This window comes from Euphorbia lathyris, chromosome 6, assembly GCF_963576675.1.
Source record: "Euphorbia lathyris chromosome 6, ddEupLath1.1, whole genome shotgun sequence".
Classification (NCBI taxonomy): Eukaryota; Viridiplantae; Streptophyta; class Magnoliopsida; order Malpighiales; family Euphorbiaceae; genus Euphorbia; species Euphorbia lathyris.
The window spans coordinates 51,011,946-51,084,034 of NC_088915.1; the positions used below are offsets into that span (position 1 = coordinate 51,011,946).

Consider the following 72,089-nt stretch of genomic DNA (forward strand, 5'->3'; position numbering starts at 1 on the left):
AGAAAAATAATTTAAGAAAAGGATTAGACTAAGTGGATTCGTTTTATCATCTATTGCCATTTTAACCAAAATAAGTGTACTAAACCCGGTATTAGGTGCAAACTCTATGATTCGAGTGAAGTCAAAGCTCTCAAAAAATTGTGAAGGACATGGAGTTCTCGTATGAACTCTTTTAGGCTCAAAAATATCTCACAAAGATTCGGGTTAAATTTTGTACTATCGAGTCTTCGCTAAATTTTCAAACGTCCCGTTTTTATTGCCTTTTTAAGTTTCATTATGGAGATGACATGTGGGTTAGGACTCAATGTTTTTGTTTAGTATCACCTAAGCTTTGCATAAATTCTAGAACTTCAAAATTAAGACTAAAATTTCTTACTAAAACCGATCCTTTGTATCAACGTCTTTACATTTAAGAACAAATAACGGAACTTTAAATAATTTCCGAGGGAGGTAGTGTGTCAGAAAAATTTAAGAATCAATAAATTAGTTTAATTATTTTGTTGTTTATTTGATTTTTATTTTTGTTTTTGTTAGTGCAAAACAAACTGAAAGTGCGGGGTTGCACGGCCCTCCGCGTTATTAAAATGACGTCTATTCCAAGGACGTCGCAAAAGAAAAGAAAACAAAAATTAAATTGAAAGATAGAGGGTTATCTACCCTATCCCTCCTCACACTTAAAAACACAATAAGTTCCATCATGGCAAAATAAATTTGAAGCACAAGGTGTGAAGAAAAAGAGTAAGGTAGAGAAAACTCCCTCAAACATCTTCCGATGGTGGTGGATAGGACATTTTCTGCTCCCGATAGGAATGACTTGTGAAGTATTCGAGGTATCAACTCTCGAACTCGGTTGGCATTTATTTAAAATATAAAATTTAAAATTTAAATTGGATTAAAAGATTATTAATGTAAATATATATTTTATTAATTTATTTATTTTTTGATTTTTTTTATTATATATATATATATATATTTTTTTATTAAAATAAAATTAGAGAAGAAAGAAGAAGAAGAAAAAAATAATAATAAAAAAATTCAACCCGTTGCGGCCGGCGGGCGTCGCTCAGCGGTGGTGCCCAGCGCTGGGCAGCGCTGCACGCCCCGCGGGCCCGAGCCTCTGGAACTGCCGCAGCAACGCACGCGAGGCGTGGGCTGCGGCACGCCTCGCGGGCCCGAGCCTCTGGAATTGCCGCAGCAACGCACGCGAGGCGTGGGCTGCGGCACGCCCCGCGGGCCCGAGCCTCAGGCACTGCCGCAGCAATGCAGGCGAGGCGTGGGCTGCGGCACGCCCCGCGGGCCCGAGCCTCTGGCACTGCCGCAGCAACGCACGCGAGGCGTGGACTGCGGCAATTTTTTTTTTTTTTTATTTTAAATAACATATATATTATATATATTCCAAAAATTAAAATTAAAATAACATAAAATAAAATAATATAATTTTTTTCTTTTTTAATTTTTGTTTTATTTTTGCCAACGTTAATACTTACAATTCTCTTCCAAATCGTCCGACCGAAACGACACAAAATTACACGAACACCTAATAAAATGTAAGAAAAAATAATTAATCACACAATAATAGCTTAAATGCAAAAACTTAAAAGGTAAATTAAAGACATAAAATTAAACTTTATTCGAGCTTGGGTTGCCTCCCAAGAAGCGCTACGTTATAGTCGGTGAGCTCGACTTAGCATTTCCTCCTAGGTGTATGCTTCCATTCGCGTTAGAAATGCAAATTCTTGAATAAACAATCCGTACCTACAAAACGGATTGTTAGCTTCAAAAAAATTTAACAAAAACCAAAAACTATATTTACAGAAATTATTGAAGAGTTTAGTTTGCTCCCTTTTTGACTCCTTTGGTAGTTCAAAAAGAGCGAAATATTCCGAGGTAAAAGGAACCTCCGACTCTTCTAACTTTGGATTTATTTCCATGGGTCCGCACACAACCGGCTCATCGATGTCCGTTTTCTTACAACTGAGACAATCTTCATTATTTGGGGAATCCTCTTGAGAAAACTCAATTAACTCGAGCTTTCCATTTTGACAAACCGGATTGGAATCTCGAATTGATTCGTCCGCGGCGGAATCAAGAGGAGACTTCAATCTGGCCAATAGATTTTCCAAATCCCTGTAATATGCCTCAGTGTTAGATAATCCTTCATGAATGTCCTTAAGCATAGAGATTACCACATCGAATTGCGAGGTTGGGTGTTGGTGCGAACATTCGTCCTCCATGTGGTCATCCCACATACGACGAATATGAGGCATCATACCATGAAACAAATCATTAGTAATAACAAAAACAAAATAAATTATTCACAAAAAGAAAGTAATATCTACAAATGCTTAGACTAACAATAAAACGTTTTTGTCTAATATTGCAAGAAATTATAAATCCCCGGCAACGGCGCCAAAAACTTGATGCGTAAAATCTAGGTGTAGAGCTTTTCTACGACAAAATGTATATTACGATGAATGTGCTATGACTATGGATGTATTCTTTATAAATGTTCTATCTTTACTAGACGCTACGACTACTTAGGGGCAAGTGTACCCTGTCGTATCAAGTAATAATCCGGTTAAGACCGGGTATCGAATCCACGGGATTTATAACTGCAAGTATTAAACGACTCGGTTTTATACGTTATCTAAGCGGTGAATACTTTGAGGTTGGTGTGAGACACAACTACAAACTACTCCTAACTATAGGTGAGACATATTTACGGCACAAAAACTCTACGAAGTGATATGAATGGTGATAAGATATAAATACGATAAACAATGATTCTAAATATATACGGTTAATGATTTACTCTTGCAATGACGACTATGTGTAGTGTGACCGACCCGTGAAGTACTTAGACTACGTGGTTCCTAGTCAAGGCGTGTCTAATGCTCGGGATTAGAAATTAGGGCCCGTAAGTTCCGTGGCTTGTCAATTCCTACGGTTTCCGGTTTGTCACTTCCGATAGGGCAACACCTATATAACCCCTAAAGATAGCCCGAATGGCGTCGGAAATCGTGTCCTCCTACACAATAATCAATTATGAATATCAAAACAAGTAGCAAGTATCAACACATATAAGAAATAGAGATTGTGAATCATAAATTATAAATATGGAGAATGAAAATATAGAATACAACCAAGCCTAGTACATAGGAAGAGTACAAGCTAATTAGCAAGTAAAAAGGGAAGAATTCACCCTCGGAACTAGCTAACCGGACTCAAGGCCGTCTCTTAGGACTTGGAGGTGGAACTCTCGAGCTTGGTGAACGAAGGTGGAATGAAACTTCGAGGAAATGCCGGAACAAACGAACAAGCTCTCAAGGTGGGAGAGTTTTTGCTACAAAATCTGAATTTAAAACTAAAATAGCAAGAACTTAAAATATGAAACTTGTCTATACAAAAAGGTGTGTCAAATGAGTGCTAGTCACTCTTATTTATACACATCAAGCTAGGGGTAAAATCATAATTTCACAATGTACAAGCATGGAGCAAAGCATGGAGCAACATTATTTTGCATATTTCCCATTCCTACAAGCATGGAGCAAAGCATGGAGCAACATTATTTTGCATATTTCCCATTCCTACAAGCATAGAGCAAAGCATGGAGCAACAAGATCATAATGACCCATTCCTTCAATGATTTCTTGCATGTGGACTTAATCCGGGTCTTGTTGTCTCAACCACGCCCCGCGTATAGTGATATACGCCGCGCGTGTTTGAGCTCCTGGCGTTTTATTGCTTGAAATACGCCATTTACGCCTTGCGCATCCTGAAACACGCCTCGCGTACCGATGGTTGACTTAAGAGACAATGCAGTCTGACGTTTATGATTGGGCTCATCATTGCATCTACGCCCCGCGTAGATTGGGGTACGCCCTGCGTATCAATGGTTGGATCCCACGTGGAGTCTGCGGATAAGGCAATTATTTCTGACTAAGTGTTCCACGCCCCGCGTGAGGAGTGATACGCCCCGCGTATTTTGGTAGATTTCCACTCCTTGCTCGTACCTGAAATACAATTCTCGAGAGCCGAGTTAGCTTGACGTTTTATTTTCTAATATTAATCAAACATAAGGAAAATTAACCGAAAGTACGGAATTTATTTTTATTTCGTTATTTTATTAAAACACTCTATTTTTGTAATTAAACTTATTTATTTCTTCTAAAATTAACCCGTAAATCACGCTAAAAGATAGGGGTAAAATACCCCTATCAACCTTCAGTTCTGGACTCGAGCTGTCTGAACCTGTTGAACTAGCTGACCCAATTGAAACTTCAGTGGCTTCAGTGTCTGAACTGGAAGGGGGAGTTGGAGTTTTTGCCTTTGGGGTTTTGGCTTGTTTGTTGTCTTTTGCTTGCTGGATTGAGACCTAGTGGACCTTCTAGTGGTTGTGGAAGGGATGGGGTTCGGCTTCCGCTTTCGAGACGTTGTTGCAGCTCGCGTAGGGGGTGCTCTTTGCTCTCTCGCCATTTCTGTTTCAATTGCTAGAGTGGCCGGTGTTGGAGAATCACCGATGGTCGGAGCAGATTCGCCGGCGACCACCAAACTCAGATTTGCCGGTGACGGGTGTTCCGTCGTTTGAGGCGACGGTGGTTCCGTCATTTGAGGGAAATGAAAAGAAGGTGGCGGTGGCTTTTTTTTGTGCGACGGTGGTGTTTGGTATTGAAGGAGACGAAAAGGGAGGTGAGTGGGGATTTGAATTTGTGAATGGTGGGTTTGTGGAATGGAAAAGAAAGTGGCGTGTATGTGAGTTTGAGGAATCAAAAGAAATTACAAAGTGGGAGTGAGGGGGTGAGATCAAATGGTGAGTGGTGGGATTAAATGAAATCAGAAAGTGGGAAGTGAAAGAAATCAAAGGATTGGAAAATGGAGGCGGTGATGTTGGTTGAAGAATAAAAAAGAAATTAAATTAAATCAAAGGGTTGGTGTAGGTAGACTTGTAGGATATTAAATTTGGAAAATTAAAGAAATGGAAAGTGGAGGTGGTGATGTTAAATGGAATCAGAAAGTGGGAGTGAGGGAGATGGAAGGTGAATGGCGTAAGCTGGTGAAGGTGGGAGATGAAAAAGAAAGTGGCGGTGAATGAAGGTAGTGGGGGGTCTCCTTTTAGTTTGGTTAAGTCATAAGGGTTAAGTGACCCATTGACCCTTTTGACCCTTGTTTTCTCAATGTTGGGCCTCCTCTTAGCCTATATATCTTAAATCACCATTTTTAACCTGCAAAAAGAAATTATCAAAGGAAAGATAGAGCCCACTGAAGAAGAAGGTGGCAGTTGAGTTAGTTAGTCCAAAATTAGTAAAAATAAAATTAAAAGTAACAAAAGAAACAAGAACAAAGGATACGTGTTAGTCTTGAGCAAGACTAACTCTGGGCTGCCTCCCAGTAGCGCCTTTAGTTAACGTCTTCGGCTAGACACATCGGAGCACTAAGACTCATCTCCTGGGTCAAGGTACTGCACTGCTTCAGGGACTCCAACGGCGATGTTCTCGTAAAATAATTTGAGTCGTTGACCATTCACTTTCTGCACTTTCCCATTCTCCAAACTCTGAATTTCCACAGCTCCATGCGAATAAACTTGGACAACTATGAAAGGCCCTATCCATTTTGATTTTAATTTCCTGGGAAACAGTCTCATTCGAGAATGGTATAGTAATACCTTCTGTCCTACCTGAAATTGTTTCCGGACAATCATGTCATTATGGAACTTTTTAGTCTTCGTCTTGTATATCCTTGAGCTTTCATAAGCATCATTCCTCAACTCTTCGAGCTCCTGGACCTGAAGTTTTCGGGCCTCCCCCGCTTCATCAAAGTTCATATTACAGCGTTTTATCGTCCAGAATGCCATGTGTTCGAGCTCGACTGGGAGGTGACAAGCCTTCCCATATACTAGTCGAAATGGAGTGGTTTCGATGGGCGTTTTGTACGTCGTCCGGTAAGCCCATAAAGCTTCTTCTAGTATGGTACTCCAATCCTTCCTTGTGAAATTCACTGTCTTTTCCAGGATGGACTTCAATTCTCTGTTTGACACTTCCGCTTGGCCATTTGTTTGGGGATGGTAAGCTGTTGACATCCTGTGTTGTACGCCATATTTCTTCAAGAGGGCTGTCATAATCCGGTTACAGAAATGAGTTCCTCTATCGCTTATGAGTACTCGAGGCGTACCAAACCTGCAAAAAATGTTAGCTTGAACAAATTGAATCACCGTTTGAGCATCATCGGCTCTGTTGGCTTTGGCCTCAACCCACTTAGACACGTAGTCTACAACAAGCAATATGTAAAGATTTCCAAACGAAATGGGGAATGGACCCATGAAGTCTATTCCCCAAACGTCAAAAATTTCACAAGAGTAAACTAGTGTAAGTGACATTTGATCCCGCCGTCCTATATTTCCTGTTTTTTTACAACGAAAACAAGACTTGCAAAATATGTAAGCATCGCGGAATAAATTAGGCCAAAACAAACCACTGTCTAGTACTTTGCGAGCCGTTCTCTTTGGGCCAAAATGGCCTCCGCAAGCCTCTGTATGGCAGAACTTCAACACTGATTCCACCTCGCTTTCAGGAATGCACCGCCTTAACAACTGATCCGAGCAGTGTTTCCATAGGTATGGGTCATCCCAAATGTAATATTTGGCTTCAGCTCTGAGTTTATCCTTTGCGTGCCTACTGAGATCATCCGGAACAGCACCTGTGGCCAAATAATTCACTAAATCAGCATACCATGGGGTCATTTCACTTACGCTAAATAAGTTCTCATCCGGAAATTCTTCACTCAGCGGTGGTGCTTTTGCATTGTTGGGTAAATGACTTAGGTGGTCTGCCACAAGGTTTTCGGACCCCTTTTTATCTCTAATCTCGACGTCGAATTCCTGGAGGAGTAAAATCCACCGTATCAGACGAGGTTTGGACTCTTTTTTCTGCATCAAGTACCTAAGTGCTGCATGATCAGAATAAATTATGACTTTAGTACCCAACAAATATGAACGAAACTTTTCTAAAGCAAAAACCACTGCTAAGAGTTCTTTCTCCGTTGTTGAATAATTGCATTGAGCATGATCCAAGGTTCTCAAGGTATAGTAAATCACGTGTGGACTCTTGTCGATTCGCTGCCCTAGCACGGCTCCTACAATGTAATTACTTGCTTCGCACATGATCTCAAAAGGGCGATTCCAGTTGGGTGGTTGGATAATCGGTGCTGAAACCAACTTGTCTTTCAATAAATCAAAAGAATCATTACATTCCTGGTTGAAATCAAACGGTACGTCGTTTTGAAGCAATTTACACATCGACTGAGTAATCTTCGAGAAGTCTTTTATAAATCGCCGGTAAAAACCTGCATGGCCAAGAAAAGAACGAACTTTCCGAACACTAACGGGGTAAGGTAAAGTTTGAATAACATCTATCTTTGCTTTATCTACCTCGATTCCTCTTGTTGAAACAATATGGCCTAAAATTATTCCCTGATCAACCATAAAATGGCATTTCTCATAGTTCAAAACCAGATTAGACTCTGATAGCTCCCATTTATATAGGGTTTTTAGGATTAATTTAGTTTGTTTCAATTAGCTTTTAGTTAAGTTTCTGTATTAATTTGTTAGTTTTTAGTCAAATTTAGTATTTTCCATTATTTATGGCATTTTCGGTGTTTTCAAGGTTTTTCAGGACTATTTGAGCATTCCCGAACCAAACCCAAGCCTATTGGAGCATTTTCGGATTATTCAGGGATCGTCAGAGCACTTTTGGGATTCATCAGGGACCATTAGAGCACTTTTCGGAAGCCCATGGACCTAAATAGATAAAAGCCGGAGCAAAATCGCCCCATTTAGGACCTGTCTCGTCGAGACAATACCTCGTCTCGTCGAGACACTCCTTGTCTCGACGAGATGAGGCGGGGAAAGGCGCACCAGCGCCTTCCCCCTTGATGGAATGCACGAATTTGGGCCTAAAAGCCCATAAAAACACTTTGTAATGTCCTTTTTACCCTTGAGGCATTAGGGTTTCCTCCCTAACTCTATAAATAGGGAGCTAATCCTAAGCTTTGGAGGGGGGATTAGCCACTTAATAAATCGGAAAGCCGCTAGGGCTTTCTCGCCTCCACAATGTAATTTATATTTTTAGATTAGATTTCCAGCTTTCTAGATTAGGTTTAATTTCAGTTTTGTCTTTTCTTTCAAGAACGATTGATGGGAGAAGCTCCAGATCTTCTGTTTTTATAATCGAATCAGACAAAGCGGGTTTTAGATTTCTATCTCTCTCTTATCTTTTGCTTTTATATTCAATTGAAGATGTTTTCCGTTATTCATGATTTCCTCCTATTATGATTAGTTTGTCTATGAATTGATCCCCATCCAATTTGGGATGGGGATGAAATTGATTGTATGAATATGTATGATTAGGGATCTAGGACCTTTGATTGATTAGTTTATGCATGCTTAATGCCTAGATGATGTTAGGAACATGATTTATGCTAGAATGAACATTGATAATGATCAACTAGCCTGTTTATGTATATAATGTGCCTAATGCCTGTGACCCTGACATTAAATAGGATTATAGATAGATGAGAACCCTAATCATGCATGTTGTAAGTGTGGGGAGGAGATAATATAATAGGATGATTTTTTTTGGTTCTTGCCATTTTCATGTTTATTATGTTTTTGTTTTAATTTTAGGATTTTATTCTTTATGTTTTTGTTTGCTTTTTATCTTTAATTCTAGGAATAAAAAGAATCCTAGGCAGTTGAATTTGATACATTTAGCTATCCCGCAATACAGTTGACAATGCGCTTAAAAATTTGCACATTCTAAATGAAATTTATGCATGCGAAAAATCTTAAACAACGTTTAAGTCTCCAAAGAGTATTATTTGCCTAAAATTGACATGGAACGGAACGTTAGTTGAGGCTAGGATTGATATAAATAACCCTTCAATTGTGAGTTAGAGCCATAAAGATCAATATTTTAGACTCATGATTAGGACCACTTGATCTCTTAGGTGTGGGATTACATTTATTGTCTTTGTGCTCATAGGAATTGAATCCAATACCGGTTGAATTTTGTGTTTCTATTAAACTTGACATGATTAGGCAACCTAGGTATAGCCCTTTGTGAATTTAGCCTATTTCTTTGTTTAGCCAAAATCTCTTAACAATTCCACTAGATAAGCCCCTTTGAGCCTATATTTACTCATTTCTTTGATCACCCTGTTACAAACCTTAGCCTTCTTAAATATCCTTTCTCACCCAAGTTAATTGACTCAATTTAGTTTTGATAAATCCTTAGACACACTTATCCTTCAAATTCTCGCTAGCAATCATTAAACGGTTATACTTTTAATAGAAGAAGCAACCTTTACCCATTTGATTCACTCTTTATCCCCTCTATTCAAAAGAAAAAAAATGGTTAAAAACCAAATCAGAAAAAAAACACATAAAAAAGAGGAAAGGATAAAAGACGTGTTTATATTTTTAGTTGCTTCCCAAATCCTTCATTGACTCACAAACACAACCTTGAGCTTAAACCTTCTTATACATAGCGGATAACGTGTCCCTTTTGGATTCTGACTTGCTTGAGGACAAACAAGATTTTAAGTGTGGGGAGGTGGTTTATAGCTCCCTAATGCGAAAAATGTGTCCTTTTTGCAAAAAATTTAACTATTTGAGTCATTAACTTTTTGCCTATATATTCCATTTTTCCTACCCCAACCTTTAGCCAATGTTACAACCCTTTAAAGACCTATGATTTTGTTTAATTTTAATGCATTAATTTTGACCGGATGGATGATGCAATCCCAACGTGACCACTTTGTGCAATAACATGTAGAGCGTTTACAAAAAAAAAATTTACCCAAACACTTGAGCGTTAGAGTGACCACTTGTGATCTATCAATTTTAGTACTTTTCTTTCGTTTTCATGAAGTGTTGATCGATAAAACCAAATTAATCAGTTTTGGAGACTCGTCTGAGGTTCATTATGTTTTTAATTGCAAAATGAGTAGTCTGAACTGTTGTGAATAATAAAGTGTAGTAGATTCTTGTTTTTGTAAGGGAGCTATTTGTTGATTTTTCTCTGCTTTGGATTTTGTCTTGCTTGAGGACAAGCAAGATTCAAGTGTGGGGAGGTTGATAGCTCCCATTTATATAGAGTTTTTAGGATTAATTTAGTTTGTTTTAATTAGCTTTTAGTTAAGTTTCTGTATTAATTTGTTAGTTTTTAGTTAAATTTAGTATTTTCCACTATTTATGGCATTTTCGGTGTTTTCAGGGTTTTTCAGGACTATTTGAGCATTCCCGAACCAGACCCAAGCATATTGGAGCATTTTCGGATTATTCAGGGACCGTCAGAGCACTTTTGGGATTCATCAGGGACCATTAGAGCACTTTTCGGAAGCCCAGAAACCTAAATAGATAAAAGTCGGAGCAAAATCGCCCCATTTAGGACATGTCTCGTCGAGACAATACCTGTCTCGTTGAGACAGGCCCTCGTCTCGACGAGATGAGGCGGGGAAAGGCGCACCAGCGCCTTCCCCCTTGTTGGAATGCACGGATTTGGGCCTAAAAGCCCATAAAAACATTTTGTAATGTCCTTTTTACCCTTGAGGCATTAGGGTTTCCTCCCTAACTCTATAAATAGGGAGCTAATCCTAAGCTTTGGAGGGGGGATTAGCCACTCAATAAATCGGAAAGCCGCTAGGGCTTTTTCGCCTCCACAATGTAATTTATATTTTTAGATTAGATTTCCAGCTTTCTAGATTAGGTTTAATTTCAGTTTTGTCTTTTCTTTCAAGAACGATTGATGGGAGAAGCTCCAGATCTTCTGTTTTTATAATCGAATCAGACAAAGTGGGTTTTAGATTTCTATCTCTCTCTTATCTTTTGCTTTTATATTCAATTGAAGATGTTTTCCGTTATTCATGATTTCCTCCTATTATGATTAGGTTGTCTATGAATTGATCCACATCCAATTTGGGATGGGGATGAAATTGATTGTATGAATATGTATGATTAGGGATCTAGGACCTTTGATTGATCAGTTTATGCATGCTTAATGCCTAGATGATGTTAGGAACAGGATTTATACTAGAATGAACATTGATAATGATCAACTAGCCTGTTTATGTATATAATGTTCCTAATGCCTGTGACCCTGACATTAAATAGGATTATAGATAGATGAGAACCTGACCACGGAATCGTCTATACCGAATTTGTATTAACCTGACTTCGCTAGAGACCACTAGGAATGAGGCTTTGTGGCTGGGCTACGGCTTTAGTCTTAGTTGTCAATAAACCTAATGCTTTGCATGACCTAGGGTATATGCCTAATCAAGCCGTCACCCGAATGCATGTGAATAGGAAGGACAATACTGATCACATTAGTCTTTCACTTAGGACAATTACCTTCAATCATTGGTAAAACATAAATGTAAACTCCCTAAACCCATACATAGGATTTAATCAAAGGATTCCTCAGCCTAGATTGTGCCAACCATTAATTCACCTTCTACCCTGTCAATTGTTCACTTTATTTTGTTATCTTTATTGCTTTCAATTAGTTAATTAATTATCAAAAACCCAACATATCATTCAACCCTCTAAACAATTAGATCATTCTAGGTAGATTTACTAGTTATAACAAATAGTCTTTGTGGTTCGATCTCGTGCTTAGCACAATATTACTTGTTGCGATAGGATACACTTGTCCTATTAAATGCTATATACTTTACGAGCATCAGACTCTAAGCATCTTTTTAAAATTTTAACGAGATTAGACAAACAGTGATTGAATGAGTCTCCATACACCGTGAAATCATCCATGAACACTTCAATTATTTGTTCAACATACTCAGAGAAAATACTTACCATGCATCGCTGGAACGTCGTTGGTGCATTGCAAAGTCCGAACGACATCCTCCGATTTGCGAAAGTGCCAACGGGGCAGGTAAAAGTGGTTTTTTTCCTGATCTTCCGGTGCCATTGGAATCTGGTAAAAACCCGAATAACCGTCAAGACAACAATAAAAACATTTTCCAGTTAAACGTTCTAACATCTGATCAATAAATGGAAGCGGGAAATGGTCTTTTCTAGTTGAAGTATTCAACTTCATGTAATCGATACAAACCCTCCACCCATTCTGAACTCGGGTGGGAACCAATTCTCCTTTTTTATTAGCAACCACAGTGATTCCGGTCTTCTTTGGCACGACATGTGCCGGGCTTACCCACTTACTGTCGGATATTGGGAAAATTACACCGGCGTCGTACATCTTCTGAACTTCCTTCTTAATAACTTCCATCATATGCGGATTCAATCTTCTCTGTGCTTCCTGTTTAGGCTTTGCATCGTCTTTGATGTGAATCTTGTGCATACACGTAGCGGGGCTTATTCCTTTAATATCCGTTATGGTCCATCCTATAGCCTCCTTGTACTCTTTCAAAACTTCAATCAGTTGTTCCTCTTCGTTTGGCTCTAGTTTGTTGGAGATGATGATGGGAAGAGTGTTCTCGCTGCCCAAGAATGCATATTTGAGATGGCTAGGTAGCAACTTTAATTCCAACTTCGGCGCCTGCAAAATAGAGGGTAAAGGTTTCTCGTTAGAGGCTGTTAATTTATTAACTTTAAAAATCTTACCATCTTGTTTCAAGGCTGCCAATTCGTGCATAACATCGCGTATATCTTCTCCCATCTCAAAGTTGATTTCACCCTCGACTCCGATGCTTTCTTCGACGACCACCTGCAACTCATCTTTACTAAAAAGCTCAAAAGCTCGTTGGGTTATTGGTTCGAGGATATCTATGCCACAAACTGAAGATACTTCATTAGGAAATCTCATGGCATCATAAACATTAAATTGAACAATTTTACTGTCGAATTCCCAGTCAGCGTCCCTTTCTTAACATCAATCTTCGTGTTAGATGTTTGCAGGAATGGTCTTCCCAATAGGATCTCCGACGACTCCGATGAACAGTTGTCATCTTCCATATCGAGAATAAAGAAGTCCGCTGGAAAAATCAATTCGTTAACCTGCACCAAAACATCTTCCAACACCCCCTCGGGGTAAACAATAGATCTGTTAGCAAGTTGAATAACGACGCCAGTTGCTTCAAGAGGACCAGCATTTAAAGAGGAATAAACAGACTTAGGCATGACATTGGGTAAACAATAGATCTGTTAGCAAGTTGAATAACGACGCCAGTTGCTTCAAGAGGACCAGCATTTAAAGAGGAATAAACAGACTTAGGCATGACATTTATAGACGCTCCTAAGTCACACATTGCCCGTTTAATACTTGTATTCCCAATTTGACATGAAACAGCGAACATACCTCTATCCTTACTTTTTTGGGGCATTTTTCTTTGAAGTACAGCCGACACATTGGCACCCATGGTGATCTTTTCATACCCGACTCTCTTAGTTTTATTAATGCACAAATCTTTAAGGAACTTAGCATATCGAGGAACTTGTTTAACAATATCAATTAATGGAATATTTACCTCGACCTTACGAAATACCTCAAAGATGTCCTTCTCTTCCTTTTCCTTCTTCGATTTGTCGAACCGATTCGGGTAAGGTGCTGGATTAACTAAAGGAGGGAGTTTATCTCGCTTTTGCACTTCTTCTTCAAGAATTTTATCTTCCTCGACGATGTTCTTCTTGCTGGTCGGCTTGTTTAGAATGGGCTGCTTTATTTCTCTTCCGTTACGAAGGGTGATTGCGCTCACGTTTGGCTTTGGATTGTCCACCGATTAAGAGGGCATTTTACCTTGAGATTGAATCTCACTCAGAGCTGTAGCTATTTGAGTCATCTGTTTCTGGAGTTCCTGCACTTTAGTTGCAAGATTATGGACAACATCAGTTAAAGGCATACCTGAATTTTGGGTGGATTGGTGAGGCCGTGATTGATAATTTTGCTGTCTCGATCCGTAGCTTAGGTTTGGATTATCACGCCACCCTGGGTTGTACGTATTAGAGTATGGATCGTACTTTCTTTGATTTTGCCCTTGGTACCCATTAAGTGCATTGGCTTGTTCAAAATTTTCTTCATACAAAATAGGGCATTCATCAGTGGCGTGTTCAGTGGCAGTACAAATTCCACACTTCTTCACCTGAGCCGCCTTCCCGAGAGCTAAGTTTTGCACAAGAGTAGTCAGTTTATTCAATTTCTCTTCAATGTTAGAACTGCTTACCTCATATGCCTTCTTGGGACCTTCCTGAACTTTCCCAAACTGTTGAGAAGTTGCTGCAATTACCCTGATCAACTCCTTAGCCGCAGTCGAGGAAACATCCTCCGCTTGCCGCGTCCACCATTTTTCTTTCCATGCTAAGCATCCCTTTATAGAAATATTGGATTAGAGAATTTTCAGCTATCACTTATTGAGGACAATTTTCACATAACTTCTTGAACCTCTCCCAATACTCATGAAGCGACTCCACATCTTTTTGCTTGATTCCACTGATTTCTCTCCGAATTAATGCCGCTCAGGAGGCTGGAAAATATTTTTCCAAGAATGATTGTACCATCTGGTTCCATGTAGTGATTGTTCCTGATGGCAAATTTAAAAGCCAATCCTTGGCTGCACCTTCTAGTGAGAATGGGAACGCTCTCAACTTCACTTGTTCTTCCGTTACTCCTTGCGGTCTCATGCTGGAGCACACCACATGGAATTGCTTAAGATACTTATGAGGACTTTCACTTTCCATGCCATGAAACTTGGGCAGCAAATGAATCAACCCGGATTTCAGCTCAAACGACACATCCAAGTTGGGATATGTGATGCATAGGGGCTGATTATTGACTTCTTGCGCTTGAAGTTGTCTTAGAGTTCTGTCTGCCATTGTTTCCGCTTCAGATTGTTCACTTTCTTCACTGGATATTCCTTCTTCGTCACTAGAACTCGAAGTTTCAGCGCTTTGTAATTTCTGTAACCTTACTTCCTTGCGAAGCCTTTGAGCCAGTAATTCTATTTCTGATTCAAAGAGAAGCTGTTCTGAATTAGCGTACCTGGTCATAAAAGAGAAATTAAATCAAATGAGATTACTCCACGGCAACGGCGCCAAAATTTGATGGGTGCCGAATCCACCAAAAATAATCCCTACTTTTCCTAAACGAGTAAATTGTAATAGAGCAAGTAGAGGTCGAACCCAAGGGAATAATATTGACTCAAATCTCTTACGACCTAACAAAATAATTAAATGGGTGTTTAGAACTGTGAAGCTTATCAAATTTAAATGTAACAAGTAAAAGATCATAACAAGAACAAAACAGAAATTAAAGAAGGTTTGTGAATAATATTTGGATAAATTCAGTTAAGGGGAATCGCAGGATAATTCGTACGTTAATGATCATTGACAGATAAAATTATATTCTCACGTATTCACCGGGTCAGTTTGACGTGTTCTTCCTTAATAGTGAACTAGTTACGCACGACAAATAACTTGTTCCTAATCAATAAACAACCCTATCTCAACGCCTAAGGTTCGATTTACTGATAGATTAGAAAATAGAAGAACCTGATCTTAGTTAATCGTCTCTTAGCGTCGATGATTATAAACTAACTTATCTGTTCATTTGACTCAGATGAACCCAGCTTGATTCGTATTAATGTCACGCGGAATACATACTCAGGTTTGTCAAACTTGAGTTCGTTCTTCCAAATACGAAACTAGCTTGGTTCAAATAGTCAATAGCTACTTTGTTTGGTTGTCTTAGGTGAAACTCTAATAAACCAAATCAGCTTTATGATTATTCGATTCGACAAACAACCTGCAGTTATCATTCATAGAACAAATAATCAATTGAGAATAATTCTCTGAACACGATGAACAAATAAACGGCTTAATAAATTGAGAAAAATGAAATACAACGATCTCACGATAACGGGGAAAGTCTCCCTTGAATCAACCCTTAACCGAAATAAAGAAGTTAGCTCCGAACAGCCATAGAACGTATGTGTTTTTCTGCTGGAAAAATAAAAATGTAAAAACTGATGTTCAAACTTGGAACTCTCGTGTTCTTAAGTCTATATGATTTCTTAAAAATAAGGAACTAAAATCCCTTTCAATTAGCGTTAGAATCCTTCTTCAAATTTGAAATTAATTGCCTCCTCATTTGTCTCCTACAAATTTGTGCTTTAGCTGAAAATATTGTTCTCAAAATGTCCAATCCGGATCAGGAAAGCAATCCCATTCGAAGTAGGAAACTGCCAGCCCGTAACTGCCTTAGTCTTGTGCAAGACTAACTCCGACTCAGACCAATTTTTGCCCAATCAGCTCCGGATCACGACCCGACATCAACTCGACCCACATTAGGCCCAATTTACCTTCCTTAAGTCACCATTGGCATGTAGAGATGAAGATACAAAAAACAAACAATAAAACCCGAAAAGATGACAAAACATGACAATTATAATGCAAGTGCAAATGATACATGTATAGACTTGTTGAAAAATTTATTGAATAGCAAGGGTGGTCTATTAAACCGTGGAGATTTTTTTCATATGAGATGCTCTGCTCACATTCTAAATTTAATAGTTCAGGATGAGTTGAAAGAAATTGATGACTAAGTTGGAATGCATTGAATCAAAGACTAATGAATAAGGGTGCCTTCTATGCTTAGTAAGCTTTATTTTGTTTTTTCTACCATTGGATGAACTTACTTTGTCAAAGTTAATCACCATCCAATGGTGGAAAAAACAAAGTAAGGCTTACTTTGTAAAAAATAAAGTAAGCATAGCCTAACCCATGAACAAGATAATAATTCTGTTGTTGTTTAAGTTGAATTCAATGTTTTAGTTTTAGTTTATTTGTTATTTGGAATTGAATTTTTTTTTTTTTGTAAATTTTGGATTTTAGACTTTTGATGTTATCTTGTTGAATTTGTTTTGTTAGTTTGTATTGGATTTTATTTTTTCATATGCAATTATGCATGTTTTTTTTTCATTTTGTTTAGTTGACTATTTTTTTTAGTATGAAGTTGCAAAACTAAATGGGTTAGCCAGGTTGACACGTTCAACCCGCTTTTTAAACGAATCGTGCCGAGTCGACCCATTTATTAAATGGGTTGGGTCAGGGTTGGGATAAATGGGTCACCTGAGTAAGTCGACACGACACGTTTACAACCCGCGAACCCATATTGACACCCCTATATGAAGTATAGTCATATAGTGAAGGGTTGTGTATGAATCATAGTGGGTTATATTGGTATGAATTGATTTCGATTGTATACCTTAAGCAGACATGAATATGTAGTGAAGGGTGTGCATGAAGCATAGTCATATAGTGAAGCATATTCATATAGTGAAGAGTTGTGGATGAAGCATAGTCATATGTGGATTCAGATTTGAAATACAAAGGGTGGCAGCTTCAGATTTGAAATAAACCCCCTTCATAGGGGGTGTATTCCCTCTTATCTTGACTCCCCATAGTAATATGTTTTCATCCAGAGGACCTGTTAGCATCAAAGATCAGAAGAATAATTACAGGTAAAATGTTGAAATCGGGAAGAAAGAAGAAAATATGGATTGATAGTAAAACCTTCGATGGCGATAAGCCACCCTGGGTTCTCCTAGTACAATGTGCATAGGTCCAATAAGACCAGTCTCTAAACATGTCAACGGGAAGCCATTATATAATGTAAATTTTCTGGGTCTAAAGATATAGAATGTTGTAGAACTGAACGATTGAAAAGCTTAATATTTATACTGGTTTGAGAGTGGCTAAGTGAAAGGTTGTGGAAGAGGAAAGAGTAGTGCGTTTAGGGTTTTATGAAATGATGTTAGTGTATTAATGACATGCTTTTGGTTTTGCAGATATCAAGACTTGGGGATTATATGCCTAATAATGACTTTAAGATATCCAGATACATCAAGATCGATTTTGTTTCCCATTGGATATGTATTGCTTTTTTTGATATTACATTTAGAAATTTATTTGTACAAATGTAAACAGATTATGAGCATTAGTCTCCAATTAATTTAAAACCATTGATATACATAATTGATTAAGACCCATGTCATCTAAAACAAGCTACAGCGACAAAAATTATTATACAAAATGTCATCGCAAATACCAATATGCCAATTTTCCATATATCTCCTTGACGTTTTTAATTATTAGGATGTCATGCAATGACTCTATAAGTGACAGTAATAATAAATAAGCTATCATCGCAACACGCGTAATATGACAGCCTACAAATAGGCTTATGTCATGTGACATACCTTCACATGACAGAACCCAACCATCGTCTAAAGGTCCATCAGACGGCAGTGAGCCCCATGACAGTTTATTTCTTGTGGGACGACGGTTTTGAACCGTCATCTGAAAGGCTTTTCGGCGTAGTGAGAGATGATGGCGTAGAGAGAGTACCACTATAAGAAAATCAGCCATTACCAGCGGAAAATTCCGTCTGTAAGGTACTAATTTCCGTCGGAAATTAGATTTTCTGACGGATTACCAGCGAACCGTATCCGCTGGTAAAAGGGCCGCTGCTCCCGCACACCGACCATGATTTTGGTCCGCTGGAAATATATTCCGAACAATTTTCGGTCGGTGAATTCCGTCGGTACATTTAAACACCGACCGATTTGTTCCAGCGGATATCCGCCGACAAAAATAATTACTTACGGATTTTTACCAGCAAATTCCGTCGGAAATGTCATATTTCTACATTATTTTGTATTATATTAAAATTACATTACCGTTGACATTTTCGTTGAAATCTATGATTATTTATATTATATTATTTTTTTTATCTAACTCAGAATATTGGAATAAAATCCGTGCTAATATTTTTTATAAATATGAATAATAAACTTGCCAAAGCAAATATTAATATATATATATATATAATTAAATAATATTCAATGGTAATTATAGCATAAAACTATATATACTAAAACTATTCGATCTAGATAAACCATAGGAAAAAGCTATATAATATCTGACTTAGATGTCTATCTATAGATTCAACCGGATTGGACGATGAATGTTGTGCATGGCTCTCACGTATCTTGAGAAGCTCCAACTCAAACCGCACTATAACATTCTGCAAAGACCCTAACGGCTCTCTCATCTGCACCTCTGCATGTCATTTTTATTCTTTATAACATTCTCAATCAGTTGAAAATCAACCGGATTGGAAGATGGATATTGAGCGCTGACAGCCATTGCACGGATATATTGAGCGCTGACAACCACTGCACGGTTTAGAATACATGTTTCATAGAGTAATCGGGGATCTACATTACAAAATTAAAGTTAGAGAGGGGCATCATAGAGTAATAAAAAGCAAAAAGAAAGTCTTCACCTAACCAAAATTTTTGGGAACATGTTGCTTCACTTGAATGGCATCATCTGAGTGCGGAATCATAGATAACGCACATTCAAACGCATTTTTCTGCAATATTCATACATAGCAAGTGGCGACCACATTATTTCCAGCTAAATGATATTAAAAACTAAGAAGATAACGCAGAACAAGAAACATGTAATGTGCACAAACTGCTGAGAATCAAACATTATAGAGAAAAATATTTAGCCTGCAAGCCTTATGTTTGATGCCAACTCTAGTTTGACTCAGACATAGACCCAGCTTTTCAACTTCTCCAGAACAGGTAGAAGGCTTGCAAAAAGCTCCATGAAGCCAATGAGTTGCATTGTAATAAGCAAGAATAGTTTTGGCAAAGCTGTTTTAAACATTCCGAAATGAAATCTAATATATTTGCATATTCAAGTTTTGTAAAGAACTAATCAAGACTAGTTTCTAGCTCCTAAGACATTTATAGCCTGAGATGTAGAGAATTAAAGACAAGGAAAGGTGAAATTTGATACATACCTGATCTCGGAATGGCTCAGGAACATGGTAATTGTGACTACGGATTTCCTTCCCTGGCCAAACACTGATGCATAAATCATCATTATTTAGATATGACATCTTCAGTTTTAATTCACTTTCTGTGAAGCCTAATCTTCTTGGCCATTTTCATCCTCATTTTCTGCTCCATTGGCTCCTGAAGCTTCACTCTAATGGTAATTTGTCTACATGCACAACTTCATTGCTTTCAGCAGGGGCTCACTTTTCTCCACTTGAGAAGTCCCATCAATGTCTGAAGAGCCATTCACAATAACTGTTTTGTTGCAAAGAGTAGCATTTTGAATTCGAACTCCATTGAGTTGAAGATCAATGGGTTTTAATTCCAACCTAGAAACTAAAAAAGATAACAAAAATTCAAATAAGGGCTCAAAACAAAGTTCGGAAAAAAGACAAGGAAATAAAGAAAGATATAAAATTGTCAGACAAAACCAAAAGTAAAAGGGTTCTAACTTTTAAGTTCTAAGAACAAAAAAACGCCATAGAAACAGTACGAAAAGGTAGAAACAACAATAATTGAACAAATTTATACAAATTTCAATTGATTAAGCGATTAAAATTGCGAGAGAAAGAAAGATATAAAATTGTTAGACAAATAACTTGTAAGTAATATGGTCAGGGAAAGGAAAAGGAAGAACCCAATCAAATGCCTGTAGTAAAAACACTTTTATCATTGAAGTTTATCATTGTCCATATAGGAAGAGAATCATCTTTTGTCAAGCATTGAGAAACAACAAATTCAAATTGTAAAATCGATCTCCAATTGGCAATTTCATATTTAGGAGGCTTTGTAACATATTCTCACATGAGTAGCCGTCATTCACTTCTGAATTATACCACATACAAAGTGCTCCAAGGATAAGTAATGCTTTGCACTTTTTCCATATAATCTAATATACATAGAATTTCATTAGTTGCAATCATTCTTGGTGTCTCTATAGGTAATTTTATTTCACAAGTACTTCTTTGGCTTAATACACATTAGGGGCCTATACTTAGTGAAATAATCGGATTGGCCCCCTAAACTTAAAGTAATACGATTAACCCCGGTTTATTTTTTTAGTTTCTTTATGTTTCCCAAAAATGATATACTCGACCAATGCACAACACTTCCCATCAGCATCCACAAGTACATATGAACATAACTACTTTCATCAATTAACATTAAAATTATAAATTTCTAAAGACTCAAACGTATATATATTTTTGTCAATCGGGATAAATGAATAAGGGAACTTTATCTCCCAATGTATGTAATTGCATTGTGTTTCTTCCCAAATGCATTAACAGTATATTGATGTATAGCTAATTGAATATGATTTTTGTTTTTGGCATATTGCTGGAATACACAATCAAGCAACTTAAGATCAACTCCATGTAAGGATGGATTTTACTTGGCATGAATAGAAAACTAGATATGCAATAAAAAATCAAGTCAACTTTGTAGGTAAAAGAGCTAGGTTGCAAGGTTCCATAGAGTAGCTTTAAATTTATCATTTATCACTATAACATTAAAAATTGAAACATGAAACCAAAACCCAGCACTATATTCTTTAAATGATTTGCAGAAACATAAGATCGAAGTTCAAAAAAGATAATCAAATGATAGACTTTGATCAAAGTTCATAAGATCAAAGTTTAAATTTATCATTTGTCTATTAGGCACAAATTTAGTTTCTAAGCAAAATTCCAACCAGACATTTCTCAAAAAAAAAAAAAAAGATCATATGCAACTCCAGAATTCTCCTTGCAAACTCCTTTTTTCACATCGAAGAACTCAAATGCAGGAATACAAGCTAGATAATTGATTACAAGAAGAAATATAACCAGACAATCTAACACAATGCAAGTGATGAAAACAAATGGCACATAGTGCACATGCCATATCATAGTTCACATAAAAATATGTACTAGCACATTTTGTCAAGACATAAGCACACTCGAGTTGAAAGACTGGCTGTATAAAAAACTGACCTTAATAATACCCCTCTATGGGCCAGTCGGAAGAACTCCATGAGGAAACACATAGAGATTGATTCCAATGCTTCCAATATGTCTCTAAGAAGTGATATCACTTGAAGGGCAAGAACGTCTTGTCGACAATCATCTCCAACCTTAGAGAAGGAAGCATCCATTAAAGAACAAAACTTATATCAGAAAGTCCAAATGTAAATGCTGAATTTTAGGTTTCCAAACTATGAAAAATACAATTGATAAAAGAAATAAATAATCTCTCCAATAGATTACGGTGGAAGAGAAGTTTATGAGATTCAATTTTAGTTCACAATTAGAACATCATGGGACATACAAGTCTGGCACCATACAATAAGAGAATACATAAGTGGCCCATCTAACAATTGAAATCATTAATAGGTAAAAAACTTCAACTGTTTGGGTCCTGGTTTATACCTTTCATTCTCTGTTTATATCCTAATCTATGAGTGCTGTGTTGGATATGTGTACTCAAGTTTTACAGTTTGTCACATACATCCAGTCCTCACAAGAAGCTGAACATAGCTAAAAAAATTTGTTTTGTACTCTCTCATTCTCTATCTTATTTTTAAAGAATGAAAATTATCAATCTAAACTTAATTTACCTTGAAAATGCAAGCATGGGGCACGATATTATTTGGATCCCTATCCCGGTCAACCACATTAAATGTAACCATTATAGGGACTTTAGCTACCGACTGTAATGGTATACCACTGTCGACCCTAATACCCCTGACAAGCTTGCTATGAGCAGTAGGTAAATAGAGGACGATCTCCCTGCATTTCAATTTTCTCCAACTCCCTGTTGTATCAAGTCCATATGACTTCCAACACCAATATATAAAGCCTAAACAAGAAAAGATAAACTAAACATCTTAAAAGTATAACTCCCAATACCAGCTCAACGTTCTTCCTTAGGAATTGAAAAGAAGTCAAATTCCCTTTGAAATGTGCCAAATGCCCTGGGACTGAGACCATCAATAATACGTTGCCGGACAAGTGGTAACAGCTCTTGGAAGGAATTATTGTGAAATCACAACATTTTTATATATATAGTTATTAGACACTGAATGGGATGTTACATATGAGGATTTGTAAACCTATCCATACACACACACACACGAGTGCACAATGAGGGCTTTAGCAGAAACAATGACAAATGAAGCACAAAACACATTGTTCAAGTAATTCATATCCAGATTCGGATATAGACAAACCTGTTTAAATTGCAAATAAATCTATCATATGTAAGTACGGAACAGTACTGTAATATGTACTGGCTTGTGCTATTTCTACATTACCATTTTCACAACAAAATTGAAGAATATTTGAAGAAAAAATATTCAAACCATTTACGCTCCAATAGTCCATAAAGCATCCTTAATTTCAGAAACAAAGAAACAATTCTGCAAAATATCAATTAATCTCAAGCATATCTGAAATAAAAAATAGACTATAACAGCAAAAATGCAAGAAATATCAGTACTAACAGACACAGTTATCCCTAACATCCCTCAAATGAAAGAAATTCCAGTAGTCACACTCTTTACCATAAACACAAAACTCTGGTACATATATGAATCGATTCAAATTCAAATTAAACAAAAAAACACAAAAGTAATAACTTACCTAAATGAAGTACAATGCGGCAATGTTCTTATGAAGAAGAGAGACTTCCAAAATACCAACGATTTGATTACCGCACTGGTTCTGGTTCCATTGATTAGGGCACTGACTGGTTCTGGTTCCATTGATTAGGGCAGTGGTTCTAATTTACGACACTAGTTCTAGTTCCATCGATTAGGGCTGCAACTTTTGAGAGAGAAAGGGGGATTAGGCGCACACAATTGAGAGAAAACGGATTAGGTCGACGCATTGTTGAGAAAGAATATATACTGAGAAATAAAATACTGGGTGGGAAATTTTTCTTTTTCCCGCTTTCACCAAAAATTATTTTCTTTTTTTATTATTTTTTAATTTTTTAATATTACCAGCGGAATTCTGTCGGTGTAGGATCAATTCCGTCGGTGAGTTTACCAGCCGAAATAAATACCAACGCTTCGGCTGGAAATATTAAAATTTTGGGGCGAATTTACTATTCTGCTGCTATTCCACCGGTGATCAGTAGCGGCTATGGTTCCGCTGCTAATTCGCCGGTGAATTGCAGCGGAATTAATTCCGTCGGCGAATTCTGACGGTAATTCGCAATTTTCTTGTAGTGAGTGTGAGAAGAAGGAAATTGATTTTATCTCTTTAGACTAAATAGAGAGTTTATGAGATTAGGTTTTAGGTGGCTTAAGCTATTTATTTATAGCTTAAGGACACAGACGACTTTAGGGAGAGGTGGTCGTTTAGGCCTTCCATTTAGGAGGCCTCCGATACATTTTTTAATACAAAATCCAAAACTAATTTCAATTATAATGCAATAGTTATTGAGATCTCAATTATTAAAAATTATTCTCATAAATAATTATTATACCGTATCTAAATTTAATAGTAATCATATATAAAAAAGCAATAATAAACTCTACTAAATAGAATCGAAAATCGACAACAATAAAACACATTGTCTTTTTTTTTTTTTTTGTTAATTGTCGTCTCTTAACAATTATAGCACAACAAAGAGGCTCCAAATTTTATTTCTCAACTTTCTCTTAACAATAATAGAGATAAGTTATAAATTTTATCATATAGTTATCGGGGGAGAAGATTTAACTTGTACGTACAAAATATTATAATTTTAAGTATAGTATTTATCAGACGGTACAATTTCAATCTCATTAACGGAAGATGAATTTATTTTTTCATTAATAAGCGTGTGCAATTTAAACCCTTAGTGGGTGGCGAGAATTCTAGAGGTTTGAAGGATAGTCAAAATATAAAATTGCACATTGAAAAAAATCGGTCTTCCATTAATGAATTTTGAAATTGTTAAATATGTTTTCTCACAATACTGTAAATTGCCAAAAAGTTTGATTTTCAATAGGTTCTTCTTAGTTGAGTAAATAATTAATTTTATATATATATATATATATATATATATAGAAGAGATCAGGTGTGACACATTTCTTATGATGTGACAAGCCTTATTGTGTGACAATGACCAATTTTGTCATTAACTAGGGGAATGTGACAAATTTGTAAATAAAAGAAAAGAGAAAATTGTTTTATTTCTTTTCTTTAAAATGCATTTTCCCGAATTTTCCAACCTTGTTTTTCAAAAACTTTATACCGTTAGACTCGTCTTAATTAGACGGTCATTTTAAGATCCCAGAAGCTCAGGTAAAAAAAAATCCGGTGAATAGAATCCGACGATTTGTTTTTCTGTGAAACAAAAATGCCCCGAAAATTTTCAAAAAATTCCAAAAAATGTAAAAATTTTTTTTGAGAAACTTTAATTCTTGACTCAAAGTGAGATTCCTTACGGTTTAGTCCCAAATCAACAGAATCCGGCGATTAGGTGGGCATTTTCCGGTGAGAAAAAAGAAGGTACCGAGAAAATTCTCAAAAAATTTCAAAAAATGTAAAACATTATTTTGAGAAACTTTAATTCTTGGGTTGAAGCAGGATTTCTTACGGTTTAGTCCCAATAAAATAATTTTCTTAATTTTATCCATTTTACATGCTTCAACAATTTATTGGGTAAAAACCGTAAGAAATCTCATTTTGAGCCAAGAATTAAAGTTTCTTAAAATGATGTTTTACATATTTTAGAATTTTTTGATAATTTTCTAGGCCCTCTTTGGTCTTACCTTTCAGCACTATGTATTGCAATATTTTGTTGGAACAATATAATTATTCTGTTGAAAGAATATAAGAATTAGAATTATTTTCTAAATAATATAACTAATATAAATTTGAAGATACTATATTAAATACTAAGAAACAAAAATTAAATTGAAGACATAGATAATAAAATTGATTTAGAACAATTGGTAAACTGATTTATTATGTTGGAACAATATAAGTATTATGCTGAAATAATAGAACTATTTTGTTGGAAAAATTGTGCGCTGCTTTATTCTGTTGGAACAATATAAGTATTATGTTGGAACAAATGGCACACTGATTTGGAACAATTTCGTACACTTTCGGACCAATGTAAGTAGAACAAAAAACATGTCTAGAAAATTATCAAAAAATTCCAAAACATGTAAAACATCATTTTAAGAAACTTTAATTCTTGTCTCTAAATAAGATTCCTTACGGATTTGACCCAACAAATTGTTGAAGCATGTAAAATGGATAAAATTAAGGAACAAGTTTTATTGGGACTAAACCGTAAGAAATATCTCTTCGTCCCAAGAATTAAAGTTTTTTAGAATAATGTTTTACATTTTCTGAAATTATTTGAGAATTTTTTGGGCACTTTGTTTTTCGTCAGAAAACACCCACCCGGATTCCGTTCACCAGAATTTTTTTTACTTGAGCTTCAGGGATCTTAAAATGACCGTCTAATTTAGACGAGTCTAATAGTATAAAAAATTTTAAAAAACGAGATTAGAAATAGAACAATTTTCTCTATCATCTATTTCCTTTTATTTACAAATTTGTCACATTGCCCTTTTCAATTATCATCAAAACTACGTAGTTTTGTTATGTCACATAATAAGCTCATTGTCACACCCTAACCCCTTGTCATACTGGATCTCACCCCTATATATATATTGAATTTAAATTTGTAAGAAAAATGGAGTATAAAAATAGCTAGGGTCTTTAAAATACTGGAGCCGCCAGTATAGATAAATTGGACCCGTTCCTATTATAGATGTAATTATTATTCAGACCAATGCTAACAGAATATTAGTGATACGGTATCATTTGAATGAGCCTTAAAATAAGGGATTCCAGCTTTATCCCGAAGTCAACATTCGGACCTGGTTTCATTAAGGCCCATGAACGTACTTCTCTTCGATCAAGTACTGATCTTCAACTGTTTAACATCCCTTCGGGAGCTGAATAAAGATGACATGTGGATCAATGATCACGCTGGATTCCAAAGACACGCTCTCCAAATTCACACGTATTTCGAAATGGAAATATAGGGTATGAAGACCAATTAAACACTGTCAAGTGCCCTAGTATACAATATTTTGCCTACAAATAACTTAAGACTCAGATGTCACAGGTATATCACTTTTTAACTCAACTCTTCACTTCATTGCTCAATTAGTTTAATATTTCCTCAAATATTTAATGATTTTAGTAGCAGAGAAGGTTCGCCGGATCTCCAACCCCTTTTCTAATGATTGTTCATTGATTGAGGTCATCAGAAACCATCAGAAGTTAATTACAATTAGTATAATGTAAATGTGAGGTTATGAATGCATTTTCCGTGCATTATATTACGGGTAACTTTCACAACAACTACAGCTGATTATAATAATATTAATAATAGAATTTGAAATTGGAAAGTTTAATTGCTCGTTTTAGATTTCTTATGGCAAAATAAACTAGTTGATTCCCATTTTTTTCCTACCATTATAGTTGACCTACTTTTTACTTCTATAAAATTTCCTTTTGATAGTTCACAAGTCATGAGTTTGAAAATTGAGAAAATTTTCTGAAAATTTTCATTGTTTAACATTGTAGAATTTCAAATTGTTTAAGTTGAAAATTTGAATTTGAAAGCTAATGCATGTTATAAAATTTAAATTAAATTTTAAATTATATTATAGAACTACAAAAATATTATAAAAATAAAAATAAACATTAAAAATGTGTTTTGTGGAAATAAAATATCAAACAAACACAAACAATTTTTTAAAAAACCTAAATTTTTGGAGTTTTCCGTCAAAAGCTCTAAAAAATTGTTGTTTCCGTAAGAAATGTTAACTGCTGTTGTTGTATAACTCAATCAAATGCTACATTTCATGCGATTTGGAGTGAAACGCTAAACGCTCATCCGAAAAGCTAAAACAAATGTACCTCTAAATATTCATTTCAAATCTTTTTATATGGTATTTACATTAAAATAATTTTATATTTTGGAAAAATCATAACATCTTTAAATTCAATATTTTATTTTTAACATTTAACAAATAGTTATGTAGTTGAATAATTTTGACATCTGTGATGTTTAACATTTACTACTTGCTTACTTCATTTTCAATTTCACCAAAACGTTTTAATTAATTACATTTTCATTGATAATATTATCCATTCAATATAAATACAGTGTTCAGGTCAGAAAGTAAATTTAGAAAAATCAAGGGTTTTCTTTTCTCCTAGCCTATCTGAGGTAGTAAGCAGGGGAATTTGTGTTATTTTGGGCTTTGAGAAGACAGGAAAATTAGGAAAGTACCTTGGCATGCCGCTGACCCACACACGTGTAAATAAGGATACTTTCAAATACGTAGTTGACAGAGTAAATAATCGCCTAACGGGCTAGAAAGCAAAATCCCTGTCGTTTGCGGGTAGGGTCACGTTGGTCAAATCAGTCACATCCGCTCTCCCTTCTTATGTTATGCAGACGGTGCTCTCCGAGTAGGCGTCTGTAAGAGATTAGATGCTTGCAACAGAGACTTCATATCAGTTTCAAACAGAAAAAGTACATTTAGTTAAGTGGGATGAAGTTTGCAAAGACAAAAGAATTGGGGGGCTTCGAATAAGATTGACTCATAAGTTTAACATAGCTATGCTAGGAAAACTTGGTTGGAAGCTTCTGACAAAAAATGAATCGCTTTGGGTGGAGGCAATACACGCAAAGTACTAAAGCAGGAGATCTGGCTTTGATATTTTCCGGAAAACGAATTGCCAGTCCCTAACTTGGAGGGGAATTGTGGAGGGTGCTGAAGTGGTTAAAAAAGGAGCAGGTAAACTAATTGAGGGAGGCTGGCAAACTGCATTTTGGACTGACATTTGGTGCGGTAATGCTCCTCTTCATTCTCATGCGATGATTCCGCTTCAGCCCGCGGAGCTTATTCGAAAGGTTAGTGACTATTGGATCGAAGGAAATGGCTGGAACTGGTTTGAACTTGAACCGGTAACTACCCTGTATGAATTAGCGTCGTTGGTAATTTTTCCTAACAATGACGCGGAGGACGCATGGTATTGGCGTGAGGAAAACTCCGGGAAGTATTCAGTGAAATCTAGTTATATGCTAATGCGTGGTTTGTTGAGGGAGACGACTGATACGAGGGCGTGGAAGGTTGTTTGGGGGCTGGACATTCCTGAGCGTGTCTGCTGTTTCGTTTGGCTCGTCCTCCACGGGTGTATCCTCTGCAATCAAGTCAGATATAGGCGACAGCTAACCACAGATCAGAGCTGCAAGTTGTGTGGTGCGGAAGAGTCAGTTTTACATGTATTACGGGACTGTTCTGCAGCGAAGAAAATTTGGGAGGAGCTGATAACGGTAGCGCATGCGCATGTTTGGTTTTTCTCCCTCTATTGTCTGAATTGGATTGATGAAAATTTGAGCAATTGCAGCCGTGTAGATGGTATTGAGTGGAATATAATTTTTGTAATTGGAATTTGATGGATTTGAAAAACAAGGAATGGCAGCGTTTTAATGAAAATGGTTCAGATGAGCTGTTAGTTGATTGGGTTAAATTCCGTGCACGGGAATGCGTTTTAGCGAGGACCATCAACGTAGCAGGTCAGGCCCATAGACACCGCGAGGAGAGACTTATCGGCTGGCTGCCGCCGGAATCGGACTGGATAAAACTACAGATGGCTCAAGCAAAGGAGATACAGGTTTGGCTTAAGCTTTCATGGTTAATCTTGGAATTTGCTCGGCCCTTCTTGCAGAATTGTGGGGATTATATTTTGGCCTTCGTCTGTCGTGGAAGGCAGGAGTTCGTCGAGTGATTATAGAGCTTGATTCATTGACAGTTATTTCCTTTATGAACCACTCCTCGGATGATCAACACCCTCTGGGCTGGTTATAAGGGAGTGCAGAAAATTCAAAAACAGAGATTGGGAGGTGTAGTATCAACATGTGTTCCGAGAAGGTAATAAAACAGCTGATTGTATGGTAAATTTCGCAGGCTCAAGAGCCCTGGATCATCACGAGTGTGATGCGCCTCCCGCAGGCCTTCAATCCATTCTACTTGAAGATCGGCAATGTCGGACTTCGGCTAGGATGATTCAAAGCTAATATCCTTATTTTTAGTTTAATTTGTTTTTTTTTCTCCTGGGCGTTTGTGCCTTCCTCAGCTTCCCAAAAAATATAAATAGTGTTGTATTATATTTATTTCTATCTAAAATATGAACATGCACACTGAAATTTCAATATGTGAACTAAATTTTATATTTTAGATACGTGGATGATCAATTTTGTTTATTTTATATTTTTTTGCCACGATTCGGCCATCTGTGAGTGGAAAGGTGTCGATATGTGTTGATTATTCGACAGGCTGACATTAGTGGATAAAGGATTTCAATCCGACTGAATAGCAGACGTTTATGACATTAGGTATCATAAGGTTTGGGGGCGGCCAGAGGGTGACTACATTATTATTGGAGTAGAATACTAATTTGTACGCAGTATGATGACTTTACCTTAACTGGGAGGGTTGTAGACGACGATGCAATTTGAAAGTTTTGCAAGAGTAGAAGAAAATGAACGCAAGGGTGAAGGAGGAGAAAAAGAGAGAAAATAAGACACAGGTCTGGATGGAGGTAGTGCAATTCGCCTTCATGTTTGCCGAAACGACGTTGTTTGAATACATGCCGTACACATAACCGTTAGGCGTTTCTAGAATATAATTGGCTTTAGATCTATAGGCAAAAAGGATGTGCATGATCAGATGAGGAAAATACAAAAGACTAAAATATCTAAAAGTAAAAAAAAAAAAACATAAATGAATCAAAGAGATTTAATTGGAAATTTTAAACATTTATACAATTTTACTATTTGATCTTTTAATCTTAAAATATAAAAATAATTGCACTTCAAACATACAAAATTTAGATTAAATATACACTGATACATATTTATTATTTGATCAAAGTTTTTTGTTTGACCAATTTACTAAGCAAACATATGAAGTTATGAATTAGATTAGTGGCTAAAGGTTATTTTACATCAAATTAGTTATATAAACAAAACCTAAAGGCCAAATTAAATATTATATAAAATAATATCAACATTATTGGATCAATACTAGAACAGTAGCCATGCTATAAGATTCGGGTTAAGTCATGCAATTATTGTTCAAACAATAATCACGATTGAATTGAAAATTCTTAAACTTCAACAAATCTATATCATTTCATTAGTCTAATCTTAATTTGTTAAAATTATCCCTAAATCAAAATTGACACATGGCAACTAATGTTTTGTCATTAGTACTGTCGAATATAATTTTCTTATTATTATAATTAGTATTAGATTACAATTTACAAACAACAACAGAATATGATGTATGATTAAAAATTTATACTTTTCTATTAATTCCTTAATCTATGTGTGAATGGTGGAACATATCTCCTCCAGCCCAATGCAATGTTCTAGATCAGGTTGATTGGCAATTTATTTACTTTATGATTTTTTATTAGTATAAAATTAAAAAATTAATAAATATGTGGATAATATATTAGTGTTACAATTAATTGGACCGATAATTAATTACTTTTAGAGCGAATTTATAATTATAAAAAACTTAAGATCTAATTGAGTATTTTTAGTAAAATCAATTAGTTGTAATTAATTAATTTCTTTTAATTAATTAATTTTTGGATTATTATTAATTAAAACTAATTAGTTATAAAAATTGGGATTAAGGAAATTAATGGAACTTAGACGTAGAGTAGATGTTATATGAGAGTTACAGAGAAAAAGTGAGGAGTTGATAGAAAATGGGAGAATTCCTAGACGTGGGCTTAAACTGTGAAAGAAGTTACAAACACTTATTGAGGGGGTAAATTTCATCAGTGGTATACAATCTTTGCCCCGTTTCACACTTTGGTGTACAACCTTTATTTTATCTCATTAATATGTAGGAACTTATAAATGACCTCCCACTCCCACTTTGGTATACAGCAAGTAAAAATGACCGGTCAACGTCTGATCAACGCACCACCTCATCAATTTTCATCTCCTAAAACATTAAATGTCTTTTTTACCCCTTTTCTTCTTCTTTCTTACCAATTTCTCAATTTCTCTCTCTAACTCTTTTCATCTTCTTCCTATTTAGATTCAAATGTTTTTATTTTTCTATTCAGATTGGAAGCTGGTCGGTTTATGGTAACAGAAGTTCAATCGGTGGGATCTGATATACACATCTGCTGGTCAAGTTGCTAGGTTGAAGATAAACAGTGAACAAGTTCGTTAACATTAATGAAGATCACTCTTTTCTCAAAAAGCTGAACTAAAAAATTAGAATATTAGATTTTTCTCAAATCAAAACTCTTTTGCTCTGTATGAATCTGTTATTTAATCAGTAAAAAAATCTTCAGATAATTGATAATAATTAGTGATAATAATCAAAACACTAACATATTTGAAGAGATAGAATAAAAATAAAGAAATGGAGAAGATTCACGAAGAGGAAGTGATTGGGCCAGATTTGAAGAGAGAGAAATTAAGGAATTGGCCACCAACATTTTTCTTCCCAGTAATAATCGTCTTCCCAATCCCATCTCCGATGAGCACAAGATTCTTCTTCTCCAACGGAATCCTAACAATCTCATCATAGATTCCTTATTTACATTAATCACAAACTTTTTACCCGTCAAATTACTCGGCGCCGCATTTACACCTTCTCCGACCGTCTTAAACCCCTTTCCATCCTTACTCACCGTCGCATCTATCTTCAAATTTGACGGAAACCTAGTCGGATAAAGAAATTTGAACAAAAATAGAAGAGGAAGAGAGAAGAATTAGAGAGAGAAATTGAGGAATGGGCAAGGAAGAGGAAGAAGAGGGGTAAAATAGACATTTAATTTTGTAGGAGTTGAAAATTGATGAGGTGGCGCGTTGACCAGGCATTGACCGGTCATTTTTACCTGTTGTATACCAAAATGGGAGGTCAGCTGTAAGTTCGTACATATTAATGAGACAAAATGAAGGTTGTACACCAAAGTGTGAAACGGGGCAAAGGTTGTACACCACTGATGAAATTTACCCCTTATTGAGGTGGAGCACTCTTGGAATTTGAAGCACTTTGCCCACTATGTGAAAATATGGGAATATGACAATTTCTTGAGTTTATTTGGAGCAGCTATAAATTGAAGAATGAATAGAAGGGCAAAGTTTATCAACCAAACAACCAACTGATGAGAGTTAACCTCGAGCTAATTCTCGAGACCCTCAACTAAAGGATACATGTACTCCATCGTTTATCAAGTAATAAAAATCTGGTTAAATCCAGGTATCGAATCCACATTATTTATATCACAGGTATCAAACTACTCAGTTTTACAATGTTATCTAGGCGATGATTACTTTGGTTTGGTGTGTGGTAACTATTATAAATTATTCCTAAGCTATATGTGAGACAAATTTTAGCGTACAAGCCCTTGTGGGATGATACATATTGCGTTAAGTTACAATACGTAATAAACAATATTTCAGATTATACATAAAGTAATATGTTACTTTTGCAAAGATAATTACGAATAAACCGACCAACTCCGTTAAATACTTTAGACCGCAAGTCCTTTTTAAGGCGATGCTAATTCTAATTGATTCAAAAACTAGGGCCCGTAAGTGCCGTGCTTTGTCAATTCCTACGGTTTCTGGGCTGTCAATCCCGGTGAAGCAACACCTATATGAATCCTAATGGAGTTTGCAGTTTGTAATCAACCTACACAGTAAACAATTATGAGAATCAAAGCATCAATAAATATTAACAAGTATAATGGAAATGAAAATCGTAAATTATATATTGAAACAGTGAAAAGAGTTTAAGCGGAATACAACCGAATCCCTGGGGCAGGTGGTGTGAATCACCGGTCCAAGCCAAATTCGACGGGTTCCGCCTCCCAATCCGGAGACAGAACTTGTGTTTTCATTCAATTTTCAAAAAAAAAAAACCGAGGGATCATTGGTCCTTTTTCTTTACCGTTTGGCAACTATGAATGTTGTTCGAGTTTTTGATTTTGCAAGAAATGAGAGAAAATTTCAGTTTTTGAGTTGAAAAATGAAAAGGGTAAAAATATCAAGCATAACACAGTGATAAGTAATTTGGAGAACCAGTCCACTAAATTTATGCTTGATCAGAAAGGGAATCTAAGCTGATTGTACTCATCCAAGTGACTAATAATTTGTACTAATTATTTGACAATAATTATTTGAGTGGCTAATAATTTGTACTAATTATTTAAATGGCTTATGATTATTTAAATGGCTAATAAGGATATGTTTAGTGTAATTACACTTCAGCTGGCAATCATGACACTTTTCCATTAAGGATTACGAAATAAAACTACATATTTTAAACTCGTGAATTTCATTTTTTACTGATCGGTATCTATCGTTAACAAAATTTTCATTTTTCCAAAATTTGACTTATAACGCTCAAAATAAAAATTTTCAAGAATTAAATGATTTTTTAACAACTTTAATTCTTCAACTTTTAGGTTCGAGGTTTGATAACTTGTGGAAAAATCCTTGATCCGAGCACTTCCCTATGAGGCGCCGTTGAGATCGGCCGGGGACACTCCGATGCCAAAGTCAGTAATATTTCTGAGAATAAACTGTAAGCACAAAAGTAGAGAATCAGTAAGTGTACCTTTGATCCTAGGAAGCTGGGGTATTTATATAGGTTTCTGTAACCTTCAGCATTAATGGGGAAGCAGGTGAAGAGTTGTGTCATTACTCATCTTTAATTGCTATCAATTCTCCATTAATCCCAGCATTTAGCATTGAAACCCTCAGAGTTGAGGTATTTGAACAGTCAAGTCTTTATTCCCCTTTAATGGCTATTAATTGTCATTTAATTGTATTTATTCCCATTCATGGATGGTAATAAAGGCGCCTTTTGGTATTCTTAGATCCGTCAAGGCGTATGTACGCTCTCATTGAGAACAATGGCGGGTCTCGTCATGGTCCACGTGGCGTGGCATAATGCTAAATATCTCTTTTAGAATGAATAATGGTTTGCCATTATTTCTATTAATTTTCCTTTATTCCTTATTCAAGAATAATTTGGGTTGTTATCAGAAGCCCCCCCTAAAGGTATTAAAAGCTCTTTAGGGCTGTCTAAATGGTGTTTTATTTTTCTATCTTGGAGGAAAGTAGACCCGCCCTAGATGGGGGATCATATATGGAAATAATGCGCCTTTTGGGGCTTCCTTATGCGGGATCTTATGAACAAGATCCGCCCTATGTGGGATCATATATGGATATGATGCACTTTTAGGGGCTTTTGATTCCTTGTGGATAGGTGGCCAACCGTATCCATTGTTATCCTCTAGGGGCTTCTTGAGAGTTATATTTCCTTTAGAAAGGGAATAACCCGCCCTTTATGGGACCATTTGTTCCTACCGCATAGGATTATGATTCGCCTTAGGGACTTCTTTTCTTCAGTTCTACCATATTGAGGAGAATGACCCGCCTTTAGGGATCAGTAAGAATGATCAGCTATTTAGGGACTTTTGTGCATTTTGTGGGGGCATTTTGGCACTCTAGGCATTTGCCTTTGTAGCCTTTACTCATTTTCCAAAGTGTTTTTACTTTGCATTTGTGAAGGCGAGACTTCATTGCTTTGATGAAGATGAGGCTTCATTATCTTTGATGAAGACGGGGCTTCATTGTTTGGAGATGAAGACGAGGCTTCATTATTTGGAGATGAAGTCGAGGCTTCATTATTTGGATGAAGATGAGGCTTCATTACTTGGATGAAGACGAGGCTTCATTACTTGGAGATGAAGACGAGGCTTTATTATTTGGAGATGAAGACGAGGCTTCATTACTTGGATGAAGACGAGGCTTCATTAATTGGATGAAGACGAGGCTTCATTAGTTGGATGAACCCTTTTCTTTCCAGAACTATTTTTACTAATGCATTATATCTTTTAGCAAGTAATTTTCTAGAATCTGGTTTAGGATTTCTCTGATTGTTTAGGGTAGGTGGCCAGCCGTACCCCAATGTGTGAACCTTTGTGAAGGTTTAGATGCTTTTATTCCTGGTGAGGAAGTTAAGCTGCCTTAGGCGATCGATTTGCTTCCTATCTTTGAGGTGAATCGATCCGCCGCCAGGTCTTGAGACTCTTCTTTGGGAAGAGTATTTGAGAGTGTAAAGTTCTCACGTCTGAGAAATGTTTTAACTCTGTCTCTGACGGTAATTAATTGTTTCCTATCTTTGAGGTAGATTGATCCGCCGCTGAGATTATTGTCCGATTGTTTGTAAAACTTAAGTACAATTGTTTTAATCCTTATGGTCGCCATTTACTTTTACGTTTGCGTAAGTAAATATATAAGTTTGTAGGATTTAATATGGAGTAGGTGGCCAGCCATACTCCGTTGTGCGAACCTTTGTGAAGGTTTGAAGCTGTTCTATTCCTTCTAGAGGAAGTAAAGCTGCCTAGGGGATCAACTTGCTACCTATCTTTGAGGTGAAGCGATCCGCCCGTAGGACTTGTGAACCCTTCTTTAGGAAGGGAGTGAGAGAGTGTAAAGTCCTTGCGTCCAAGGAATGTTTTAACTCTTTCTCGAATGGTGATCATCTAAAGATGGATCCGCTCATGAGAGTGTTCTCCTATCTTTGAGGAGAAAGTTGAGGGTGTAATGATCTCATGTTTGAGACGATTTTAACCCGCTTTTGATGGTGGTCAATCCTTTTACTGTCTTTGAGGAGAGAGTTGAGCTCATTTGAAAGCTCCTGAGGGTCTGTGCTTCTTATCTTTATGGAAAGGGGATCCGCCTGTGATGGGATCAAATGTCCTATCTTTGAGGTAATTGATCCACCTGTGGAACTTTTCATTCGCCAGCCACTGGGCGTATATCAGCACTAAAAGCTAGGCAAATGAATATAAGAAGTATGGCGAGAAAGAATAAATTATAAAATATAGGATACTATAACAGTTTAATGCACATATAAGAATATGTAAAAATACTGATTTTTAGGCCCATGGTTCCGTCTTTTCTGAGCAACTAGAACCGTATCCTCAATGATGTTTAACTTATGAGTAATCACATCTGGGCTTACTCCTGTGGGGATCTCATTCTCCTATGTAAATACGCTTTCAGACTCAATGAGAACTTTTTTAACATCCTCTTTGATCTCAAGTTTTAATCCTTTGGCGATCCGCACCCGCTTTCCATCAGCAATAAGGAGCGTTTCTGTGTCGCCCAAAGCTGTAGTGACTGTTGAAACACCTTTCCACATAATTTTGATTTGACAAAATTGTTTAAGTATAATTGAAATACATATTCTAAACACACTAAGTTTAAATGCTTTGATTTATTATACTAATGTGTTTGTTCAATGTTGAGTTAAAACTGTTTATAAGACACAAGAATTAAAAGGCCCAAGCCCAATACAAGTGTTAAAGCCCAAGTCAAACAACTCAGTACAACTCGGTCCGCGTTTGTCAAAACGTTGCCGTTTTGGACAAAACGCAACTCAGCAACAGAAGGATCTAGAAGACCTTCGGGAACAACTTCAAGATGAAGCTGCTGAGTAGACTCGACAAATGTACAAGACAGCAGCTGGCTAAGGAAAACTTCCAAACAAAGTATTTCCCCTTCGGGTAAAGATCAGACGACACAGTATGCTGTCTAGTTGACTTTACCATAAAAGGAGAGACAGTCTGCTGAGCTGACCGAGGACAGAAGATACACAATTCTGATTGGCCGAGAGCTCTGAGCAAGTTAGGATGACAACGACAGGTAGCCGTTTCCCTCCAACGGTTATTTCGAAATTCGAAATGACCGATGCCCAGTCGTCTCTATAAAATAGTGCCATCAGAAGCTTCATTCAATATATACAGAACTTGATCAAGCCATTACGCTGACCAAATTTCTACACAAGTTCTGCAAGCAAAGAAGCAAAGCAAATCTTACACTACAATTCTTATATCTGTGTAAAAGTCTAGAGTGATTATTTCAATCGTCTAAAGTGTCTTAGCAAATCTTTGTATAGGACAAACACTTATCATTTCTAGAAGATAGAAATGAGAGGCTGAGTACTCGGTTATAGTACTCAGCGAGAGATTAGGATTGAGTAGAGGTATAGAGGAAGGTACTCTTGTTATACTCAGTTGCTAAGATTATAAAAGGTTTGAGGCTCTACCTTTAAAGAGCTCAGTAGAGGATTCGAAATCTCGGAACGTGTTCCGGGGACAGGACGTAGGCTTAGAAGAAGCCGAACCTGGATAAATCTGCTGAGTAAAGTATTTCTTACCTTTAACTCCTTATTTATATTGCTTGCTTAAAATAACCAAAAACTGACCAAGTAAAGAGGTCAAGTTGAGTTGTGCGCGTTAAACGTCTGAGCTCAGGAATAGACTCTAAGTGCTATCTCCTGACTCAAGCTAAGAAACTGACCTAGTCACCAGTTGACTAAGCCAGTATCTTGCTGTTTACTCAGCGCCGCTGTTAAAACCTTTTTCCTTAGAAAAAGAAGTCTGTCCTAATTGCGAAAAAGTTTAAATAGTTCCTAACCCCCCATTGGAACTATACTTACAACCTTACAAGGGACCAACAGTGACAAGTTAATATTTCTCACCTTCGTCCTCTTTGGATTGTGGACGGATTGATAGTGACGCCGAGTATAAGTCTCTTTAGCCACCTTTTGGTTCCCGTTAATCATTACTCCTCCTTTGCTGGTGGGAATGTACATTGTCAGACGACAGATGGAAATTAGGGCTGCAACCTCTGGCCCTTGGTCTGGATAGTGTGACCCGTCACTCCAATGATGTCAACAATGGTTGTTTCTATTTGGATCGGATCAACCTTTAGTTTGGAGAATGCACATTTGGTGATGACATTGCGAGAACTGCCCGTGTCTTTACTCGCTTTATTTTATCTCCCATCCTTGAATCGCCATTGTTACTACCAATGCATCTGCATGTGGAGAGATTACTGGACCTGTTTCTGCAAAAGGAGCAATGGAGGGATGTTTTATCCAGAGCGGATATTTTTGCTTTTTCCACGGGTGGCTGATACACTGGTCCATCTGCTATGACATTAATGACACTTTTGAATTTATTTTTGGGATCTGTCTTCTGCTTGTCATCTTGTTATTTGTTATTCTGGACAAAGCTATCTAGTTTGCCAGCTCCCAGCAAGCTTCAGTGTGGTGGCCAACCTGTAGTACGCTTTGGCGTTTCTTCCAACGGTTACATGCTCCCCTCCTTTGGGTTCGGGATATGTAATGTCCCGCTTATATTGAATCTTTTCTTTTATATTGTGGCAAGTTGGAAGCTTTAATCATTTTTTCCGCTCCGTACCCCATGATTTGCGCTGTGAATGGCGAATTCCTGTTAACTGGATGGCGTATCTTTCCAGATTGTTCTCTTGTCTATCCATAGCGACATGCACTCGCCTTTCAATCTCATCATTCATGTGTTCAATTTTGAATCACGATGGTGAAGCCGACTCTTGATCTTGATCTCGATCATGTTGAGGTTATGCTTAGAGCTATGGTTTAACGAGGATGGATGTTGTCACAACCGTGGGAGCCATTTTATCTAGCTTCGAATATCTTGTCTCCGCACCCTTCAACATTTTGCTAACATAATAGATGGAGAACTGCTGACCTTCTTCTTCTTGAATAACCACGGTGCACATAGCTTTATCCATGACAGATTGATACAAATGCAGGTCTCCCCTTCAGATTGGTCTGCTCATCAAGGGTGGTTCTGCTAGGAATTGTTTTATACCTTGATATGCTTGTTGACAATCTTTCTAGTACGATGATCTGCCCGTTCAACCTCTGGATCTTTCTCACCCCTAGTGGGGCTTTCATTTAGGCGCTCTTTTCACCTTTTTCCTCGCAGTGCTTTTACTTTATCTGGATTTGCTCTAACTCCTTTTTTGCTAATGACATAGTCAAGGAATTTTTCTGAAGTGACTCTGAATATACACTTCTCTGGATTGAGCTTTATTTTTCATGCTAGTGTTTGACACTAGTTGCATTATTAGCAATTCCCTTGTACCTGTGGGTTAGCACTGAAAGAACTCCAGAAGTGGGGCATACCCTGTCCATTATTAAAAGATTGTGGTAAGGCATAAAAGCTATATTCACTTACATTGGGGATCAGTGGCTTGATCCACAGAACATACTTCATAGCAAAAGACTGTTTGCATTGACCTTGTTGGCAAATATCATGTATAATGCAATGTCTCTTTATGAAATTTTTAGTTCATCTTGGAATCAACTTAATAATTCCTTCACGTTGGTCCCTGACTCTAGAATGAGCTTAGTCAAAGGATAAAAGCGAGTAAATATTATATGTCAAACAAATTCATAATAGAATTTTAATCGTTCTTGTTTTAATAATAATATCACGTATAACGGTCATAACCATAAAGATTGCTACTGCACATGAATATCATAATGAATTCTTAATAAATAACCATAATGAGAATGGTTTAAGAATAATGTCATTTTGTATTTCAATGCGCATTAATATCCAAGATAGCATATTTATTTTAAACGTCATAAAAGTTATGACATTCTATATTGGGTAAGATATCTTACATAGTTGCTATTTACTTGCAATTAATATTGTGCATCCATACATTAATGGCATTCAGAGATCATTAAAGCCTCATTTGAATGAGGTGTAATTAAAGAAAAGTAAGTGATGATTTAATAATATAGTTATATATAAAATTACTCTTATATCATTTCATTTGTACGAATAAAATAAAAGAAAAGGGTAATTTTGGAAGAAAAATACATGTACCATGATTCTCCTCCAATTTGGAGTGTAAGAAAAATTACTGAAAATCCACTCCCACCTACCTTCACATACAATCCTCCAATCTTTAAGGAATTCTCATGTATATCCTAAGAATTTTGCATAAATTAATGTTCTGATCCGAAACCGACACTTGCACTATTTTGTAGTTAGCTCATGACATGAAAGTTTTGTTTATCCAATTTGGTAATTCATCAGCCCATAATGGCCTTAATAGTTAGGGACAATTACAGGATAATTACAAATAGACTCAATATTTTCAAGTCTCTTGTGTTGGTAACAGAAATTCTAACAATGTCAAATAAACAGTTTTTATATGAATAGACACATCCTTGTAAAAAAGGGAATGAAATAACTGTTTGACCAAACAATATTCAAAAATATGAATTTTTGATATTAAAAGTACTATATAGGAGAAAAGTCATATATAGATGGTGAATTGTACAAGGAAAAACCAAATATGATTTTTTTTTGTAATTTCTTCTAATAGTTATATGCATGTTCATCCAAAAGACCGACCAGATCTAAATCATTTGTAATTACATGAGCCCTTTTATGATATTTTAATATCAAATGACAAAATCACATTGAATGGATGATTTTTTTTCTAAATCCCAAGATTACGGGTCTTATACATGCGTTTGTACTAATTCAATGATAATATCATATTATACTTGTCATGCATAAAAATATGAGGGCATAGTAAGCATGCAAGATTTAATGAAAGATTTGTGTCTATGACTTCATCTTTCACAGTTTATTAGATTTATCATAATAACATGTAATGATATTCATAGCACTTTATAAGAGTGAGGGATCTCAATTTTCTTTAATTAAAAATGGAATAAGAAAGGGGAGGAAACTTATCTTTTTCATCATAAAATTCCAGATTTAATGTAGAAAACTCTTTCCCACCAATATATGGAGAACTGTATCTTTGGATAGATTTGTTGTACTGATTGAGCCAAAGTTTGAGATTGTGATTTCTATTCTGTTGACTCCATTGTTTTGTTCTTTGTGAAACTCTATACAATCAAGATTTTGTGATCTTCTGTTTGTTAGAGATCCACCTTCACCGCACCAATTGATAACTTGTGGAAAAATCCTTGATCGGAGCACTTCCCTGTGAGGCGTCGTTGGGATCGGCCGGGGACACTCCGATGCCAAAGTCAGTAATATTTCTGAGAATAAACTGTAAGAACAAAAGTAGAGAATCAGTAAGTGTACCTTTGATCCTAGGAAGCTGGGGTATTTATATAGGTTTCTGTAACCTTAGCATTAATGGGGAAGCAGGTGAAGAGTTGTGTCATTACTCATCTTTAATTGCTATCAATTCTCCATTAATCCCAGCATTTAGCATTGAAACCCTCAGAGTTGAGGTATTTGAACAGTCAAGTCTTTATTCCCCTTTAATGTCTATTAATTGTCATTTAATTGTATTTATTCCCATTCATGGATGGTAATAAAGGCGCCTTTTGGTATTCTTAGATCCGTCAAGGCGTATGTACGCTCTCATTGAGAACAATGGCGGGTCTCGTCATGGTCCACGTGACGTGGCGTGGCATAATGCTAAATATCTCTTTTAGAAGGAATAATGGTTTGCCATTATTTCTATTAATTTTCCTTTATTCCTTATTCAAGAATAATTTGGGTTGTTATCAAGGTTATTTATGAGAGAGAAATTTAATGTTTAAAGAGAAGATTCTAAAAATGATGATTTTAAAAAATAAAAAAAATATGGTTCCATAGTAAATATGAAACTAAACAACTTTAATTTTTGAAAATTTTAATTTTGTTATCCTTATTGGCCAAATTTAGAAAAATAAAATTTTTGCCAACCACACCGATTTGCAAAAAAAAAAAAAAAAAAAAAAAAAACTACATAGTCTTTATTTAAAATTAACCTTCTAGAATAATACCACAATCAAAATGAAATGTTTGATGAAATTGCTCAATAATTTGTTAATTTTTTTTGAGTGATGGAGATTCTCAGTCACCGGTGGCATCCGTACGGGACGGGTGTAACAATAAAAAAATCCTCAAAACCGTTTCGAAAAGTATTAGAGGCGGACTGAGGAATACATCCAGTCCCCTCCCCCGTCGCCACTCCTAGTCAAATAAAAGTGAAGTTTGGATACCAAACTTTGAATCAAGTTAAGTTCAGGTACTATTAGTGTAATAGTTTACTATGCAATTAAAAGTTGAAAACCTACCTTATTCTCAAATCTCGAACAAACTCAAACCTATTTTGCCGCCTCATTGCCTCATTCCTTCCGTTCAACTGTTTAAGTTCAGGGCTCCAATCCATCCGCTCCGATCGCGGTCTTTCAAGAGGTCCATCGCTTCCTTTCTTCTCTGCTGCTGCTATTCGTCTCTTTCTCAATCATCCGTCGAAGACGTGGAGTCCAGCTATAGTCATCGTCGCCGTCTTTATTAAGCTACTTCTGTCACCGTCTTGTGCGTCATACGGTCTGCTAGCTACTTACTTTATTTATTTTGATGGAAAAAAATGAAATTCTCTGCATATTTGTAAATTTATGGAAATTTTCTGCTGATTTTGTTCTGTAATCGTGAAATTCTTATTTTCGCTACATTTTCTGTTTCTTCGTATCTGTAAAATTTCTGCATATTTGTATATTGCTGGAAATTTCTGCAGATTTTGCTCTGGAGTTCCAGAGTCTACTTCTTTCTTATTCAGTTAGATATCTAGGTTCCATGTAGTTGTCTGAAGGAAGAGTACTAAAAAATTATTAAGTGGAATTTTCTTAATCTTAATGGAGCTTCACGTTATTTCTCTTGGTTGCTTTCACGAAATTTCAAGTTTATGAAGTGGTTTGATTCATATTGCACTCTGTAATTGATAAAAGAAAAACATTAGCAGGCTTTCCATTGTGAGAAATCCATGTATGCATGAATCTTAGTAGTGACATTGTATGTTAAATTCTATGGTGCAACAGAATGTGTAAGGGTAGCTGGCTAGTAAATGAACATGATATATTGCAGATTGGATTGGGAGATTGTGAATGTGGAATTTTTGATCCAGATTTTTTTCATGAAGCTGGAAAAAGAACAAAAAGAATTTAATAACTTTTTGTTTATTTTGATTATTTAGTTTGTAACTTTGTATATATTTATTTGGTTGGTAAGCAGGTCATGCTAGTGAATGTGTCTAATTGAGTTGTCGTGCCGTGTCAAAGGTGCTATTGGTTGATCATGTCTAATTGTGTTCTGTTATGAGTTTAATAAACAGTTCATGCTCGTATTGTGTGTAATTGTGTCAATAGTTAATCCTGTCCGTGTCAACAGCATCCTGCTTCACGGCCCATGAACATGAATTCCCACAATTAGCAAAATTGAATGATGGCAGTTTAATTCAGTCAAAATGGAAAAAAATGATTAATGGTGGTTTAACGCAGCATCTAGATAATTTGAATGTACTTGAATTTGGCCTGAACCAGGATCCTCAAGGTTTCCAAATTCTTGTATGGCTCTCTAAATCCCTGATCTCATTACTAGGGTTTAAGGTGACTTTCCAGAGAGAGCAAGATGAAGGAGAAGAAGACGAATATACCCGTACTACAATGGATGAGAAGCCCCGTTGATGTTAGACAAATCGAAGCATGTTCTCTTGATCTTATCCCTGGCCTTGATCCCAGGTGCCCACTTCATTGTTGTGCTATTATTTGTTCTATTTAAAATTCTGGTATTCTTATTAGATATCGTTTTAGGATTTTCTCAAACCTTTGCTGTTCAAGGTTCTGTTCTGTATTGTGGTCGTTAAATATTATTTCTTTGAAAAAAATGGGGCTGGAGTAGTAGAAAAGAAAAGAGTGAGGTTAAAAGAGCTCTTGTTTTCTCGAATTCTGAAGTTATGTTTGGATGGAGTAAAAACTGAATAACAGCAAATAATGTGTCCTTAAAAAGTCAGAAATAGGATATTCAAACCTAGCTTCTTTGTGTTTCCATTTTGAGTATGTATCATCAATAGATTCTGGATATCAGAGTGAGGATAACAAGCAGTGCTCTGATTTTGCTAATATTGTTCGTGCATAGAAGTTTTAATGAGTTCATACTTTATAGCTAACATAGGCATTTTATTAATCATTACATATGGTATATACATGCTAATAAGATGGTGATGAGTTTGTTCTTAGTTCTGTCCCCTAGGTTGAAGGTGGCTTTGCAAAAGAACAAAGATATTTCATCACTCTTCCCAGTGCAAGTTGCGGTCTGGCAAGAAACCATTGGACCTGGTGGTTTTGAGCGGGATCTTTGCATAAATTCACCAACGGGAAGTGGGAAAACCTTAGCGTATGCTTTGCCAATTGTTCAGATGCTTTCAACTCGAGCTGTGAAATGTTTACGTGCTTTAGTTGTGTTGCCGTCACGTGATTTGGCAATCCAGGTTGAGAGATCTTCTGTTATTTACTTTTCCAACTCATTTTTTTTTGTGCCTGCTAATCTAATATGGTCAATATATACATACATATATATATTTAAAAAAAATAATATCAAGCTATAATTGGAGAATGATCTTCTATTCTTTTTGTGAATAATTGACATGGCTTCATCTTGACTTCTTGAGCCCTCTTTCATTTTCATACTAATAATTACAGTGATTCAATTGCCTAAATATCTGAGTGTCTTTGAAATTTCCTGTTTCCTTTATTCCATCAGGTTAAAGAAGTTTTTGCTGCAATTGCACCTTCAGTTGGCTTATCTGTTGGTTTGGCTGTTGGTCAATCTTCAATAGCTGCTGAAATTTCAGAGCTTATTAACAGACCAAAGCTTGAGGGAGGAATTTGTTACGACTTAGAAAATCCTTTGCAAGAGTTAGAGACTTCAGTGGATATATTGGTGGCAACACCTGGAAGGCTTATGGATCATATCAACAACACTAAGGGATTTACACTTGAGCACCTCTGTTATCTTGTAAGCAACAGTATATGCTCCCTCCAAGTTACCTCTGAAAGCTGAACTCTGACATATTTTACGTCTGTGTTGAAATTATACATGCTTAACTTTAGTGAGCTTTAATATCCGAGGCTTTCTTTATGCAAAGTGTGGTATCATATTTGTTAGAAATGCTGATTATCTAGTAAAAAGCCTATAAACATGGTGAATGTGCTGAGATTTATGTACTAACCTTTGATCATGTCTTTTATTGAAGGCATGATTTGTGTGAATATGGTTTTATATTTGTTCCAAATGCTGCATATTTGAGTGTTCTTACTTTGTTAATTTTTATTTGACTGCTGATGCCAGTTTGATTTATTTTATTTTTTATTTTTTTGATTTTTGTTTGTTGTTATTGATTCCTGGACAACTCCTTCTAGACAATAATAAACAAAGTATTCAAGTCCAAGTATTTGGTTGTATTGCATGCCGGTGTCTACAACTTATATTACAAACTTCCATTTCTAGTTGTTTAAGCGTGGTAAGATATGTGCTGATAATTTAACTATTGTAGGTTGTTGATGAAACAGATCGCTTACTGAGGGAGGCATACCAATCTTGGCTTCCTACTGTGCTCAAAATGACTCAATCTTATAATGGAAGTGTCCAGCCCCTTCCTAATAGTTTTCCTTCTTTTGTGTTTGGCCCTTTAAGAACCATAAGGAGATGGTGAACTCTCTATCTACTCGTCTGCTTTTATCAGATGTACTTTCAAGTTTTTCCTGCTTTCAGGACAGCCAATTTTTAATGCATAAATGGTGCTATGATGCCTGATGATGGAAACATAAAACTGAAAACATAGATGTCATGGAATCAACTGAACTAAAAGTTAAGCTTATAGTCAAAGGTCCAATTCATATTAATATCTGACACACCCTCGTACGCATACGATGTGTATCTTACCATGTGTTGAAATTAAATCAACAAATGTGGTGCCAGGAATCAAACCCTTGATCACTTGGTCAAAGAGGCTCTGATACTATGTTAAGGAACCAATTGAACTAAAAGCTTGAGCTGATAGTTAAAGTCCAACAACATCTTTATATTAATCTCTAACACACCCCCGCATACGAATGCACCCTAGGCTTGAAGCATGTACAATACATGCCCATCTTACCATGTGTTGTTGCTAGGATTCGAACCTGAGCACTAGTTAAAGGTCCAATTCATATCAATATCTGACACTCCTGCACACGAATCCCCACTAAGCTTGAAGCGTGCACAACAATTGCTCATTTACCATGTCCTGCAATTTAATCAACAAATGAGGTGGCCATGAATCGAACCCTTGATCACTTGGTTAAAGAAGCTTTGATATCATGTCATGGAACCAATTGAACTAAAAGTTAAGCTTATAGTTAAAGACCCAATTCATATTAATATCTGACAAGAGATAAACACAGATCAACAAGGACTAATATGAAGAAATAGAACTGATATTGTTGGTAATAGAGAAAAAGATGATAATAGAACAAGGAAATGATAATCTAATGCAGAAAGAACTCTATCCTGTACTAGCCTAAGGAGAGAATCTGTGTTCCCAAGCCAAAAGGTTGATTCCCAAAAAAACTACTCTCAGCTGTCCCTAACTGATCTATATGTAACCTGTAATGTAACAAACTCGAGCTAACCCTATCCATGCATCACTTTCTATTCCATTATTGCCATTCTCTATCACCTGACCTGATTCATGCTGGCATCATTTATTATTTACTGTTATATAGCACCAAAAAATCTGTATTATATTATACTTGACATATAATTATTGTTTCAAATTTGTTGCAGTGGTGTTGAAAGGGGTTTCAAGGGTAAATCTTACCCCAGACTTGCTAAGATGGTTTTGTCTGCTACATTAACCCAAGATCCAAGCAAGCTTTCTCAACTTGATCTTCATCACCCTTTGTTCTTGTCAACTGGGCAAAGTCGTTATCAGCTCCCTGAGAAGTTGGAATCATATATTGTGGTATGGTATTACACCTGTACTTATAATCTTGTACACTTAATGAATGTGCTTTTCACTTCACTTTAAACTCTTGTGATTATTAGTTGTAGGAAAGCATTGCAATTTACCTAGTTTTCAGTCTGAAATATGAGAAAATACATAAAACGGAATTTGACAGTTACTGTATCCATTTTTTCTTGATCCAATGCTACATCCTTGTATTAAGTATTTAAAATTACTGAACTGGGTTAACAAAATCTGGAAGTTGTTGTTATTATTATTATTATTATTCCGTTATATTTTATTTGCATATGTTTGTAAAGCTTTCATAATTTCTATTATAGAAAAAAAGCTCCGGATATTTGATAATGGAAACTTTATATGATGCAAGGAATATAGTTATAGTTATGATGAGAATGTGATCTGTAAAAAGGGGAATTGGATTCTATATTCTTAGGCATCTTCTGCTGTGGCATTGACATTGAGAGAGCTAGGAAGTCTCTAAATCTATGCTATTGGTTTAAGAATAGTGTTTGTCATGGAACCTATTGAACTAAAAGCTCAAACTGATAGTTAAAGGTCCACTTCATATTAATATCTGACACACCCACACGCGAATGCCCATTGGGTTTGAAGCGTGCACAACACAGGCCCATGTTACCATGTCCTGCGATTATATCAACAAATGGGGCTGCCAGGAATCGAACCCTAGACCACCTGGTCAAACTGGCTCTGATACCATGTCATGAAACCTATTGAACTAAAAGCTCAAGCTGATAGTTAAAGGTCCATTTTATATTAATATCTGACAGTGTTCATTTGTTTATTTAGTTTTACTTTACAATTTGGAGTAAGTTTGAAAAAATGAGATTTACTATAACTTTTGAGCAGTTCGAAGATGTTAAATTTTGATTTTTAATGGAGTCACATCACATGTAATATTGGTATGAATTTGAAAGCTAGTTAGTTGGCGTTTTAGTTTATCCAAATCTCTAGGATGTTAAAAGTAAACTTAATCTAGAGCTTGGATACCTTATTGTTTCTATTTATTTTAGCCATCAGTTATGTTTCTTAGATGCACCATTTATTTACCTTCTCTTGAAGATGCATTTTACTGAAACTTCACTGTCCTACTGGGAAGCACAATTGCTTGTCTGGAGAATGTTAGCACAAGTAGTTTTCCATCTAATTTTTCTCCTCTTAAGTTACATTTTTCCATATTTTCATACAGATTTGCGAGTCTAATATGAAACCTCTATACCTGGTTTCTCTTCTACAAAATTTAGAAAGGGAGAAGTGCATTGTTTTCACATCATCAGTGGAGTCAACTCACCGGCTTTGCACCTTACTGAACTTTTTTGGTGATCTGAAGGTGAAGATCAAGGAATATTCAGGTCTTCAGCGGCAATCTGTAAGAAGGTAATTATCTACTCCCTGATTTATAATTTAGTTTCCAAGAAAGTAGTGCATATATTAGGAGAATCTGCATAAGTAAATGAATTCTCCACTGAATTCTTGATGCTTGGTTGCTTTATTAGAGGGAAATAAATTGTTGCTCTGTTAGGAGGCTCTGCTACTTCAAATCACAGTGCTCACCAGAATGGAACCCTAAAAGTATCCGTTCAGAAATAAAATAATTTGCTTATAGTTTCAATTCAGCATTGCTTATTTAGTGTGCTATTCATGTTCTTAATCTAGGAGAGCCTTTTATAGAAGCTTGTGTTTATAGCATCTAAGCATTTTATCCAGAGCATCTTCTATAGACAATTATGTTGATTAATATAACTGGGTATTTCGAACGGCTATAATAAATAAGGATTGGGTTCATTCATTTGTATTTAAATTATTTTAAACAAGAAAAGATGTAATGCAAGTGAGCATGCTTCAGCAAGACGTTGAAGGCATTTCGTGAAGGAAAAATACAAGTACTTGTTTGCTCAGATGCAATGACTCGTGGAATGGATGTAGAAGGGGTGAGAAATGTTATTAACTACGATAAGCCTCCATACATAAAGACTCATGTTCATCGGGCTGGTCGGACAGCAAGAGCAGGACAAACTGGGCGTTGTTTCACCTTGTTGCATAAATATGAGGTATGACTTAAATTAGTCCTCTCTTGGAATTGATTGTTTTGAATTCGATGGTCATTTGGTTCAAATTTTTCTTTCTAGTAGTCAGTGACTCGGTGAATGAGCACTTAACCACTAGATTTAGGAGGTGTTCGCTAATCACTAAATTATAGCTGTGGTTCTAATTCTCTGCTGCCAGTTTTTAGCAAATACAGACAAAATCAGCTTCTTATCAAAAGCTGGAAAACCTTTGCTTGCAATAACAAAAAGCCAGCTTTTAGATAATTTTAAGGCAAAATAGTGTATTTTTGTAAATTTATTTACGTGTACTGATTATAATAATTTGTATAGTTAAAAAGATCAAACTATGTTGAATACAATCTATAGCTTTAATTTATATAATTTCTAGATTTTATTAATTTCTATATATACTTGTTATGAGCTCAGAAATAATTATTTATTTAAAAAAATATTTCAGTAATTGTCTATTTATGAACTGTTATTTATAATATAATGTGCATAAAAAAATTAAATGAATTTTCATTATCATAAAATGTCTTTATTACTAATGCTATAAAATAATTGCAACTGTAATGTTTTAGTGCCAAATGCTTTTCAAAAAATGTCTGACCCTGCCCTTGCTGATACCTGTGCTCAAAATCATCATCTCAAGGATTATCTATCACCTGAGCTGGTTTAATGATCTAATACTTGCAATGAGCCAATACTGGGTAAGCTGCAACAGGCTAGCCACAATTCAGATGAAGAAAGTGGTTTAGTTGGGCATGAGCTTTTGCAGTATACAATTGTGATTGCAAGCCAGCTGATCCTTAAAGTTATGGACATAACTTCTACGCTCTTGGAATTTAAGAAAAGGTTGAATAATTTGAATGCTTTTATTCTGGTACTTGAATGGCCGTACTGAATTTTAGATATATTTGACTACCTAGTTAGGGATGTCTGCGAAGTCGACTTTATTTTATTGTTTCTGCTATATGCCAACATAGAGGACATGGAAAATAAGAACAAGATTCAACATTAAAGACATTCATCAGATCACATTTATGAAAAATATCTGTCGATTTCCCTTTATTTACAGGTAAGGCGTTTCAGGAAAATGCTGCTGAAAGCTGATAATGATTCATGTCCACTTCACTCTGTTCCTTCCAGTTCCGTCGAGTCTCTTCATAGCACTTTTCTATCAGGTAATATCAGTTTTCCATTCTTAGGATAATACCATGATTTATAGCTGCTTTGGGAACAATTAAAATTACACTGATAAATATTCACTTGGGATTACTTATCTAGAATATTTTCTGGCAAACTTTAATTTTTAACCTCTTCTATAGTAATTGACCGTTTTTACCCTAATATCTTTTATACCGTGTATAACCTTAGATCCCCTCTTGGCCATTTTAGATTTAGCACCCTCCCACTTGTATGTAGCTTCATTCTGTCTGCTGACATGGGAATTCTTTGTGCTCCATGTTCTTCCTCTTAATCTTCTTTTTCTTTCTCATTGGGCTTGCTTACTTCTTTTATTCTTCAACAGTTATTATTATTAAATTTTTTTTGTATCTTTTTGTATTTCTCAGGCACTTTTAGGGGCATATAAAATGCTATAATGTTATTTTGTTGAAAGATCTCTTTATAGTGTTTCCTGTTAAAAGAATTGGTTGCACCTTCTGTGGTTTAGTTATGAATTGAAGAATATGATGTACCAACAACACTGAGCTTTTCTCTCCTGTCTTTGATGCAGCTCTTGAGAAATTGAAAGAGAAAGTTGAATCAGAAAAATCCAGGAAGCGCAAAAGAGTGTCAAATATCCAAGGCCTTAAAGAAAAGAGGACAAAAGAAATCAGCTGAAGGATATTTTATTTATCAATATTTCTATGTTGTTTAATATACAGGTTAGTTCAAGTATTCTGAAATTTAGAACATCTGCAACTCTTATTTTGTTAAGGATCAACCAATGTAGAATCTTGTTTTTCCCTCCCTTGTGGAGAGTACTGATCAGGTGTATCTAATTTCGATTTTGTGCATAAAACATAAGAATCTGTATGCTGTGTTAAGAAATTACTGTGGTTATAATTCAAGAAAAAAAAAATCTATGATTGAAGTTAGAAACTGTTTAATTTAGTTGGAGAAAATTTGAAATTAAAATTTTGATATTTTTGAAGTTACTTGTGAGTTAAATACTTTTTTTTTTTTTTTTTTTGATTTCACGGTTTTATATGATGGTTCATGTTAGCTGACCCCGAATCATTTCGGGACTAAGACTTTGTTGTTGTTGTTGAAGCAAATGTGAAAATACATTGCTATCATTCTTGTTAGTGCTGAAATTGAAAGACACATGAAAGAATAGTGCTGTTTGCGAATAATATTAATTTGCTATAATTGAAAAAATGCAACAAGTCAGGGTTTCTTTTGGTAATTAAGCCTTTTGTAGAGACTCTAGGAATTGTTAAAATTTCTGCAAGAAATACATGCAAAACTAGGACAAATTATCAATTGAATAATGAGTTAATGTACAAAATTACCTTCACATTTGTGGGAAAAGTCAAACTAATTCCTAATGTTTCTCTTTTGGATGTTGCTTTCACCATTTTTGCTCTACAACAACAACAAAGCCTTAGTCCCGAAATGATTCGGGGTCGGCTAACATGAACCATCATATAAAACCGTGAAAATCAAGTCGTGTCAGCGACACAGATTCGCTCCCTCCACTCCGTCCTATCCACTACCATATTTTCCTCAATTCCCAATAAACTCATATCACTCTCGATCACCCTCCTCCAAGTTTGCTTAGGTCTTCCCCTACCCCTCACCACTACATCCCTTTGCCACTCTTCGGTTCTCCTAACCGGCGCATCAAACGCTCTACGTCTCACATGGCCAAACCACCTTAGTCGGTTTTCTCTCATTTTATTCTCAATAGATGTGACCCCTACTTTTGTCCTAATTATTTCATTACGCACCCGGTCCTTTCTCGTGTGACCACACATCCATCTCAACATACGCATCTCCGCCACCGACATCTTATGGATGTGGCAGTGTTTCACTGCCCAACACTCCGTACCATATAACAATGCTGGTCTAATTGCCGTCGGTAGAATTTTCCCTTCAATCTATTAGGCATGCCGGGATCACAAAGGAAACCCGTAGCACTCTTCCACTTCGACCAACCAGCTTTAATCCTATGAGCAACATCTCCATCTACTTCTCCATCCGTTTGGATAATAGATCCTAAATACCGGAAGCAATCCGAGGCCTGAACAACTCTCCCATCTAGGGTGATTGTCCCTGCCTCCCTACTCCTACGGGCGCTAAACTTACACTCCAAATATTCTGTCTTACTTCGACTCAACTTAAAGCCTCTAGATTCTAGAGTTTGCCTCCATAGTTCCAACTTCATCTCCACTCCTTCTTTCGTCTCATCAACCAACACAATATCATCTGCAAACAGCATGCACCATGGTATACCATCTTGAAGTGAACTTGTTAGTTCATCCATAACGATGGCAAAAAGAAATGGGCTTAGTGCGGAACCTTGATGCACTCCAATCGTAATAGGAAACTCTTCAGTCTTCCCAACACTAGTACGTACACTCGTGCATACTCCCTCATACATGTCCTTTATGATGTCAATATATTTCCGCGAAATGCCTTTCCTTATCAAGGCCCACCAAAGTACTTCCCTTGGTACCTTATCATATGCTTTCTCCAAGTCAATGAAAACCATATGCAAGTCTTTCTTCTTATTTCGATAGTGCTCCATTAATTGTCTCATTAGATGGATGGCTTCCATAGTTGATCTTCCCGGCATAAAGCCAAACTGGTTTTCCGAGATCTTCACCGTCCTCCTTAGCCTTTGTTCAATCACTCGCTCCCAAAGTTTCATAGTGTGACTCATTAATTTGATTCCCCGATAGTTGGCACAATCTTGGACATCGCCTTTGTTCTTATACAAAGGGATTAAGGTACTTTTCCTCCATTCTGATGACATCTTATTGTTTCTCCAAATTTTGTTGAAGAACGTCGTCAACCATTCGATTCCTCTTTCTCCCAAACATCTCCAAATCTCAATAGGGATGCCATCAGGTCCTAGTGCTTTCTTCAACTTCATCTTACTTAATGCCATTTTGACTTCACCCTTTTGAATTCTCCGCAGGCATTCATGATTTATCATATCGTGATGGATACTTATATCTCCAACATCTTGTTGGCGATCTCCATTAAATAAGTCATCAAAATAGGACCTCCATCGTTCCTTGATATCCTTATCTCCAACTAGGACTTTCTGGTCCACATCCTTCACACATTTAACTTTTCCGAGATCTCGCGTCTTCCTATCTCTCATCCGAGCAATTCTATATATGTCTCTTTCCCCTTCTTTCGTATCCAATCTTGTATACAGATCTCGATTCACCTTTGCTCTAGCATCTCGTATGACCTTCTTTACTTCCCTTTTAGCCTCTTTGTATTTTTCGTAGTTCTCGTCACTCCTACATTTCCCCAATAGTTTATAGGATTCTCTCTTACTCTAATTCAAGTAAATCAATTGAAAATTTTCAGTGATTGATTACCAACAGATTTGGCATGGAATCATCTGAAAAAGGCAAAATTACGCGAGGACAAAAGCTTTCCCAAAATCAATTAGTAAATTTGCATCTTAGTCCATTGAATAATGGTGCAAACAGTTACCAGACTTGAAAGGAACTAAGGTGTCAACAATCCTACTTGCACTGTTCCTTCTAAAGTTCTAATATTTGAGATTGATAGTTACTGAGATTGTTTGAATTTTTTACCAATTGCTTAGAGATGTTAATCATTATATATTTTCATATAAAGCACCAGTCATAATTTGGGAACCTCATAGTTATGAAAAGAAAAGGAAAGTGAGTAACTGAATGTTGAATATCTATCCGTTATTGCATGTGAGAGTCAGAATATGTTTTCTTTATCGAGTTTGAAGTTTCACAGCATAGATATTCGAAACGTTTAATAAAAAGATAAACTTTAAGTAGCTTCTTGATTATTAGAAGTTTCTACTATATACAGCATTGGAATTACAGTAGACACTTGCATCATATTGAGTTGCTTAAAAAGTGCAACTCTTTGATCACCTCTGCTATTCCCTCTACTGAAAAAATACAACAAAAGGGAGAGGAGATATCAAAGACACAAAAATGCATTCATCAAGAAGTTGAGAGAAGTTGAAGTTGTCCATTTGTCAGTTCCGAAAGATCGAAAAAGATCTTGGAACCCCATTAGGAAAGTAGTTTGATTTGGCGGTGGCAGCAGCAGCAGAAGCAGAAGGAATAACAGTTGTGGTAGGATTAGCAGATGATTTAGAAGTGTTTGAGGTGAAATCTTTATCCTCTTCGTTAATGGTATCCAACATCTTGGATGCTCTGTTTCTGATGACATTAATATACTGTGGTGGTGCAACCTCTGTGATGAACTTTGCTATGCGTGAATTTGCCATAAGTGTTTGTTCAGGTGGAAGAGAAGCTCAAAGTTTAGTTAAGAAGCAGGAAGGAAATAAAGAGAAATGTGTTTTGAGGATTGGTATGAACTGAAAGGTATGAAATTGGGGGAAATTTATAGGAGTAGGATTAGGCATATAATTGAGTGAGCAGTCATAATCAAAATGGGGTTATAAAAGAAAATAAGAGTTATCAGTTAAGTGCCGGCACCCTCTTTTGGTATTAAATGCAGTGCAGATAAGTTGAAAGTGGACCATTTTACTGCTATGTGTCGTACATTGTGTGGAAAAATGGATAATCTTTGTAGATATGGTTTTTGTTGGGTTCCTTAATTTCCAATTTTACACTTTTCTTGCTTTTAAAGGAGCCAGCCATCTGTCTTTTTGGTTAGGAGAAAGGGGTCATCGTTGATAATTTCTTCCCTAACTTTCCCGTCTCTCGAGGGGAAAGAAGGTGTCAATTTGGTTGGCTGGGATTTGTTCTCTTAGAATCAAATATTGACCGTTGATTGCTTCCAGTTGTTAATGCTCCACTATGATTCATTTTGTGCTCTCATTGGAGGGTTCAGAGATGTTATTATGTGTTGGACAACTGTAGTTTAGATTTCAACTTTTAGACAGAGTTAGGTATACTAATCTGATTTTAGGAGTCAATTTTAAATTATGAAAGCATTTTTAAGCCAAGAAAGATTTCCAAAGGTAAACAATCCAGGATTCATTAATAGCGTTGCTTTGTAGTGACAAGTGAGGTTCCTGTGCCCAAGCCCCTGACCCTTGAGGATTTAACTGGAGAAATAAAAGCTCATTTTGGTAAAAAAATATATTTATATTAAAAAAAATCATTATTTAAATTTAAATTAAATTATGATTATGACACATTCAAAGGGATCAAACTAAATTTTACCCGGTTAATTTAATGAAATTCAACAAGCATTATCTTAAATAAACAATAACAACTTTTAACAAAATAATAAAAAATTAATACTTCCAAAAATAAAATAAAATAAGAGTGGGCTAGACCGATTTGGTTAGATTGACTTCTTTTCCTATTGTTTAGAGAGAGAGCTTGACCTCTAACCTCCAATCCACCATCGTTAAAGAATATAAATTTTTCTTTCATTAGCTTAATACTTCTTCAGGCTTCTGAACTTGTCTATTTTTTTTTATCATTTAGCCCCTATATTTAGTGGCCAATTTTTCGTTCTCACAAACTCAATAACAGGGCCGGTCCAGACAATTTAGGGGTCCAGACAAAACAAGTAGTAAAGGTCCTTTTAATAAAAATTTACTAATTGATTTTGTGTTAAGGTGCAAAAATACTCCTAACGTTTTGGATCAGGAGCAATTTTACTCCTAATGTCTAAAATGATGCAATTTTACCCCTAATGTTGGAAGCCAAAAGCAATTTTACCCCTAACATTGATAAATTGGGTTAATTTGATAAATATTTCATCAAACTGTCTTCTCGATCATGAATCTTGTCATCTACACTTCACACATGCGTCATTTTATCAGTAACAAATCACAAATATATATTGGGAGGTAAAAAAAATAAAAAAATATATTGTCTTTTGTACGAATTGGACAAAAAAATTCACCGAATTTTTAAATATTAATCTCCAGTTCTATTATTAAATTATAAAATACATGAAATCTTTTTTAGAACGAATTGATATGCAATTGGTGCAAAATGAGAGACAAAAATATCTGTGTTTTATAATTGTATCTGGAATTGACCTAAATTATCAACGTTAGGGATAAATTTGCTCTTGACTACCAACGTTAGGGGTAAATTTGCACCATTTTAGACGTTAGGGATAAAATTGCTCCTCACCCAAAACGTTATGAGTAATTTTACACCTTAACCCATTGATTTTTATTCATATCATTGTATAAATTAATTTTTAATTTTCAAATTTAATCAAGGTAATAAAATGAAACTTTTTTTTAAATTTTTAAATTTAACCAAATTAAAAATAGTTATTCTAAAATGAGGTAATAAAATGAAACTTGTCTTCTTACTCTTGACTACCCACAACATTTATATAGTTATTCTAAAATGAGGTAATAAAATGAAACTTGTCTTCTTACTCTTGCTACCCATAACATTTATATAGTTATTCTAAAATGAGGTAATAAAATGAAACTTGTCTTCTTACTCTTGACTACCCATAACATTTATATATTAAAAATACATCAAAAAATATCAAAAAAAATGACAAAAATAAGAATCGAACCCATACCCTCTTTAGTGAGAAGACAATGCATTACCATTGTGCTAGTTTGAATTTCTTTATAATACTTAAAAAATATGTAATTTATTTACAAAATGAAATTTTTTTTGGGCCCCCTTCCGGCCTTGGACCCTAGGCCCAGGACCGGCCTTGCTCAATAATTGTAATACATTTAGTCCATTTTTGCCTACATGATAGTGACACGGTACATATGTACCTCATAATCTTGGGAACACCAACATATACCATGTAGACCAAAATGGACTAAATCTGTTATAATTTTTAAATTAAGGGACTGAAAAAGTTCGCCACTAAATATAAAGAACTAAGTCACAAAGAGAGACAAGTTAAACAGACTGTAGAAATATTATTAGGCCTTAGTTTTTTCATTTTTAATTCTCTTATTTTCTCTCTTTTTAGGATAAATGACCTTTGAATTATAACATTACTAATATTATATTCTATCTCTTCAAAAAATATTATATTCTATAACCTTTATTTCTTGGCATAAAAATCTTTAATCCTTATTTATCGGAATATTAAAGTCAAAATTAATAAAATTAGAGGGTGTTTGTTTCAGTTTTTCGCAGGAGCGTTTAGCGTTTCATTCCAAACCGCAGTAAATATAGCGTTTGGTTAGATTTATATAACCACAGCGTTTAGCATTTTCTCTGAAAACTGTAGCGTTTTGGAGCGTTTCACGAAAAGCTCCTATTTGGAGCTTTTCATAAACAGCTGTTGGCAGTTAGTTGTTATTGACAGAATTATCCTTCTTAAATATGTTTATTCTTTAACATTATTTATATTTCTACAACATAATTACCGGAAAAACAAGGTTTTGTTGCATTCAATAAATTTTTTATTTTTTTATATAGATTATTGTTATTAATTTGTGTAACACATTTTTTATTTTATAATAGGATAAAGTGCAAAAATACACCCAACATTTATAGCTATGAGCAATTTTACCCTTAATATCTAAAATGATGCAATTATACATTCAATTTTGGCAGCCAAAAGCAATTTTACCCATAATATTGACAAGTTTGGTCAATTTTACCCTTCACATGTGCACGATTTTATCATCGTTGTAACAGATCACAAACATATGATTAGACGTGAATTTTTTTTAAGAAAATAAAAAAATATATTGTCTTTTGTACGAGTTGGACAAAAAAATTCCAATATTTCATCGAATTTATAAATATTAATTTTCAATTTTATTCTTAAATCACAAAAAAAATATGAAATCTCTTTTTTAGAACCACTGGTATGTGCAATTGGTGTATAATAAGAAATAAAATATATGTTTTCTAATGATATCTGAAATCGACCTAACTTACCAATGTTAGAGGTAAAATTGCTCGTAGCTGCCAGCGTTATGGGTAAAATTGAACTATTTTAGACATTATAAGAGTAAAATTATTCCTAGTTGTAAACGTTATGAGCATTTTTTCATATTTTTCCTTTTATAATTTCATCGTTGATTAATTTAAAACATGTCCATTTTAGACATTTTAAATCCGAACAGCAACAGTTCAATATAATTTTACCAAACACTAGTTATTAAACAACTAATAACAAACAACTAACAGCTTACTGCAACTGCAAACAGCTAACAGCAACCGCAACAGCTGAACCAAAGAGGCCTAATAAAATTAATAATGAAATGATAAACTATACAAATTTGATTGCATCAAATGCTTTTGTTTTTAGTCACCTGGTTAAAGACTGAGTTTATTCTTATCATTTCGTTTTAATGGATTTTTATTCATTTTAAATTTTAATATTAAAGTAATTAATGTAAATTTCAAAATTTTTATGTGAAAAAATAGAGTTTAAGAGCCTTAATAGTGTTACAATTCAAAAAGCCATAAATATAATTTGCCCCATTTCGCAATTGAATTTTGGAATTAATGAAAGAATTTGGTATACTTTGGAATTAATGAGGGATTTAGTACATACTTTGGAATTAATGAGAGATTCCACTTTCGCTGTGATGTTGTTCTGAAAATTTCTATGAACTTGCCTTTATGACAAAATTGGTAACTCCAATAATAACTGCTTCCTTTAAATTGTTTGGTTTGGAAAGGATGAAAAGAAAGAATACGTCAATTTACTAATTTTAGACATCAAAAATTAAAATCTGACAAATAAATATTGTTAACACAATTTAATAAGTATGATAAAAACATCAAAATCAACTTTCCTTATTATTGAAAAATACGCATAAAAACTATTAAATTTAAGTTATCGTAAAATAGACATACGAACTTTTATAATTTATATATTGTTTTATTAGAGGTTCTTGACAATATATATCAGTATGTGCAATCACAAGTTACATTACAGTCATTTAAGGTAAAAAGTTTCTAGGATCACATTGTGCATCAATAATCACTAGGGTTATATTTGTTTTGAACGTTTGCTAAAATAAGTGTATTGAAATTGTTGTTTATTTTGAAGTGTAAACAAGGGGCATGGTTGGAGATTTTAAATATATACTTCGTTAGAAAGAGAAGAGAATTGAGCTCAGATATCTCTAGTACCTAACTCATTGTTAATTTTGTTGAATCAATTTCTTCTTTATCTTTTCACAACCTATGCATGAGAGGAAGTCCTTTCACGCGGGATAGAGGGAAGGGTTCATGTCAATGGATCAAAGAGAAGATTGATCGTGGACTAGGGTCGGCTGATTGGTGTTTTCGATTTTTGAATTATTGGCTATCAAATCTCACCACTTTTTACTCTGATCACTCCCTGCTACTATTAGAGGTCGAAGTTAGGCCTACTCGCACTAGGGCCTATCATTTTCGGTTCGAGCAGGCATGGTTACTGGAGCAGGGGTTTATTAATCTTGTTGCAGAGAGCTGGTCGTTGATGCGCCTCGAGCTGACGCTCAAAGGCCCACTAAGGGATAAATGTACCCCGTCGTTATCAAGTAATAAAACTAGAAAGTCCAGGTATCGAATCCACATGATTTATACCGTAACTACCAAACTACTCGGTTTCTAATGTTATTTAGGCGGTGGAAAGTTTTATTAGGTTTTGTATCCAAGTTAATCTACTCCTAAGGTGATCTTATCCCAAACAATTAATCAAATAGTAAAGCGGAATGATACAATAATATAGAAATCAACCTAATTAAGCAATCTAATCAATTATCTAATTTGAGTTGCTTAAACCTAAGGCAATTAAACCGACTTATCCTTCTAAGGTTCCTAGCACGCAATTCCTTTGTTACAGGACGTAGCTAGCTCTGAGGTTCAGGAATTTGGATCATATTTACTATGGAGTTGTCAAGTTCATAGGCTTTGATTATGCACAATCAAATCAGACTCGCAATACGAACCTAGTCTATTTTTGGACTTTTGAATGATTGTTGTGCGATTTCCGCAAGTGCACGGTTTCGCTTGTAGTAATAAAAAGATATCGATCCCACAGAGAACGTTTTGATAAAATATTATTGTTCAGATTAAATTCGTTTTCTCGAGGTTAATAGAAAAATCATTAAATGTTTAAAAGGTTTCTAATTCTAATTTTGGTTATAGTTAAGATTATAATTTATAGAAATTATATTTAGATTAAAGCTTATTTCAAGGTTTATTTATACTAGGCGAAAACACAACTTATAACTTTGATTTTTTTAGAAAAGATATAACAAATTACCAATTTACTCAATTGAAAGGAATTGAACTCTAATCAATCTTTCCTCTCGGTCTAAGACTGGAAACCTTAATCAAATTTGGTGTTTATATCCGATTAATTGACCTATCGTAATGACCAAATATAAATCCGAATTTGCTTAAGTGTTCAACGAAGTTTGCATGAGAAAATACCAAAATCTCTTTATAAATACTTTTGCATGAAAACACCCGTTAGAATTACTTAAAGAGTATCGCTAGATCAAAGTTAAAATAAAACAACAGTAAAGATGGAATTGAATTAAAAGATATTTATTAGTTTGAGTTATAGACATCTCAAGTTAACAGAGAAGAAGAAGTTTGAATGGAATTTGACTAGGTATGAGTTCCGGGTTATCAATCCTTTACTCAACTTCGTAGGTTTGTCAGACCGTGGGTCACCCCAATCCTGGTTCTTCTCGCTGAATCCTCGAAATAGCACCTCTCGATCGATCTACGAAGTATAAACTCGACTTGAGTAAACTCTAATGTAAATAATAAAATATGTATCTTGTATCTCTAACTATTTGTACAACTTGTAACTTTTGTAACTTTGTATAACAAGTTTGTGTAACCAATATTGAAACTTTGAATTCCTTCTTTATTTATAATTATCTAAGAGGTACGTTGAAGAGACATGTCCACTGGTGAAGGGTTGCCTCTATCCGGATGAAATAATGCGTCGCTTGGAGAAATAAACATGTAAAATGTGCTTAAACACCTCACTGTCACCGTAGAGATTCAAGAATCTCGTACGTGATAAAGGGAAGAGGAAGGAAGCGCGCGCAACGTGGCTGCTCTTAGGCGTGTCGCGGTCGAGATTATGAGAATCTCGATCGTGACAGAGACTTTTCTTTTCTTCCTTGGTTGTGTGCTTCAATTCTCTGACGTGATTTCTGATTCTCGTACATGATTTTCACTAAAGCTTGATTTCTCACTCATTTCTACTCCATATTTGCTCCTATTTGGATTTTTCCAAATAATTAACACCTTGCACACAAACAACAAATACCAACGTGAAATCTTTCCAAAATAATATAATTAATATATTTTTTACATGAAATTGACACATTTATACATGCTAATTTAGGTATATTTTGGTCTTATCAAATCTCCTACACTTAAGTTTTTACTAGTCCCGAGCAAAATTATCATCAAAATTCATCCTTCAAACGATCTTAAAAATAGAATACATTTCCACACAAACATTTTTAAATTAGTTAAACCAAAAGATAAATTTCCATAAGGTAAATTTATACGCAAAACATCAAACTAGCTAGGATAAAAGTGATTATCATCCGACTTGTATTGCAATTTTTATAATAAAGCATTCGGGACGGGTGAAAGCACACATGTTTTTGATCTTCGGTCTCAAGGCACTTCTATGTACAAATATTTTCTTTTCCCAATTTACTATCTAATATATGTATATAAATTTATGTTTTTGTTAATTTATTTGCTAGTCACGCCTGTGATAAGGGTGGTATCGACCGTGACTTTATGAATTTATTTATTTTGTATCCGTTTAAGAGGTCCCGACCATGCCTGGGTGGACACAACCATGACTTTAAACTTAGACACGTCATTTTGCTTTTAATTTTTATTTTAATGTTCCTTTCATACCTCGATCGTGATAAGGGTGGTGACAACCGTGGCCAAAAGTATCGTTTTTATTTTTTTCTTCCCTTTCATACCTCGACTATAACATGGGTGGTCGCAATCGTGGCCAAAAGATAATATAATGATTTCAAACTTACTTAATATGTGTTAAAAATTAATAAAATTTTAATGTGGGAAAGAAAAGAGTACCTTCATCCTATATTGGCTTAAATCAACATGTATTATGACTATAGTTTTCCTAAAAACTTCAATTGAATTTAAAGTAAGACGGAATCAAACCAAGCAAAAGCTAAAAAATGTTAGTTTGATTAATGCCTATAAACCTAATTTAAAGATGAAAATATGAATTATGTTATCATGCATTAACATAATACAAAAAAAAAAGATCGAATAAAGAATTTATTACTTATATACATTCACTCGAGACATTTTCTTTATAAAATAGTTTCAGAGATTTTTAATAATATTCAATATTCAATGCCCTTGTAGAAATATTTAACTATTTCTAGCACATTTATATAACCTTAATAGCATATGTATATATTTTTTTTTACTAATATGATATAATTAATAATAATAATTTTTTAGCATATATAACATGTATTATTATTTCTTAGCATATGTATATTTATGATTTTTCTCGTAGGCAAAAATATGTAAGCAAAATGTAAACAACAAAACAACAAACATTCGTACTCAAAATAAGATAAATGAAATATCGCCTCCTACACTTAAATTGGACAGTGTCCTCATTTGTGCAAAAATTGATAATTCATAAAAGATAAGAGTACAAAATAAAAAACCCGAAATAAATGAGTATCAAACAAACATAAAATGAAAATAAAAATAGAAATAGTATAAAAATTAAGGAAAGATAAAAACCTATCAATGTGAAGGAGAATCCGGTGGAGATCGTGTCAACTCGACTCCTTGGCGGCGGAAATATGACAATAACCGACGACGAGTATATTTATGCTCATTTCTTAAACTGTTGATATTTTTCGTCAACTTCATCAATCCTTAAGTTCATTTGTTTATTGTTGGCATTGACTTGATCCAAGACACGTTGCCAACCCACAACTTCATCAACATTGGCCCCGACGTCTTCACGTGGTGCCTCGGCTTCACAGCTTTCCTCATCCTCACCAACATCCACTTCCTCATTTTCCTCCTCTTGAATACCTTGCCCATGTGAACTAGAAGCACCAACACCCGAACTAGCAAATAAACTAGCTGTTCTAGCCTCGTAAGATCTAAATTTAGGTGGACCTTGGCTAAGCACTAAATTAGCTCGTAAAAGTGCGGCATAATCCAACATCGGAAAATAAAAATCATGAGGAAGGGATTGAAAATCCTCCAAACTACCCGTAGCACCTAAAACAATACCCGTAATCAAATTACCCAAAAGAACTTGCTTATTGGTTGAAACAGAGGCACAAACTAAATTGTCAAAAATCATCCCAATACTATCTACCACCGATCCCTTAAAAATACAATCCAAAACAAACAAATCCCGATTTTGAACTGTCGACCCTTGAACTCGCCCAAATAGAGAATAGGATAAAAATTTGTGAAAAATAGAAAACACAATTATCATTGATGAGCTTGCTAGAAGTGTTCTTGGGATTAAAATTATCCAAATCCGTCAAAGATTTCCAAATCGGATTGGTTTGAAAATTCTCAGGCTTAGTATAAAAATTTCTATTTGGAAAGCCAAAGTATGAATACAACCAGCTCAAAATTCACAGTAAAGATATAAAGTAAACAAATACTAAGAGGGTAGAAATCCCTTTTTGAAACCTGTCGACTAAACCAGTCGTCTTTTTGAGACTGGAGGATGGAGATGGAGGGCACCTTGGTGCTTCAATGGAAGATGAAGGAATTTGAGGATGAATTCTCATGGCAGGGAAGATGGATTATAATAGCAAAAAAATGATGAATACAATTGAAAAGCAGTCTATTTATAGGCTGAAAATAGACTTCAAAGCCAAAAGTTAACATTACATTTGAATTTGGGAACCAAATATATAAAATCCTAGTATCTCAGGAGTGAGAATCAATCTTTTAAGACTGATTATCGGGTCCAGCTCGCCGAGTTGGCCCCTCAGGGGTGGCGTTTCTAGCCCTGCAGCTAGCTCGCCCAGTTGACCCATGGGGCCCTCGAGATGTGATTTTATACCATGACAACTTTGCCCTTCCCGCATTCAACTTGTAAAATGCACTAAAACTCCAAAAAGATTAGTCCAATGGCTGAATTGGTTTACCAAACTTTAGAATTTACGTGCCAAACTATTTTATAGTGACATTTGGTGAATTAATTAGCCAAAATAATTAAGGGAAAGCTTAGGTGCACGTTAACTTGACATTATTTTATAAAAAAATGACATAAATGACATAAAAAGTGATAAAACTGCTGAAATGGAAGTAAAAACTAAATAAATGACTCAATGAAATAAAGCATGAGAAATTACTATTTATTCACTAAAATTGGTGTAAAACTACCCTAAAAATCGTACCAAAAGATAGAGGTTTTAACCCCTATCAAACCTCCCAAACTAAACTAAAAACCAAACCCGTAAGCGACTAGCCAAACTAGAAAAACCTCCTAGGTTTGACTAAATGTGTGACACAAACACAAGCTGCTGTAATTGCATATATTCGGAAACACAAATAGAGACACAATGTCCAAAAGCCGCAGTTCAATTAGCATAGGTCATACTTTTAAGAAAAGGATACTGATAGCTCCCATTTATATAGGGTTTTTAGGATTAATTTAGTTTGTTTTAATTAGCTTTTAGTTAAGTTTCTGTATTAATTTGTTAGTTTGTTTTCATTTGCAAAAACTTGATGCTCGTAAAGTATATAACATTTAATAGGACAAGTGTATCCTATCGCAACAAGTAATATTGTGCTAAGTATGAGATCGAACCACAAAGACTATTTGTTACAACTAGTAAATCTACCTAGAATGATCTAATTGTTTAGAGGGTTGGATAAAGATTTGGGTTTTTGACAATTAATTAACTAATTGAAAGCAATAAAGATACAAAATAAAGTGAACAATTGACAGGGTAGAAGGTGAATTAATGGATGACACAATCTAGGCTGAGGAATCCTTTGATTAAATCCTATGTATGGGTTTAGGGAGTTTGGATTTATGTTTTACCAGTGATTGAAGGTTGATAACATCGTGATATTAACCCGAGGACTAAAAGGGATATTCACCTCAGGGACGCCGCGTAGTGATCCCCAAAGGGGAGCTGGCAGGCGGATCTCCACGGATCTGTTCTGAGAGATCCGCTGGCGGACATATGAGGCGAATCTCTTCATTCACCTGATTCGCCACTATAACGGTTGGCCACTGACTCGGCCATAAAGATCATTAATGAGTAATCAATTAGCTAACTGCCAGGTTAGAGATAACTCGTAACCGCCATTAATAGAGCATTAATGGAGACCTTCTAGTTACCTGAAGGTTACAACTTCACAACTATATATAGCCTGATTCCCTAGGTTATCAAGGTACACATTCTTACAACCTTTGTCAATTCAGTTTGTTTCCTTGAATCATCTTACTGACTTTGGCATCGGAGCTTCCCCCCGTCGAACCCAATGACGCCCCCACAGGGACGGACGTTGACCAGAATTTCGCTACCTGTTATCAAAGGTAATTGTCCTAAGTGAAAGACTAATGTGATCAATATTATCCTTCCTATGCACATGCATTCGGGTGACGGCTTGATTAGGCATATACCCTAGGTCATGCAAAGCATTAGGTTTATTGACAACTAAGGCTAAAGCCGTAGTCCAGCCACAAAGCCTCATTCCTAGTGGTCTCTAGCGAAGTCAGGTTAATACAAATTCGGTATAGACGATTCCGTGGTCAGGTTCTAATCTATCTATAATCCAATTTAATGTCAGGGTCACAGGCATTAAGCACATTATATACATAAACAGGCTAGTTGATCATTATCAATGTTCATTCTAGCATAAATCATGTTCCTAACAATTTCTAGGCATTAAGCATGCATAAACTGATCAATCAAAAGGCCCTAGATTCCTAATCACACATATTCATACGATCAATTTCATCCCCATCCCAAATTGAATGGAGATCAGTTCATAGACAAACCAATCATAACAATAGGCATATATGAATAATGGAAAACATCCACAATTAAATATAAAAACAAAAGATAAAAGAGAGAGATAGAAATCTAAAACCTGCTTTGTCTGATTCGATTATAAAAATAGAAGATGAGGAGCTTCTCCTATCAATCGTTCTTGAAAGAAAAGACAAAACAGAAAATAAACCTAATCTAGAAAGTTGAAAATCTAATCTAAAAATATAATTACATTGTGGAGGCGAGAAAGCCCTAGCGGCTCTCCGATTTATTGAGTGGCTAATCCCCCTCAATAATGAAGATTAGCTCCCTATTTATAGAGTTAGGGAGAAACCCTAATGTCTCCGGGGGCAAAATAGGCTATTACCAAGTGTTTTAATGGGCTTTAGGCCCAAATCCGCGCATTCCAGCAAGGGGAAGGCGCTGGTGCGCCTTTCCCCGCCTCGTCTCGTCGAGACAATGAGTGTCTCGACGAGATGAGGGCCTGTCTCGACGAGACAGGTCCTAAATGGGACGATTTTGCTTTGGCTTTTATCTGTTTAGGTCCCTGGGCTTCTAAAAAGTGCTCTAATGGTCCCTGATGAATTCCAAAAGTACTTTGACGGTCCCTGAATAATCCGGAAATGCTCCAATAGGCTTGGGTCTGGTTCGGAAATGCTCAAATTGTCACATCCGTGTCCTTAATTTTAGTTATTATACCATAATATTGGGTTATATTATAGTTATTTATTGATTGGAGAGTTAATTGAATATTATGGATATAGTTTGGGAGCCAATTTCATATTTTAAGTGTAAAATTAAAAGTTTAGGGTAAGTTTTAAAAGAAGCTAAAGTTTAGAGAGACTCAAAAGGAAATTTTCCCATATTGGGAACATAAATTCAGATTTCCTATACACAATTTCGGATACCAAGAGTTAAATAGAAAAAAGAAATAACAATTTCATGATCATTTCTTCTTCTCCTCCATCTTCCTCTCCATTAACCCAAACTCACCAAGTTTTGATCATACGTTGATATCGAGAGATTGAACCGTTGGATCGAGCTGATTTTTTTTACAGTAGGTTCTAAAGATCCTAATACATATTGTAGTCGTTGTGATTTGGATTTGGAATTTTCTATGATAGATTCGACCTACACTGATTAGAGGGGCAAATTTGAGGTTTAATGTGCTAATTTTCTCAATTAGTGTTAATGTAAGTAATTATCAACTACCCTTTTGAGTTTTTATGTATATATATGTATAAATAACTCTATATATTTTCCAGAAAATTGAATTTTTGTGGTGATTTTTGACATGCATTTGATTAATTGGAGTTTCTATGGATTAGTTTTTAACATGAGCTTAAAATTAAGTTCAAAGTAATTATATATGTATTTGCATGTTAATTTTAACCTATAACATATATTAATGTATACATGATTTGGGTTTTGTTTTGATGAACTTGGTATATTTGATTAATATTTGTGTAAGATTTGATATTTTGAAGAGTAGAATTTAAAGAAAAGAGTTTTGAGAAACTTTATTGAATCTGGCGGATTAGCTAATTAATAACTCATTAATGATCTTTTATGGCCGAGTCGGCGGCCAGCCGTTATAGAGGCGAATGGAGAGATTCGCCTTATAGGTCTGCCAGCGGATCTCTCTGAGCTGATCTGGGGAGATCCGCCAACCAGCTTCCTTTTGGAGACCACTGCGCGGCGTACTTTGAGGTGAATATCCCTTTTGGTCCTCAGGATAATATCTCAATGTTATCAGAAGCCCCCCCAAAATGTCCTTAAAGTCCTTTAGGGCTTTTGAACTTCCGCGCGCCGTCATAAACACTTGCATTAATGAGCACATTGTTCAATGCCATTGGATGATTGACACGTGTAGTGGACACACTGTCCCAGGAAGAAGAAAACTTCTTTCTTCTTCTTACGCTTTCTCTTTCTTCCTCATTTCCCCATTTTTCTCCTGCGCTCGAAGCTTTTCTGGGATTTCTTCTGGGTTTTGCACCAAGCTTCCGATTTCTCATGTAAGTTTATTTTCTTTTCGCTTTAACTTTTCCTGGATGTTTAGAAGTTCGTCTTCATCTTCTAGATCAACTTCAGAACTTTTTAATTCCTCTCCTCCTCCTGAAATTGAAGTAGATTTTAGCTGGACTACCTCGTCGTCGGAGAACTCCCATTCTTCCGAGGACACGGTTAATTCCGATTTAGCTGAGTTTGATAACTCGGCGCGTAATCATTACCAGACTCGTTCCACTAGGAATCCCTCTCTTTTTACTTCTATCTCCGGTGCTGCTCCGGCCGGTGACCCTAGGTGGTTCCGGGGATCAATGGCCTCTTCTTCGATTCCTCCCAAGAAAAAGAATCCCCGAGCGGAGTCTACTCCGTCTCGCATGAATGCCGCGGATCTAGCGAATCTGGCGGATCGCTTTCCCTGGATCAAAAATTATGAGACCCAACTCGCCGCATCTCATCAACGTCCTTCCTGTCCGCCTAGCGGCTTCCTCACAGTGTATAGTAGTCATGTGGAGAGAGGGTTCCGACTTCCTCTTCCAAAGATGATGGCGGACATCCTCTCTTACTTTGACATCACAGTCAGCCAGCTACATCCTAACTGCTGGTTGGACATTGCTTTAGACTGCTACATTGCCTCGAATTTAGGAGTTGTATACACGGGCCGTATCTTTAGAGCTTTTCACAAACCCTCAAAAAGGAAGTCCGAATCTTATCTCACGTTCGCCAAGTTCGGAGTTTATTGGCCTTTTAGCGAAAAAATGTCTAATGTTCATTGCTGGGACGAGAAATTCTTCTACGTGAAGATAAAGGATGGCGAACCATTGGGCTTTCCTTCAGTCTGGAATCCCAGGCCGCTACATATGGCGGGTGACATGCGAATTTTAACGAACAGTGATGAGGAGGTGGCGGAGCTCATGAAGTAGATTAAGGTGGATGCATGGACTTATGCAGATGCCTTAGCTTTCATGATGAGTGATATCCCATTGATTCGCCGGGAAGGGGATCAATTTATTTACTCAAAGATTGCGCAATTTGACCAAGGTACCCTTCATTTCTTCGTGAACTTTGATTACTTTAATGTTTTCTTTGGCAGGGGTGTATCTAAGGCCAATCACGCTCTTGCAGAGACACGCAAGAAGTTTTTGGAGGCTGAAGCACGCAAGAAAGGTCAAGCGGTGAATCCTCAAGCTGATACTGGTAAACGTCCCGCAGAGAAGGTGGTTGAGCCGCCACTAAAGAGGAGGAAGCCCAACACCACTGGGGGCCTTAAGCTTATGGCGGACGCCATGAGGTCCGCCAAACCTGCTGAGGAGATTGCACAGGTAGTCTACCTTTTGATTTCCTTTCGTTCATCAAGTTTTGGACCGGAGTATGACTCTTTCATGTTTGTGTAGACGACGAAGCCTGATATTGGTGGATACTGGTCCGCCAAATTGGGAGCCCAAGGTTCTTTCGAGAATGAATCCATCCTAAATGATCTGGATGAGGCCTTGGGTCAGGTGGGCGAAGTGCAGAGGAACTATGACCAGATTCCTGGTTCAATTCATGCTCAAAAGGGGAAGACGGAGCTCCTTTCGGTGAGTTTCTTTTAGAAAAGATGTAGAAAGTATTAGTTCCTTAGTCCTTTTGCTTTTTGATTGAATCGTTTGTTTTTGACAGTTGTATGCTCGCCTTCGCACCATGGAAAATGAGCTCCTTCAGAATGTGGCGGATAAGGCAACTATTGAGAGGTTGGAGAAAGAGATAGTGGAAGCCAATTCCACTATTGCTTCTATTAATGCAGGTTTTGCTTCTGCGAATGCAAACCTTGCTTCTGCCACATCCGCCTTAGTTCTCAGGGATGAGGAGATTAAGAGTTTAAAGGCAAAGATTGCATCTGATGCCAAGAGCCATGAAGACGCCCTTGGAGAAGCTGAATACACGGCGGGCGTGCAAGCTTTTTATTACGGCGAGATGCTTATGGCGTACTTCTCCTTGGCGCATCCTGAGATTAACTTCACAGATCCGCAATTCGCCGTCCCTGAACCAGAAGATGTGGCGAAGTTCAATAAAATGCCAGACGCTAAGGAGTACCTCCGTGATTACGTTCGGAGATGGATGAAGGGACCTATGGAGGAAACCAAACCCTCTACTACGGTCTTGGTGGATGAGCTTGAAGAAGTGCCCCTTAAGGCGGATGCAGAACCAATTTCTGATCAGGCTCTTCCACTTGGTCCCACATCTTTGGTGAATAAGGAGGTATCTCCTGATGGCGTATCTGCGAATGTGGAGAAGGAGGATCCCCAAGCAAGCACCGTGGGCGAAGAAAGCGCAAAGGAGGATGCTCCTATTGTTGTTTAGCTTGCTTTTATTTGGGATATTGTAAAAACATTTCTAAGTACAATTTGTTTTGGTCCTTTATGGAAACTATGTTATTTTACCTTTACGTTTGCGTATAGACATCTAGGATTTGGAGTAGGTGGCCAGCCATACTCCACTGTATGAACCTTTGTGAAGGTTTGGAAGCTGTTCTATTCCTTCTAGAGGAAGTAAAGCTGCCCAGGGGATCGATTTGCTACCTATATTTGAGGTGAACTGATCCGCCCGTAGGACTTGTGAATTCCTTTCTGGGAAGGATAAGAGAGTGTAAAGACCTTGCGTCCAAGGATCGTTTTAACTCTATTGGAGATTGGGATCCGCCTAGAGGCGGATCCGCCCATAATATTGATCCTCTTATGTTTTTAAGGGCATCGAGGACGTATCTCTAAGATAGCGATACATTGCAAATGTGGAGAGCGTTGGATGCCCCCCCTCTTTTTAAGACTGGAATATTGATATTGCTGCAGTAAACAATAAAAAGAACATAGATAATAGAACGAATGATGTTTATTAATGGGAGAAATGCCTTATTACAACAAGTAGGTCTTATAAGTGAGCCTCGTTAAAACCTTTAATAAGAAAAACCACATGGGAAAAAGCTTATTAAAGGAAAAAGAGTACTCAAGACCGTGTATACACTTCATTTTCTGACAAAGTATTTGCGGAGATTTTGGAGGTTCCACGTGCGTGGTAGTGTATTGCCCTCCATGTCCTGTATTTTAAACGTGGCTGGTCCAATCTTGTCCACTATCTGATATGGACCCGTCCAGTTAAGTCCTAGCTTGCCCTTGCCTTCTCGAGATTGGACTTTATCAGCTTTACGGAGCACAAGATCTCCCACATTTAGATCCACAAGTTTGGCGTTTTTATCATGGTAAGCTGCAATCCGCTGTTTGTATGCTGCCATGCGTACATAGGATTGATCCCTG

At 36.0% G+C, this 72,089-nt stretch overlaps 1 protein-coding gene and 1 long non-coding RNA gene across 9 annotated transcripts; one reads left to right on the forward strand and one right to left on the reverse strand.

Annotated features, from left to right (window-relative positions):
• Nucleotides 1-18,853: 18,853 nt before the first annotated feature.
• Nucleotides 18,854-23,705, reverse strand: LOC136233556 (uncharacterized). 2 transcript variants are annotated; one of them, XR_010690896.1, is made up of 5 exons: nucleotides 23,496-23,705; nucleotides 21,849-21,988; nucleotides 19,839-20,211; nucleotides 19,311-19,400; nucleotides 18,854-19,242 (listed from the first exon to the last, which is right to left on the reverse strand). It is a non-coding gene; the product is annotated as an uncharacterized lncRNA (long non-coding RNA). The 2 variants fall into 2 exon arrangements; XR_010690897.1 differs by lacking the exon at nucleotides 23,496-23,705 and adding an exon at nucleotides 22,472-23,144.
• A 19,165-nt stretch (nucleotides 23,706-42,870) lies between these two features.
• Nucleotides 42,871-51,704, forward strand: LOC136233148 (DEAD-box ATP-dependent RNA helicase 1). 7 transcript variants are annotated; one of them, XM_066022746.1, is made up of 10 exons: nucleotides 42,871-43,151; nucleotides 44,199-44,338; nucleotides 44,837-45,087; nucleotides 45,360-45,614; nucleotides 46,153-46,307; nucleotides 47,424-47,601; nucleotides 48,812-48,999; nucleotides 49,469-49,673; nucleotides 50,749-50,854; nucleotides 51,409-51,704. In XM_066022746.1, exons 2-10 carry the CDS (start codon nucleotides 44,284-44,286, stop codon nucleotides 51,513-51,515), a joined length of 1,500 nt encoding a protein of 499 aa, XP_065878818.1. In that variant the 5' UTR covers nucleotides 42,871-43,151; nucleotides 44,199-44,283; the 3' UTR covers nucleotides 51,516-51,704. The 7 variants fall into 7 exon arrangements, with proteins under 7 accessions (XP_065878818.1, XP_065878819.1, XP_065878814.1 ...); XM_066022747.1 differs by having other exon boundaries at nucleotides 42,871-43,139; XM_066022742.1 differs by having other exon boundaries at nucleotides 42,872-43,151; nucleotides 44,141-44,338; nucleotides 44,850-45,087.
• Nucleotides 51,705-72,089: the final 20,385 nt, after the last annotated feature.

What these genes read in the sequence shown, in the direction of transcription:
- LOC136233148 (XM_066022742.1), top strand. Translation starts at nt 44,229, where the DNA reads ATGAAGGAGAAGAAGACGAATATACCCGTACTACAATGGATGAGAAGC. An exon ending in ATCCCTGGCCTTGATCCCAG is followed by an intron (nt 44,339 to 44,849) that starts GTGCCCACTTCA and finishes TCTGTCCCCTAG; the next exon opens with GTTGAAGGTGGCTTTGCAAA. An exon ending in CCTTGTTGCATAAATATGAG is followed by an intron (nt 49,674 to 50,748) that starts GTATGACTTAAA and finishes CTTTATTTACAG; the next exon opens with GTAAGGCGTTTCAGGAAAAT.